Consider the following 72,089-nt stretch of genomic DNA (forward strand, 5'->3'; position numbering starts at 1 on the left):
GTTTAAAAATCTACGTATGGTAGAAATTAGGGAAGCCAAAGATTCCTTTTTTTATTTGCCAGGCCCTATTACAAATACTTTCACAAGAGTAACGGATTAAATCCGCAGAACAACCTTGTAAGTTAGGTATTCTTGTTACCGTCCCTTTTTTTGACCCACGAGGAAAGTGAGACCCAGAATTGTTACTTGACTGCTGGACATCACACAGCCGTCCAGGGCTGATGCTGCTCTTCCTGACTCTGCTGCCTCTTGATGAAGGGGGCCAGGAACAGGAACAGCAAGAAACAAAACCTTGGACAGCTCCAGGGACTGGTTATTGAGATTGCCAAGGAACCAAAACAACTGGGAATGATTGCTTCCTTGGTTGATGAGAGTGGTTATCTCCTTGTGTGGGATAGAAGTTCTCTGAGAGAAAGGTTTGTCTTTAAAGGGAGGCCCTTTCCAAAAAAGACAGAAGGTTTTTTTTTTTCTTTTAAGAGCAATCTTTAAAATAGTACATGCCATCAGTTGGTTTTGTTTTGTTTTGTTTTGTTTTTTTAAGATTTTGTTTTTAGGTAATCTCTACACCCAAAGTGGGGCTCAAACCCACAACCCTGAGATCAAGTGTACTGAGCCAGCCAGGTGCCCCTTGTTTTCTTTCTAAAGCAATAAAATACAGGGTAAGACTTTACATGTTTAAAAAATATAAAATGCTCCTTGAACCCTATAACATGGCTGTACATAGGATAGGAGTTCATAAGGAAACTGCCTAGAAGCCAAGAGCCTCAAACTCACAACCTAACGTAGACCTTCTCTTATAGACCCTCTCATCATGCCCCCATAGAGCACCATAGATGCTAGATTCTAATGGCTTGTCAGGTGACTGAAGACTTCAGGCTATCCCAGAAAAGGAAAACTTCATCATCAGAGACCACTTTCAAAGTCCATTGGCCAGATTCCATTCCAGGAGCCTCCTGTATCCCTATTTCTCTGGCAGCCATTCTGCTAGGGCCAATTCCCTTGCAAATCAGGACTTTTCCTTCATGCTTTCCCTTCCCTTGGAAGTCCTGGGATCCATACACACACACACACACACACACACACACACACACGTTTTCACTTAATATGTTAAGTGAAGTATATATATTTATATATTATAGAATAAATAATTAAATAATAAATAAATAAATAATAAATAATTATAAATAAATAATATAAATATAAATAAATAATATAAATATAAATATAAATAAGAATAAATAATAAATAATTATATATAAATAATATAAATATATATAAATAATATAAATAAATATAAACATTATATTATATATAAATATATATTTATATTTAGGACTGACTTCTCATTCAATTTCTTCCTCTTGAATAAAGTGTCATTTTTCTTCTAGAATGGGCCATTCAATAAGTTGATTACAATGAGCAGTAGATAGATGTATATAGAAGTTAAAATTCTTGTTTGGAATAGTATGGAGTATTTTCAACATATTAAGTGAAAGCAAATTTACAAAGCAAAATGATACAAATTCGTGATATGTTTGAATAGAAGGAAATAGACTAGATATTAATAATGTTTTTTGTTACCTGGTGGGATCACAGGTAATTTAAATGATCTTCTTAATAGTTTCCAGCACTTTTTTCTTTTTTCTACAATGGACATATGTGTCAGAATTCTATTTTTCGAAAGAATTGAGGAAACAGTCCGACCTAGTCAATGTAGGTCGTCTCAGTTTTCTAACCCCTGCTCCATTGTGTTGGCAGAAAAGAAGTCAAATACAGTTTTAGGAACAGTCCTGCATGGTTCTAACACAGGAGGTAGTGGTTCTATGCTTTGAGAAACACTGGCAATGGCTGAGAGTTTAGACCCTTGAGACATAAAGTTACACCTCGCCTCCTAACTTTGCCACTGATTAGCTGTATGAATTCTTTTGGTTTCAATCATTGTCTAACCTCGGGTTCTTCATTTGTGCTCTGGGAATTGTGAGAATTAATGAGATAAAGTTTCTGGCAAATGGTTAAATTAGGCTGCCTTAAACTAGAGTCCATGGGGTTGGGGTCATTAGTAGAAGGTGAAAATGTGTTAAAGAACACTATCATTACAATCTAAGTAGTTGGGACTGCGAACAGGTCAGTACTTCTTCTAGTAAGTGCTTAATAATAATAGTTATTATTACTATCTCACGTTCTAAAAGATTGTTCCACGTTAGGTTCTACTCTAGGGCATATAGGGACATTCTACTTTTCTTCTGGACATTGTTACTGGTACACTGTGTCCCTATGGGATGTGAACCTGGACTAGGGTTTTCTGACCCCTACTTTTCCTTCCTCTTTTCCTACCATAGGGATATCTGGCAAATCTTGGAGGAGGAGGTGGGGCAAAAGTTTTCTAAGCTGCATAGTGGTGTAAGGTTGGATCTACAACTCAAAAGGCATATCTTTTTCCAAAAGAATTTGTCTTCTTCTTTTTTTTTAAATAAATTTATTATTTGCCAGAGAGAGAGAGTACACACAAGCAGGCAGGGAGGCAGGCAGAGAAGCAGGCTACCCACCAAGCAAGGAGCCTGATGTGGGGCTCGATCCCAGGACCCCAGGATCATGACCTGAGCTGAAGGCAGAGGTTTAACCAACTGAGCCACCCAGGCATCCCAAGAACCTGTCTTCTTTATCCTGCTAGGGTTCTCTATGCTTCCTAAGTCTGATCACTCATGTCTTTCAACAATTCAGAAAAATTCTCTATGACCCCTATCTCGTGTTTTACCTTTCTTTTAGAAATTCCAATTGGATATTTTTTATGGGTTATGTATGTCTCATTCTAGCTCATGTCTTTTCTCGTGTTTTCCAGATTTTTACCTTTGGTTTAACTACTTTTGTATTCTGGTAATTTCTCCAGATCGACCTTATATTTAACTAATTCTCTTGAGCTGTAATTAATGAACTATTTAAACTGAACACTGATCTTTATAAACCTTGACAGTGCAAATATAACGAATTCAGGAGGTGGAAATATGAGAATGCCAAGTTCATCCTTTCACAGCAAAGGGTCAACTGACAAGTTGAAAACTGTATCACAATTAGCATTTGTTAACATATTTGTCCTTCACTTTATAAGAATCTTTTGAGAACTAATATTTCTTGCAGTAAAGAGAGATTTGTCTGTGCCTTACTATTTTATTCTGCTTATTTGTTAAATTCAAGCAAAATTAAACTGAAAGAATTAAAACTATCATGGCAACGCTGTTTTTAAAAGTACCTCCCACATCTCTCTCCCTCCTTTTCTGCCGCCACCGCCTTCTTCTTCTCGCCATTCTCTTCCTTCTTTCATGTGTGTGTGTGTGTGTGTGTGTGTGTTGAGCTAGATATTTAAATATTTATGTAATGTTAACAATAGTTATTTCTGGTTAATCGATCTTAGAGTGATTTTTTTTAACTTTCTTATTTCCTAAAATATGTGAATCTTTTACTTGAGTAGATGTGATTTAACATCAATAACCAAAATGAAGAAGAAAGAGGTTGCAGGGGCACCTGGGTGGCTCAGTGGGTTAACCCTCTGCCTTCAGCTCAGCTCATGATCTCAGGGTCCTTGGATCTAGTCCTGCATCGGGCTCTCTGCTCAGCAGGGAGCCTCCTTCCCCCCTCTCTCTGCCTACCTCTGCCTACTTGTGATCTCTCTCTCTCTGTGTGTGTCAAATAAATAAGTAACATCTTAAAAAAAAAAAAGAGGTTGCAAATTTCAGTAGCCAAGGGGCCACTACCTCTCCCTCTGCCAGTCAGCTTAAATTCTATTGATATTCTTGATACTTTCAATTCACTTCAGATCTTCCCGTCTCATCATTTACTCTAATGTTCAATATTGAACTTTCTTCCTGAAGATAAAATACAACAGTGAAGAGAGAAAAAAACAAATTGTGATCTTGAGAAATTTTCATTATAAAATCTGAGTCCCGGAGATCCTCACTATACTAACAACTGTACTCCAAACTTTTCTTGACTGTGTAGCCAGCCACGTATAGCAATTAGTGTAATATGTTCTCATAATTGGCACTTGGGTATTATTTACAATTGGGCAATGAAGAACAGCTTAAGAACCGTGGGCCCACTGATACTTAAGCAAAAATTATCTCTTATGAAAATTTATAAAAATAAAACGTGACACATTACCTTTGTTTGAATCTTTGGTTTTTAATGGGCGCCATTTTAATGGGACTAGGGTTCTGAACCCATAATATTCCTTCCACAGAATTTCACAGCTGAATCTAATAGATAACTATCGTTTCACAGGACAGTTTCTGTCCTAATATAGGTGGTCTACCAGACCACAAAACCACAGCTAATGACCAGCTAGTCTCTTCAGTGAATTCATATATTGGGATTTACTTTTCAGCAGATACTAACATTTTGTGTCTAAAGTATATTTGGGTTACTCAGAAGAAGCATAACTATTCCTAGTCAATCATTCTGATTTGGGGTTTTTTTTAAGATTTTATTTGAGAGAGAGAGCGAGAACAAGCAGCAGGAGCAGCAGCAGAGGGAGAGGGAGAAGCAGGCGCCCTGTTGAGCAATGAGCCCAGGATCCCAGGATCACAACCTGAGCCACCCAGGCAACCCGGATTTTTTGGTGTTTAATTTCTTATTATTCTTTAACATTTGTCTTTGTAGCATTTTCATTTTAGAAACAGGAACAATTGTTTACTGAGAATAAGCAGAATGTTCTTGCTTGAAATTAAAAAACCTAAGACAGCTGCCTTAGCGCCCGGTCCTTTACTTGAATGATAAACATGAACAATAAGTAACAAGATATTTTTAGAGTAGCACCTGGCTACACTATAAAAAAGAGACCATCAGAAAGGTCCACTCCACCGGCTGCTCGTCTGTGCTTCCCTGAAGTGATCTATGCCGTTGTTCCCTAATTGACCCTGGTTCCAGGACTAAGGGTGTTAGTATTAGCTGGGAACCGTTAGACATGCAATTTTTGGGACCCTAATCCAGACCAGTTGAATCAGCAACTCAGAGTGTGGGGGTCTAGCAGTGTGCGTTTTAACCAAGTCCTGATGCACACGAAGTTGGAGAACCTTTGCCAAGCCCATGTGTCTCAGGGCAAGGCGATAGCAAGCAGACATCAAAAGACAATTTGCAGCATGTATCTTGCCAGCTTTTCTGATCTCCTGTTCCCTGCACCCCCAACCCCATCAAGGGCTGATGTGGATTCCAAAAAGAAAATAGATGTCTCAGCTTTTGCTCTGTGCAATCCAATGTCATCAGCCACAAAGAGATCTCATACAAAAGTTAACTATTTCAGTGATCAAGATTGTAGTCTGTGGAGTCAAGTTCCCTGGTTTCAAATACTGGCTCCATTCTTTACCAGCGGTTTCTCATCTCCTCTATCCCTTACTTTCCCCCATTTATATTTACCTCAGGAGGTCAATGAGATGATTAAAATGTTAAATGTTCAGCATATGATAAGCAGTTCATAAATGATGCTATTATGTCATGACATTTTTCTGTCCTAGGCCGTATTTTGGTACAATGCCCATCAAGGTGGGCATTGCTTCAGGTGAATAATTATGTGATATTAGGTTTTAGGAAAGGTAAGAAGAAAAAAATATTGAATTCACAGCCTGCCTTCCTATTTACCATGTCGACAGCATTAATGTAGTAATGTTTATACAATGCAGAGTAATTTTAAGATATCCCCATAAGGTACATTTGTAATGCCAGCCTCTGTTTACCATTTTGAAGCAGTACACTTCTAGGCCTCCAACTATAAGGGATCCTATTAATTGGAGGTGGTGGTGAGGGTTTAAGTTTTAATTCCTGCTTCTTCTCATTTAATTCTTTTATAACAAACTGCATAAGAGCTATAGCACAGCTCAGCACATTGTATCTGAAAAACAGCTGAGTTTGTTTCCCCCTCTCCTAATGTAACTAGCAGTGCTAACCTCATGAATGTGAAGCTATTAAAAGTTTTGTCCAATAGAATCAAGCTCAACTTTTTTTTTTAATTTTTTTGAAATTTATTTATTTGACAGAGAGATCACAAGTAGGCAGAGAGGCAGGCAGAGAGAGAGAGGAGGAAGCAGGCTCCCCGCTGAGCAGAGAGCCCGACGTAGGGCTCGATCCCAGGACTCGATCCCAGGACTCTGGGATCACGACCCGAGCCAAAGGCAGAGGCTTTAACCCACTGAGCCACCCAGGCGCCCCTCAAGCTCAACTTTTAAGGTCAGCCTTATAATTTTGCATGGCATTGTTATAAAACATTATTTCCAGGTGAACGTGTTAATGACCATCCGATTATGGGTTTAAAACAACCCATGTTAAATTTAAGACGTACATTAAAACGGACTTGATTTCCTGGTAGACTTTATATACTTTAGGCCTGTCAGTACTGTTGGCTTATTCCAGTTATAAAGTGGGTAAATAGTCTAGACCTTCAAAGACCCTTCCAGTATTGAAATCTTTTTTTTTTTAAGATTTTTATTTATTTATTGGACAGAGAGAGAGATCACAAGTAGGCAGAGAGGCAGGCAGAGAGAAAGGAGGAAGCAGGCTCCTTGCTGAGCAGAGGGCCCGATGTGGGGCTCGATCCCAGCATCCTGGGATCTTGACCTGAGCCGAAGGCAGAGGCTTAACCCACTGAGCCACCCAGGCGCCCCCAGTATTGAAATCTTTAATTTCAAGTTAAATGTAGCAGAAACAGAAAAAAAAATTTATTTCCACTAAAATATTCCCATTTTAATAGTGTATGAGGATGGCAGTCTTTGTGTTTTTTTAAATATTTTGATTGCCAGAGAAAGCTCGAGCATGCACAAGCAGTCAGAGTGGCAGAGGGAGAGGAAGAAGCAGGCTTTCCTTTATGTGGGGAGCCCAATGTAAGGCTCAATCCCAGGGCCCTGGGATCATGACCTGAGCCGAACGCAGACGCCTAACATACTGACCCACCCAGGGTCCCTGATGCCAGCCTTTTTAAACTTGTCAGACTGTAAGAACCTACTGTCTTCGTACATATTCAAAAGATTTCTGGGCTTTAAGTGTATTCCTATTAGGGTTCAGTTTAGTTCTCCTTTGAAACTGATTGTAGGTGTAGTATAATAAAAAATACATATATAGGGGCACCTGGGTGTCTCAGTGGGTTAAAGCCTCTGCCTTCAGCTCAGGCCATGATCCCAGGGTTCTGGGATCGAGCCCCGAGTCTGGCTCTCTGCTCCGCGGGAGGCCTACTTCCCTTCCTCTCTCTCTGTCTGCCTCTCTGCCTACTTGTGATCTCTGCCTGTCAAATAAATAAATAAAAATCTTAAAAAATATATGTATATGTATATGTATTCAGTCTTATTCTTGGCACAGAGCTCTTAAAATCCTCGGAATTTCCTGAGGACACTTGTCATAACTTTTTGCCCATACCTGAGTTTCTGCTCATGAGGTGATCTTGACACTGGTCACCAGAACCAACCACATGATCAAAGGGCTAGAACGATCAGCCACACCCCAGAGGTGTGGAGATACTGGAGAGGGAGGTCGATAATCAATGACCAATGATGTAATCAAGCACATCTAGGTAATGAAACTTTAGTAAACAAGGTCAAGGGGTTAAGAGAGCTTCCAGGTTGGTGAACACATCCATGTGCAGGAGGGTAGAGCATTAGGAGGTCATGAAAGCTCTGCCCCTCCCCATACAGCTCCCCTTTTCCCCCAGACAGGTCTTCTATTTCACTCTTCCTGGGTGGGGTTTTTTTTTTTTTTTTTTTTAAGAGATTTTTAAGTAATCCCTACACCCAACATGGGGCTAGAATTTAAAACCCAGAAATCAAGAGTTGCATGCTCTACCAACTAAGCCAGCCAGGAGCCCCTGGTTGTATCCTTTGTAATAAAACTATACTCATAAATGTAGTGCTTTCCTCATCTTGGAGTTGTTCTAGTGTATTGAACCTGACAAGGGTGGGAACCCCTCATCTGTAGTTGGCAGGGCAGAAGTGCAGGCATCCTGGATACCTCATTTTTGGCTTATCTTGCAGTACTGATCACTTAACTTATGGAGTCTATGCTAATGCTGGCTGGTGTCAGAAGAAACTTGATGGGACACCCAGGTGGTGTTAGAGAATAAAAGTACTACTGTCTGTAGGAACAGTGGAGTAGGGTAGACCTAAGAGGCTCTCCATTCTGCAGTGCATGTGGGATTCCTGTGATGACCAGTATGGGGCATTCTTAAGAGGCCCAGCTGTCACTGTAGGTGGACCTAAAAACCCCACTAGGAGTAAAATGGGAGGAATAAAACATTCAGTTCAGTACTTAAATATACATCATGGTTTCTCATAGTTGTTTTATTATATGTAAAATGTCTTTTTTCAAACTGCGAAGTGCTAATCAACATAAGGTTTATCACCAGTAGGTAGCTTTCCTCTCTTGCAATTAAATTTACTGGCATTCAGGAACAGCCTTTGTACCTTTTCGGGAAAGTAAAATAAACCATACCTGTCCCTCAAACCTCTTTTGAAAGGCCTTGCCAAATCTGAAAACTCAAGTGTTAACACCTTGTTGTGCCTCTGTCCCTGATCTCTACCTTGTGGTCAGATCTCTTGAAAGATGATGTTTAAAAATCAACCTCACTTCATACCTTGGCTTAAAGGGTACATGATGAGCTATTTTCAGCATTCAAAATTCACTAGATACTAACTAGCAATTTACATACTTAAAGCCACTATCTGTCAGGGATTTTTTTTCTTTTCAAACTACAATTAACTCAGGGACGTGGACATCTTATGGCAAACTGAAAATTCCATGTCATATAATTTAACTCGACCATCAGTATTTTCTGACTTCAGAGAAAAAAATATATATATAAACACCCAACAGACAAGCAGAACAGACCTAGAAATGTGCATACAATTTTTTGATCTTAAAATTAAAAACTCAACTTTCTATTCCTGTTTATTTCTAAATCTGTGACCTCTCCAGTTGTGGGAAGCCATTCTCTTTCAAATAGTTCATAAATGTGCTACCATTTAATATTAGGATTACCAAATGAGGATAAGCTGAGTTGATCTTTTAAATTACCATACTAGGGGGCGCCTGGGTGGCTCAGAGGGTTAAAGCCTCTGCCTTTGGCTCGGGTCATGATCCCAGGGTCCTGGGATGGAGTCCCACATCTGGCTCTCTGCTCAACAGGGAGCCTGCTTCTCCTCCTTCTCTCTCTGTCTGCCTCCCTACCTGTCTGTAATCCCTGCCTGTCAAATAAATAAATAAAAATCTAAAAAATAAATTACCATACTAGTAGTATGGAAAAGGGAAAAGTATATTAAAAATAGGCTATATTTAGAAAATTCCATTGGCTGTTGTGCCCTTCTATGTTAGAACTGCAAATGCCAACCTCTGCCTTCTTCCATTCTTTTGAATTGATTTTTAGGGATTAGAGGTGCATATTGAGAATTATATTAGTTCATGTATCAGTAATGTTAATACAAGTAAGATCTCTGACCACAAATCAACCTCTACACTTGTAACCAAAAGGGGGAAAAAAAAAAGAGTCATGAACACATAATTTTAAGCTTTACTTTAAAAATGTAAGTATCTCCCAATATTTAACAGGTAAAGAAAATAGCATATTGGTTTATTTTATGTGGTTGTTATATTTTATTTTCCAAGTAATACTGATTAAAAATATTTACACACCTACTTTTAAGTCCACAGTTTAGCACTCTTATTTGTATGGCTTTAAAAGTTATAGCACAAGATCTTTACATTAAGGATCGGGGGAAAAAGATTCATTCAAAACAAAGCCTGATATATTATATACATGTTTTTCTCTGTACTTTATTTTAAATACATTAATTTTTAAATGATGCTCATCTTTTTTTCATCTGGTGGTAAAATATTAGTGCAACTTTTCATAAAAAAAAAAAAGTTTACCACAGATATAAATGAATTTTCCCAATTGGAAATGGCCCTTCAGTTGCCATTAAATGAAACTTCCCAACCTAACTTAAGTTACCAAGAAAAAAATTGGTAGTTGCCATTATAAGCAAAAACATAAACTACTACAGCATCACCTACACTGCTCCTTACAACACAAACTTTGAAAGAACCAGAGACACTTTATAGAAGTTTTGTTGGTTTTGAAAAGGCACATGGGTGTGGTTTTTTGTTTTTTACATTCTAGAAATTTTGCCACCACCACTCTGTTCCTGTTGCAGAGATGACATCCGTGACTATCAGTAAAGACAAGAAGGTTGTTCAAACTAAAGCAAGCCAGAAGCCAAAAATTTAACTGCACAGTAACAATGTACTTTTCTTCATGCAGCCTTGTGTTTCCTATATATTCAATTTTCTAACATGCATTAGAATACATAAATTTGTATTCTAATGATTTTACGTTTGATTTTACAACATGGAAAAAATCTGAGAAAGGACGTGACCTGGGAAAGAGAGAAGGGAGAACCCTTATCACAATGAAAATAGATACATTCGTACCCAACTGTATAGTAAGAATATAATCCATTTAAGTTTCCAGAAATAACACTTCTCAAACTTCCCATTCACTTATGGGAAAGATATCTCCTCTGTGGCATTAAGGGGGGGAAATCTGTTTCAACAGAAACAGTTCACAACAGGAAAGACTTGAACTTTGGTCCACTTGTCTGTTAGCCCAAGGACAGTCACACTGCCCAACATCAGTTCAAAAACCCAAAACATAAATTTAAAAATATATTCATTTGTTATTTCATTCTAAAACCGGCATAGGTGTTCTGTTCTCATTCCCTGCCCTTTCAGCTTGGGAATCCACTGTTGATTTGGTCTCTAAACCATCAGCATCTTCGTGATCTTCCCTGGCAGCCTCAGCACAATCTGCTTGGGTGGGCTCTCTCTCCTCCTGGTTCATGATTTCAGGGGTCACTTGATCCAAGTCGGCTTCTAGAAGTTCAGTCTGTACTTCTACTGGCATCTGATTTACCCGCTCGACGTGCAGCTCCTCCACGTGTACTTCAGTACCTTCTTCAGTCTGAATTCGACCCACTTCTAGATAACTCACCTGGACCTGCTCTGGAAGATCACTCATATGTGAATCATGCACTTGGCTGTCCTGGAGCAGATCAGGATGGACCTGTTCCACAGTCACTTGTGCTGAATCCACCTGAACCTGAAGCAATGGTAACACATGCACCTTCCCAACTTGTTCTATAATAGTCATTGACGTCACAGGTTCAGTCTGCACACGTGTTTCTACTGAAAGAACTTCTTCAGTTACTAGACGCTCTGAGATATTGTGAGTATCACTGAGATGCCTCCTTAATTCATTTCCTTGCATAAACCACAAGTCGCATAAAGTACAATGGTTGGGTTTATCTCCAGTGTGTATTACCAAATGATCTTTGAACTGGTCCCAGCTGTTAAACACACTGTTACAGACCTGAAATAATCAAACATATGGTTTTAACAATACTAATATTCAAGCTGAAGAAAACCTGAATTTATTCTCTTTAAGGAAAAATTTGAATTTTTCTGAAAAATATGATATAATATAATGTGGTCTAAGATTTCATAACTGTTTTCTTTATTGGATCTTTTAGCTGATGTAGCTAGCAACTGAAATACACTTTGGGAAACATTTTAACACTGCCTTCATTGCTTAAATGTCATATAAATTCAAAGAATATAAAGTACCAATACTATAATTTCTCCCATAATATATTACAATAAGAACAATTACATTATTTGGGTTATATACACACTAATCATGGAAGAGCTGATCACAGCTTATCAGCCCCCCACTGCCTCATTCCCAAATTCTAATAATTGCTCAATGGTTAAGAATAACCAGTTTCAGATTATCTATTATTTAGGACATAATTTTATTGACATTGGTGTCATCTTGGGTTGAGTAAAAAAAACAACACCACCCTAATCTTCATTCTAAAGTCAAGACAGTGATGTTCTTTACTCTCATTCTTTCCAAACTATCAGCCCTATACTTTTACTCTATACTCTGCTACCCTTTACTTTTAATGATTTAAAACACAGACCATTCCTTTGCACATACCTGACATTCATAAAGCTTCTTTCTTCCCTTTTTTGCCCCTACTCCAGTCTGGCATGCAGTCAGATGACATTTGAGGGTGCTATTTCTAGCAAATCGTTCATGACAATTTGGACATTCAAAAGGTTTTTCACCTATTACAATAGAAAAAAATTATATTGACAAATGAAGAAAAATAGAAAAAGCTTTCTTTTTGGTTAATTCTAATAGAACGTTCTTGAAAGAAGATCTGAATTTGTAATTCAGATGTTTCCACCACATCCAAAAGACTCTTCTAGAGGTGAAAACAGTTGTATTTGTGCTTACAACCGTTGTATTTGTGTTATAATTGTATTTGTGCTTTGAGGAAGAAATAAAATTTGGATCTGAGTTGTTTCATGTTTTCGCTATTTTTAAAAAGCTGTATATTTTTCCTTAGGTTAAAACCAAGATCAATCTCTCCTTTTGGGAAATGCACCCACAAGCGTTTTTTGAGCACTTACTATGTGCCAGACCATGTGCTAGATGATGAAGATAAATAAACTCTCCTTTTTAAAAACTCTGTATCACAGGCCATAGTGTTTTATGAAGGTAAATACATAGAAATGAGCCCCTGAGATGTATCATGGAAGGCCTGTTTCAGAAAAAAGGGCAATGGAAAATGTACTGCAGCAGCACAAAAGGAGGAGTATTGTGCCTGAAATGAAGAAGAGAAGAAGGAAGTTTATTCTAGGAAACGTATCAGTAACAACTCCCAGATCTCTGGCTTAGAATACCAACCGCAATAAAAAAACACAGAAGTCCAAGTAGGTTTGGAGTGCAGTGTGTTAGGAAAGATTATCGTTTCGTCTGTCGATTTGAGTACTCAAAGTGGAATAGTCTGGTAACAGCTATATATGGACTAACCTGAATCCAAATAGAGGGTGGACTGATACACAGATTAGGAGTTACTTTAGGTGGTAATAAAAACCTCGGATGTGTTGTGTGATAAAAGAATCAAGGACAGAACTCAATGAAATACCAAGTTAAAACACAGGTAAATGAGGCAGCAGGTAACAGAATCAGAAGAGCCAGAAGCAGAAGAAAGAAGACTGAGGGAAATTAAGAAACTTCAGGAAGAGGAGGCCAATAAACAGTGTCAAACTGAACAGAGATGTCAGGTAGGACAACAACAAGGGACTGTACTAACTCAAGTGAGAACAGTGTTGAGTGATACGATGGTGGGGTTAGAAGCCAGATTACCATGGAATGAGAAGCAAGTCAATGAAAATAGTACAGAAGTTCTTCCCAAAAAGCCTTGGAAGTAAAGAGAATGGACGGTTTTGACAGATGACACATACACGTCATCTGCTGAGGCAGAAAAATACAAATCAGGAACCAAAAGGCCTAATTTAAGGTCTGATAGGATTTTTTTCCAGAAGTCCTCAGTGAGGAGATTGTCAAATGACTGCAATAATTCCAGGATTTTTTTTTAAGGGTTTTTTAGAGCAAGTGGGTTGAAAAACCAAGGGAATTATGCTTAGCATGCAAGAAAAAGTGATTCAAGCTGTATACAAGGAGGACAAGATAAGATAGGTCAGAAACTGGGGCAATAAGCTGGGTGGAGAGGGATGTGGAAGGACTAGCAGGCTAACTGAAGTAGACTCCGAGTAAGGGAAGAAGGAGGTTTCAAGGGAGAGCATGATGCTTGCAGAGAACACACCCCAGTGATGAGGTCCTAGTTGTGCCCTCCACACTACTTAAGTAATTTTGAGTTGTGTTTTTTCTTTAAGATTTTATTTGTCAGAGAGAGTGCACGCACAAGTAGGGGGAACGACAGGAAGAGGGAGAAGCAGGCTCCCCACCAAGCAAGGAGCCTGATGCGGGACATGATCCCAGGGCACTGGGATTACAACCTGAGCTGAAGGCAGCCATTCAACTGACTGAGCTACCCAGGCATCCCTGTGTATTTTCCCTGACCAAAAAAAATTATAGTTTATTTTTTGTATAATGTTCATGAGATGAAAAAAAATTAGACCTTAGAGTCTAGAATTAGTGTTGGTCCACAAACTCCTTTTCAACTTCTCAAATACTGGGAGATACTGCTCAATAAAAAAGTTAAGTTTTGTGATTTTAATAGTGTATAATTTTTCACTATAAATATAAGTTGGTATAGCTTCTTTAAATGATAATTTCATGACATATACCAAGATTTAAAATGTATATATTCTTTAACTTGGCAAATCTGCTATTGGACACATACAGAAAGATATAAGCACAAGTAAGCCTATTACAGCATAGTCTATAATAGCAAAAGACTAGCAACAATCTAAATGTGTATCAACATAGGTAAATCACGGCACACCCATACACTGAAACACTAGGCAGCCACAGGGTGGGGGGGGGTGGCGTGGCAGGGAGAACAAAACAAGTATAGATTCCTGCATTTTCATTTAAAGAGTTTGAGAGAAATGTACACTGTACTGCATGTCTCTATTTATTTTCCCCAAAAAACTTGTGTGTTCATCTGTGGTGACTCAAAAATGCAAAGAACAGACAGGGAAAGATAAGTAAGAAAATGATGGCAGTAGTTGCTTCTGGAGAGATCTACTAAATCTCTGTCTACTAATCATTGTACATCATTTCAGCTTTTGTCATTTGAGCTTTTGCTATTTTAAAAATTAGTAAGTCCAATAAAATCTAGAAATATCAACAGATTAATTCTGTTTTAGATGGGTAGACAGCACAGTCTTCAAAGTGCTTTTACTGTTTTGTTTTACTTGCCATTTCCCTGTAAAGTAGGTATCATTACCCATATTTACACAGATGAGGAAAAAGGCCCAAAGATAAAGTGACCAGTCAAGTTCATCATACTGGCAAATGTCAGAACTAGAGCTGGAATCTAATTCTGATTTCCAGACCCACATTCTTTCTATAATTCCATACGTCCTCTCTGGGAAACAGGTTAACATCTGAAGACATGGTTCTCCTCTTCAGGTTCTCTCTCATACTAGGTGTTCCACAGGAAATCCGTCAGTATGTCTGGTACTGCCTCCCACCCTAAAGTGCTTACCCTTCTGTATTTTTCTAAGTTAATTTACCTCCAATCCTGTAAGGCACCCAAACCAGAAAGCTGGGATTTATTCCCATATTTCACTGGTCAACAAATCCTGTTGATTCTGCCTACTTACTAACCCTCTTCCACTATCACTGCCTTTACTCCACTCTTCATTCTTGATTAAACGTTCCAACAGCTTCCTAATTACACCTTGAAGGTTTAACCCCACTCCAATCTATCCTGTCAAGTCATCACTCTCAAACATAAATCCAATCCTGGTTTAAACTTCTTTAAATGACTCAGTCTTTCAAGATAAAATCCAAATTCATTTACGGCATTTATGAAAATAGCTAGATGATCTTGGCTTCATCTTCCATCACTTTCTCTTCCCTGCCTTTGTCCACGATGCCTAAGTGTGTGCCACCTGGTCAGCCTTCCTAACTCTTCCAGCTACATCTCCTGCCATTCCTTCACGTGGACCCAATCCTCCAGCTGTAATAACCTATCAGCAGTGCTCCAAACACACGGCTCTCTTTCCTCTGTACCTGTGCATGCTTCATTTCTTGTGCCTGGAAAGCCCATCTCCTGGCTAACTCCTTTTCCTTTGGGAGTCATTACAGGGTGAAGGCTCCAGGAAACCAACCCTGTCTCATCCATCATAAATAAACAGCCCAGGCAGGCATTCCCATAAGACGGTGTGCTGCCTTCTACCAGCCCTTAGCCTGTCACTGTGTAACGGTGTCTGCTTGTCTCCCCCAACATAAGGGTAAGCTCTTTGAAGGCAGGGACTCTAACATTTATCTCCATGACCAAGTAGGTTGGCATTACTATTTTCCAAATGGAAACAAAATAATTCAGAAGACAAGTAACAACCAAAACTTTGCAAATCAGGGGCACCTGGATGACTCAGTCATTAAGCGTCTCCATTAAGCAGGAAGCCTGCTTTTTTTTCTCCCACTCCCGCAGCTTGTTTTCCTGCTCTCACTATATATTCTCTTGAGGTCAAATAAATAAAATCTTAAAAAAAATTTTTTTTTTTTTGCAAATCAAGCTATAGACCATATTGCATGCTTTAAGACTACTGAAGGAAAAAAAAAAAGAAAAAAAGACTACTGAAGAAACCGGGCACCTGGGTGGCTCAGTGGGTTAAGCCGCTGCCTTCCGCTCAGGTCATGATCTCAGGGTCCTGGGATCAAGTCCCGCATCGGGCTCTCTGCTCAGCAGGGAGCCTGCTTCCTCCTCTCTCTCTGCCTGCCTCTCTGCCTACCTGTGATCTCTCTCTGTCAAATAAATAAATAAAATCTTTAAAAAAAAAAAAAAAAAAGACTACTGAAGAAACCAAACCACTAAACTAATAAAAGTATGCAAAATATGAAACGGAGGGGGATTTATGTATATTTTGAGGATAGGAAACAGGAATGGGATTGTTTCCTTATCTTTACACTGGGATCGCTATAAGCAAGAAATGATCCATTCTTTATTAACATAAGCACAATTTACAACTATTTACTTATGCTCCTCTTGAATTCAAGTCACTGATCATGTCTGCAACTATCTTGTTACTAATTACTAGTACAGTTAATTGAGGTTAAATGCCAACAAAAGTTCAGCTTGCTTTATGTGTTGAACTGTTTTCCCAATGGACATCTAGTTCTATATTTTATAACAACTATTTTAGTTATCTCACATAATTATAAAGACATACAACATAATACGCTTTAGCTCTATATTCTGCTGTTTAATCCAAAATACAAAGGATAGAATGTGGAAAGCATATTTTAAAACTTCTAAAATAATCTGTGTTGCCTGTTTTTCAATAGGTAAGTCACCAGGTAATGTTTTGGGTAAAGAGAAAATTGCTTCTACTTTTACATTACTAGAAGATAAAGGTGACTGATACCTGTTGGGATACTGAAAGCCCTTATCAAAGGATACTAGTTACCAAGTAACATTTATTTACTAATTTAATGTGCTGCTGGTATAGCAAGTGTTTTGCAAAACTAAGTTACATTAAAACAGATGGGTATTTAAGGACCAAAAACTATTACTACAGCAGTTTCTAAATATATATATAAATATATAATTCCTAATATAAATATTCCTTTATGATTGAAAATCAGATAGCATTTTCCCAAAAGATAAATGCCTATTAGTTACCCAAATTAGTTACCCAAACTAGTACCCAGAAGCTTTTTAAATCCATATGAAGACTTAAGTATGAGATTCTGTTTCATGTAACCACTGAATATTGATACTGACATTTATTCAGTCCCTGAGTATTGATACCAAGCATTTAAAAGTGAGGGATACCATACCACATTTATCTGAATCTACCTCTTTCCTCAATTTCAAGCAGTATGCAGAGAGGAACGAAGGACAGCAAAGGATCTAGGACAAAATTTCTTCGAAATTTTCCAAACTCCAGCAAAGACAAAGACTCTGAATGGTATGGAATACCTATGTTGTATTCACTGTATTCAACAGTCTAACTGGCTTTAGCAACCACACAGAACTTGGGGGACAAGTATCTAGAGTCTGACACTTAGCACACCATATCCACTGCTCTCCCCCCACACATGATTCAAGTCATAGCTATTAGCTCCTGTGTGTGACACAGGAGACTTAACAAAGAATGCTTGAGAGGTGGAAAGACAGAAACTCTGAAGGAGGGGAAAACAGGCATAGGGGATGGATGCAGAACTCTAAGGACCAGAGGCCCACAGTGGGCATCCCTGGGATTGCTTCTGCATGCCTGAGAGGGCTTCCAAGAGGAGGGAAGTAAAAGACTTTACCTTTCTCATCTCCTGGCTGCCCATCAGTCCTGACACTGGGTGCTCTTGAAGAGGTGTGGGAAGATGAACATATACTGCCTACCTAGCTACCACCTTGGTACAGGTGACCAAATGTATGCAAAGGTATAAACATGCCGGGATTGTTCGTAAGTGTACAGATCTATGTAATGTATAAACGAGAGATGGGAAATATAAAAAACAATAACAGTGAAGATTCCATATAATTAGGACTTCATAATTTATGATCCTTAGTAAATAATCACAAACTGCTTTGTGTATTTCTTTAAAAATACAAAAATTGGCAAGGCGTTAAGAGTAACAACTACTTTCCAAAATTGTTATGATTTTTGCTTTTAAAGTATGACTATTTCAATAAACTAGTATCAGAAGAACAATGTGAGCTCAGCCTGCATATTAGAAAATACAGGAGATGGCTGCTGTGTTATTAAAATAAAAAAAAGAATTAGACGCTCAGATTTGCAGTGAATGTGGAAATATGCACTTTTAACATAAAGATTTGCTAGTTACCTGTATGTTTTCGAAGATGCTCTTTAAAATGTCCAAAGTGGTCAAACTGTTTCTCACAGTATTGACATATGTGAATTTTTTTCCCAGTTCTTTGCTTCTTACTGACTCCACCTTCTTCGAGGTGGTAACAGTTGAGGTGCTGTTTCCATGCGCTCTCCCGAAGATACCTTTTATTGCATATTTCACACTTGAAACTCTCAGTGGAGTGTGATTTCATGTGTTCCTTAAAATGGTAAAACAATTTAAATGAACGGTTACATTTCTCACAATGGAACAAGTCCTTCACATGTGACAGCTGAAGTTCCACAATTTCAATACCTTCTACCTGTTTGCTTGTGGGGTCAGATGCACAACCATCTTCTTCTTTTATCTGCCCTTTTCTATCACCTTGCCGGTACTTGCTGGTAATATCTGCCAACAGTGCCAGGGCGGAATCATCAGAGGACCCTGTGCTCTGAATGTACTTTATGGACTGCTTGGCAGAAGCCACTTCCTCCAACGTTTCGATGCCTTCATCTTCCACTTCGATTGTGCCTTCGGCAATCTCCACCTCAATTTCAACAGGTTCTGATTCTGCAGAGGGCAATGACTCAGTGATAACATTTGAAGTTTCTGCAATCTTTCTTTTTTTTGCCTCACTTTTTCCTGTGGTATTTTCCTCTAATGGAGCGGAGTTTTCTTTGTTCCTGAAACACATAATGTATGGATTTAAAAATCCGTAAGGTCAATGGAAATCCTAGCAGGCTTTGGGAAGAAATTGATAAGTTCATAGAAAAGTTTACACGGAGAGGCAAAAAACAAAATCGGAAGACTTATATAACCTGATTGCAAGACTTACTGTAAAGCTACAATAAGTTAAGACACAATACTGGTGACAGACATGAAGATTAATGGAACAGAGTCAAGTCCAGAAACAGACCCACTTGTTCAATTGATTTTTGAAAAATAAAGGTTCCAAGGTCATTTAATGGAGGAAAGAACTTTTAACAGTGGTGCTGGAACAACTGGTCTTTACATGGAGAAAATAAACCTCAACTATCACTCTTCAATCATACACTCAAATTATTTCAAAATGGACAACAAACTTTAATGTAAGAACTAAAACGTCAAGAGAAAAGCAGGAGAAAATCTTTGTAAAATTGGGTTACTGAAAGATTTCTTAAATAGTACGCAAAAAGCAGAAGACCTAATAGCAAAAATTGATAGATTTTGTCCTTTGTCCTTTTGTCCTTTGAAATAGTTAACAAAACGGGGACGCCTAAGTGGCTAGTTGGTTGAGCGGCTGCCTTTGGCTCAGGTCATGATCCCAGCATCCTGGGATCAAGTCCCACATCGGGCTCCTTGCTCAGCAGGAAGCCTGCTTCTCCCTCTGCCTCTGCCTGCCACTATGTCTGCCTGTGCTCACTCTCTCTGACCAAAAAAAAAAAAGGTAACAAAATGGTAGGCCGCAAATAAAACAAAACAAAAATCAAGCCACAGACCTGGACAAAACACGTGCACACATCTATCTGTCAAAGGTCTGTACAGACAGTATAAAAAGTTTTCTCACAATCCAATACCCTAAATAAGAGAAGACAACTACTGGGAGACAATTATCCATGAGTCTCATGTTCCTGCACATCCCCTGCACTGACAGCTCTTCTTCGGCATTCTCTTCAAGGCTGTCTGCAGTACAGCCAGCAATCTGGAAAGACAGAGAGGATGGCTCCCTCTGGGCAACGGCTGGGCAGGTTTGCATGCAGTCCGTCATCTCAGATGTGGGCTTCCTACCCTGGAGATGCTGCAGCTGTGCTGTAAACCAGCTAGACGCACTGCATTCACCTGGGCCACTCTGTGTCACCCCTCTGGGGGAGAAGGGAAAACTGGCACAAATATAAAACTCATGCTGCTTCCTGTGCATAAAGTAAAATCTCTCTGACTTAACAAATATCCTTTATCAGCATCCGTGAAACTATGAAGGATAACTTGTTGCCTTCAAATAGGGTAAACATCTCAGATCTGCCACACTCCTTGCCAGGTTTTGGCAACAAGGACAGGATGCCAAAAAAGACAAGTTTTCTGGAGGACAAAGGATGAGGCCCCACAAAACAAATAATGGGATGTGAGGAAGTCCACTGGAGCTGGCAGCAAAAATGCTGACCAAACTGTATGGTCAACTAGGCAATGCATGGTCTTCCACTTAACTGCCTACTGTAGGAGTTAAACTGTGTCCTTCAAAGATATGCTGAAGTCTTGACCCGTAACACCTATGAATGTAACCTTATTTGGATATCAATCAGTCTTTGAACATGTAACTAAGTTAAGAAAATTGGTCATTAGAGTGAGGCCTACTTTAATACAGCTCTGTCTTTATAAGAATAGGTACATTTGGACACACACACACACACACACACGAGAGAGACAGAAGACAGCAACGTGAATGACGATGGAGGCAAAAACTGGAGTCATGCGGCCACAAGCCAAGGAACACCTGGGGCTGGCAGAAGGTGGGAGAGGCAAGGAAGGATCCTCCCCTAGAGGCTTCTGAGGCAGCAATGCCCAGCTAACACTGTAATTTAGGATTTCTAGCCTCCAGAACTGTGAGACAAGACATTTCTGGGTCCCAGTTTGTGGTACTTTGTTATGGCAGCCTCAGAAAACTGAAACACCTATAATGAGGAAAAACTGGAAGTTGCAGGATTAGTAGCTGGCAGTAAGTTCAAGGACAGCTGCTAGAACAGTTCCCTGGTGTTGCAAACTCTCCCAGGGTTGGGGGAGGACTTCCCTGCCAGCCTGGGGGTCAGCCTTAAGTCTAACTCATCAAAACAACTAAGATTCACGGAGGGGCAGGGGTAGAGACAGAAGGCCCTGCCCCATTACAGGTAAGTTACCAAAACTAAGGGTGACAGGAGAGAGACCTGCAATTGCTACTAACAGAAATGAGTCATTAGAACTTCGCCTAGTCCATGTGAAAGATGAGGGGGCGTGGGCCTGGGTGGCTCAGTTGGTTAAGCCTCTGCCTTCAGCTGAGATCACGATCCCAGGGTTCTGGGATTGAGCCCCACAACAGGCCCCCTACCGCTCCCCTTGGTTGTGCTCTGTCAGATAAATAAAATCTTTAAAAAAAAGAAGAAAGATGAGGGGGAAACACGATGCTCATCAAGAAGAATGGCAACCTGGGCCATCACAGGGCTTAGCCTTTCCTGCAGTGTTGTCTTGTCCTCCTTAGATCCACGTGGAGAGGACTGTAAAAGGTCTCGGGGGTTTTCCCGCAGTACTGTCCTGGCTGTCACAAGGGTGCTACAGTGTGCTCTTGGGGAGATTTCTTTGAGACAAACTCCTGTGGTGAGGCACTGACTAGTAAAACTTCCTGCCAATTGGGTTTATAATGCTGATGAAGATGAGTCACTAGAGAATGAGGAAAGAATCCAAAACAATATAAATTCTTGTGATCAGGCCTCCTGAAAATCCCAACCTTAATGTTAAACTACGTAAAATCATAAGAGTTGTTATCGTGACAAAAGGTACACTCTTTTTTAAAAAGCCACCAGTGTGTAAGCCATCTGAGTCTGCCAAAAGGCATGTAAGTCTTATGGCCACAGGGTCCCTGGGTGGCATAGTGGGTTAAGCAACCACCTCTTGATTTCCACTCAGGTTATGATCTCAGAGTCCTAAGATGGAGCCCCATGCTGGGGCTGCAGACTCAGATGGGACTCTGCTCCAGATTCTCTCCCTTTCCCTCTGCCCCTCCCCTTGCTCGTGTGCTTGTGTTCCTTCTCTCAAATAAATAAATACATCTTAAAAAAATCTTATGGCCCCAATTTAAAAGCAATGTGGAGGGGCGCCTGGGTAGCTTAGTGGGTTAAAGACTCTGCCTTCAGCTCAGGTCATGATCCCGGGGTCCTGGGATCGAGCCCCGCACTGGGCTCTCTGCTTGGCAGGGAGCCTGCTTCTTCCTCTCTCTGCCTGCCTCTCTTGTCTACTTGTGATCTGTGTCTGTCAAATAAATAAATAAATAAAAATCTTTTTTAAAAATAAATAAATAAAAATTAAAATAAACGCAACGTGGACAAGGCAGCTGAATCAAGGGATTCCCCAAAAGGAAATAGACGGCATCAGTAATGATGATCTTGCTGGCTGACAGAGGGCTTTTGGTGGACCGAAAACACTTGAAATTTGCTTAGTCAAGCCACATGCAGCTCTCATCTGCTTGAAATCAAAAGTAAATATGCCTTGCTCACTGGCATGGAGTCACTTTCTCTCTCTGTCTCTTCCTCCCCCCCATACCTTGACTTCATCTGCTTGGAGGAAGATAACTAGGGGTAGAGCCAAGGTCTCCCTGTCCCCAAGGGTATAGTGAAGACACCATATACCCAATCCAAGGATGCAGAGGGAAACCCAGGAATGGGAGAGACTCAAACTTTCATGGCTCTGTTAGATTCAGGTCCAACTCACCATTCTGCCATGGGGAAAAGAAGACCCTCCATTCAACCCATGGAGTTTGGGCAAGGTTCACAGCAGGAAAGGGAGCCTGTCTTAACGCTGTAGGTGGAAGCTGACAGTACATACTAGTGTTGCTAAATCTGAATGTACAGCAGGAACTGCTATGGCATTTACACTGCCCAATTCTGTAGGAATCAGAAATGGACCGTCCCAAATAGAAAGAGCCACAGGTAGAGAAGAGCTACTGTAAGAAACCCCCTGACAGATGGCACCAGCAGCTGGTCAGGTTTAGCACGAGTGTCTCTATCTTGTGATGTCTGAAGTTTATACTATACTGATGTCCTGCTGACTGGCAAGCTAAAAGTCTGTCTCAAAGGTCCCGACCACAATGTCAGCACACTTCCATGAGAAGGTGTTGATGAAACCTCAATAAAATTCAGAGGCCTGCTCATCAAGTCGAGTTTCTTGGGACTAAGTCCAGTAGATTCACAACACTCAATTCCTCCAGCAATAAAAGAAAAACTATGTGTTTTTTTTTTTTTACCTCCTCTCCCTCCCTCCTGAAAATAAGGATTGTTATTTGGACATTAGAGACAGCAGGTACCTCTCCTGGGCATTCTACTTTCTTCTTTATATCAGCTAATCTTCAAGTCAGAATCTTTTAAGTGGTGCTCAAACCAAAAGGGTGCTCTGGAAGTTACCCATCAAACTGGCACAGTCTCCACTTTGGGGGCCCTACGACTCTTAACAGCCCGTTTGAACTAGAACTCTTTGATATGGATTCTTTCGCAGATTAGAGCTTCTGGCAAAGGGAGCCAGACTCCACCCACAGGGTGTACCTTGGGTTTTGTACCTCGCATTTTATACCTGCCACATCTACAAGGTACAAGCCTGGGTGGCTCAGTGGGTTAAGCCACTGCCTTCGGCTCAGGTCATGATCTCAGGGTCCTGGGATCGAGTCCAGCATCGGGCTCTCTGCTCAGCAGGGAGCCTGCTTCTCTCTCTCTGCCTGCCTCTCCATCTACTTGTGATTTCTCTCTGTCAAATAAATAAATAAAATCTTAAAAAAAAAAAAAGAAAAGAAAAGGATTAGCTTGCTGTTGGGCTCTTGCTGAAACCCATTCAGGCTTCAAGGCTCTCCAGCCTGATACTGCCTGCCATTGGGAATGCATCAACTAAGACTTCATGACTAGCAAGGTGAAACATACCCACCAAGTCTCACTTCTCAAACAGAAATAAGACACTCAAGGAGTACATGTGTGGCTCAGATGATTGAGGGTCTGACTCTTGGTTTTGGCACAAGTCATGATCTCAGGGTCGAGGGATGGTGGGAGTAGGACTCCGTGCTCAGCGGGAAGTCTCCTTAAGATTCTCTCTTCTCCCTCTGCCCCTCCCCACCACTTGCTCTAAAATAAATCAATCTTTAAAAAAAAAAAAAAAAGACACTCAAGAAAGCAGTTGATCTTTTGACTTTACATGAAAAAAAATGGAAGTTCCCCCAACTCTGTTGCCCAAAGGAAACCACTAAATTGATGAGGTCTTTGATTCACTGATGCTTTGGCTAAACTCAAGACTGAAGCTGTTCTCTGGACTGCTGCAAATGCTCAGCTTTAGCACCGACTACACAAAAGTGGATGTGGTCACTGAGCTCAGAAGGCAGAACTCAAAAGCTTTCTTCACGGCCCTGGGAAACATTCTCCACAATGAACCATATTGTATTTTATTGACTCCTGGGCCATTGTCAATGACCTAGCTATTTGGAAGAGCTGGAAATCTTGGCAGATTAAGACATCTATCCTCAGGACCACAACAGCAGTTGCTGAGCAAACTATTTGCATCCCTGATTCACATGCTCATGGTAAGGGCCTGTTCTCTAATGATACTAATGAGAATGAAGGTGCTGATCAAGACTGCATTGCCTAGACTTCCATCACTTACCCCCTAAACCCAGTATTATTCTGAACATGCTGACACAGCCACCATCACAGAGAGCATAAAGTAAAGGACCCATGCTTCTGACAGAGAAGTTGCCACTGGATGCCAACTTGTGACACCCACCAAACGCTGGCCGATTTATCTTGTGAAGAAGGCTACATTGCCCAGGGCATTGTCTGACCGTTCCTGAAGACTGACTAGACTGGACCTCTGACCCCATCCCAGGGCTATCAGTACAGTCTCACCACCGCTGAACCTTTTTAAGGTTATACTGCCGCTTTTCCAGACTGATCTGCTGGTTCTGGCCACACCACTGTGCCCTTGAAACTAATCTGTGTTGTGTGTTCAGCTGTCTGGATCATCTGCAGTCTGATCATTCTGTGCCTAAAGCCACTCAATAATTGGCTGACAGTCAAAGTAGTGATGAACCCTGCAAGCTCCCTACCATCCAGATATAGATAATTTAGAGCACTATAAAAGCCTCCTTGAACACAAACTTCGGAAGATTTCTGACTCTACTTCCCTTATCTCCTCTTTGTCCAAAAATCTGAGTAAGGCAGTTTGGTCATCGAACTCAGCCATCCCCAAAAAGGGACCATCTCTTCTCAGCTGCTTCCTGGATAATGATCAAGACAAAATGGGTAGGAAGTTATAGAAACTTAATTGGAAATTTTGAATTCTGCCCTAACCATTCTTAGACACAATCCTTTTCTTTCCCTTGCAATGGCAATCCTGGCACAGCCTGGCTGGTGTTTCTTCCAGGTGACAGTCCAGTCAAAAGTGGTCTTAGCAATTATCATATTATCTCCCTGATATGAGGAAGCTGCGAGGCAATGTGGGGGCCTTGAGGGGTAGGGAAGGAATAAATGAAATAAGAGGGGATCAGGAGGGAGACAAACCGAATGAGACTCTTAATCTCACAAAACTGAGGGTTGCCGGGGGAGGGGGTAGGGAAAGGGTTGGGTTATGGACACTGGGGAAGGTATGTGCTGTGAAGTGTAAACCTGGTGATTCACAGACCTGTACCCGTGAGGCTAACAATACATTACATATTAATAAAAAAAATTTTTTTAATAATGTTTTAAAAAAACTGGTCTTAGAAGATTCAAACTTGGGGCTCCTGGGTGGCTCCGTAGGTTAAAGCCTCTGCCTTCAGCTCAGGTCATGATCCCAGGGTCCTGGGATCCAGTGCAGAGTCTGCTTGTTCCCCTCCCTCCCCCTCAACACCACCCCTGGCTCATGCTCACTTGCCTGCTCTCTCTCAAATAAATAAAATCTTAAAAAAAAAAAAAAAAAAGACTGGCCCTTTTGAGTCAAAATGGAAGAGATAATGGGTCTTTAAAGTTTTATGAAAATGCCTTTGTGTCCCTGACCATTCTGGATGAAACGTCTGGGTAAGAGGAGGGGTAACTGGAAAAGGGGTGAAGTTACAGCTACTAGAATGGGACACAGTGGTTCTATGGAGGCGAAGGGAGAGCAACAACCCTGAAACCTGCAAGAGAAAAACCTTAGACTCAAGAGGTACGAGGGAGGAAGGTATTAATGGTCTTTGTCCTTTAGAACTGCCCCTATGGCCTTCCTCTGTAGGAAAATGCACTGATGCACCTCTCCCCTGCTGTTATAAGCAACTTTAAATCAACTGCTAGATCTACTCTCCCTTGCCCAATGACTCTGACCATGATTTGATGATCACTTCCCTTAACTATACCCAGAAGTCTTTTGGAAACAGCAGGGGATGGCCAAGTACCTACATGTTCCATATTGCCCCACTGCTATTCCCAAAGCTGAGGTTCAGTTCATGAGGTGGATAGTTACCACTCAAGTGGCATTCAGGTGCATAAGACAAAGAATGGTTTGAACTGACTGCCTTCAGACAATCCCTCCAAAAAAAACAATGACCAGGTTCAATCCGGGAAAGGGGGAAGCCACATTTGAGGCTTCTGCCCCAGGAATGATGATGGTCCTATTCTGGGGCACAAACCATTGTAAACAACACTTTCTTTCCAATTCACCTATATGCCCTAGGGAACATACTTCTTGTATTAGAGCCAGGTACTAACTTCCCTCCCCAAAAGTATGATGACTTGTGCTTCAGGGGTGGGCAGAAGAGATCATCTAGTTTTTAAGGAAACACCACTAACAGATCAGTTTAGTTCTCAGATGATAGAAGTGATGATCTCTCCAAAAACAGGGCAACTTTTGGGTACTTAGGGAGTTTCCTGGAAGAATAACTGACTTGTTATTTACATGTGCTCCTTGGGTAGTTTTCCCTACAATGGGAATCATCCAATTAAAAAGGTGACACAAAATTTGTGTCTGACTTAAGCCTATGTGATCAATGACACCACTTGGGCCCTGAAGTCATTCATGTAAGCCTCAAATCACTGGTTAGGGTAATTATGGATGATAGAATTGCCCTAGACTTCCTCCCAGTGCGCCAATGCAGAGACTATGCAAGTGCGAAAAGATCTTGCTATACTTGGATTAATGTTTACCGCTAAGTGGAAGAGTCAACACAAAGACTAAAGATAAAAGCTACCTGGCTTTCTAAGTTGGTTGAGTCCAGGACCTCAGGGGAGTGAGTGGATGGTTAAGCTCAGCGCTGCAGGGTGACCACATCCTGTTGCTTCAAGTTCTGTTGACAGCTGCCTTAATTAAATCCAGTGTGAAAAAAAAAAAAAAACTGAATGGATTAGGACCAGTCCCTACTGACCAGAAATCAGAGGGGTCACAGAGTAGTATACTCCTGGAAAAATTTACCAGAAGCTAAAATAATGTAGAAACAAGGATATTGTTGGAAGATAACTCTCCATGGACCCCTCATATTTCTCTAAGTCTTGTAAACAAAGATACCTTTTGTTCTGGATCTTTTCAAGCTTGTCTCCACAGCAAATAGCCTTAGAAGAGAATGCTCATCTGCTTAAATGGAGCACAGTTTCAATTATTGCCCAGTATAATGAAGATAATGGCCCCTCTAGGCAGGTTTGCTTGCACCTCATTATAAAAAAAACTTTGGTTTCCTAAAGCCAGGTGTTCCTCAAATGTGATGTAAACCACTGTGAATACATTGGGCACACACCCAGGCCACTGCTGTCACCCCTAAGGGATTGTGGGGGGCACTGAGAAGGGCAAGAAAAACTGGTATAAGCATGGAGTTCATGCTGCTCCTTATGCTGTAAGAGAAATGAAGGCCCTTCTCTCTGGCTCAGGAGTCTCATGTCTTCTGCCAGCATCCAAAAAAACTGGCAGGCCAATTTATAGCTTGCGAATAGGATAAAATCTCAGACCCTTCACAGTTCTTGACAATAACCCAATTTAAAAATGGGCAAAAGATCTGAACAGACATCTTGCCAAAGAAGATAAACATATGGCAAAAAAGCACATGAAATAATTTTCATCATTAGTTGTAAGGGAAATGCAAATTAAAACCACTATATACCTACTAGCACAGTAAAATTAAAAGGCCTGATCCTACCAAGAATTAGCAAGGCTGTGGAGCAACGGGAACTCTCAAATACTACAAGTTGGAATGTAAAATGGCACAACAATTTGGAAAACAGTTTAGCAGTTGCTTAAAAAAAATTAAATATACCTACTATACAACCCAGCTATTCCACTCCTAGATACTTACGGAGAAATGAAAGAATAGCCACTTTATTTGTAATAGGTGGAAATACCATCAACAGGTGGTACAGCCATACAATTGAATACCACTTAGTAATAAAAGAGAACAAAATACTAATATCCACAACACTGACAAACCTCTAAAACATAACGCTAAGTGAAAAAAGTCCAACAAAAAACTATACTCCATTTATATGATATTCTAAATAAAATACAACTACAGTGATAAAGACCAAATCAGTGGATAACTGAGGCTGGGGATGAGGGCTGACTAAAGAGTCATGAGAAAACCTGGGATGATGGAAATGTTCCCTTGTCTTGATTACGGTAGGAATTACACCACTGTATACAACTGCCAGAATTCAAACGCGGTATTAATCTGGTGAACTGTTTTACATGTAAATTACACCAACAGGTTGGAGAAGAAAAATCTATAAGGCAACTGCTGCTTCCTAACAAATTATCAAGAACTCTGTCCTACACAAATTCAAACGAACAATAATGCAACTCCAGCAAAGCAAAATAAGGTCCTCATACTTTCGTCAGTGTCATTCAAAAAGATGACACTATATTCCAAAAATACTTGCATACTGCGAATGTGAGCAGAGCACCTAATTCACCTTTTGAATCTGCAAAACATTATATAATAATCTCAATACACAGTTGCCTTAATCAGTCAATTTAACCACAACTAAATTAATTTTTATTTCTAAATTGCATTATTATAAACTGCCAATACATAAAGCTGCTGTCTTCCTGTTTGTAAAGAACTCTTCAGAGTATACTGCATGCCGAACTGGTTCAAGAAACAATTCAACATGTAACTGTATTTATATTGAAAGCATTTACTTATGGTTTTAACTACTATAAGGATCCCACTCTTATGATAATCAATCTTCTAAAAGCTTCTAAATAGGCAGGCCTGGGAAAAGAACAGCTATGCCCAGCTGTTCTTACCTTCATCTCCCAATGACTATACACATGAACTCAATTTCTAACCCTCCCAAATCCAACCTAGGGTACTGTCAGAATATGTTCCACTGCTCTGCTGTAAGGACCTTCCCCACAATGAGATACTTACTACTCACTACTTTGAGCAAAGGGACCACACGGATAAAACATTTTTCCAAAAGGTTCTCATCCAGAATTTAATCACAAATCTGATGTTGCCCCATCCATACTGTATTCCCTTTACTTGCATTTTGAAAAAGTATGGCATCATAAGATATATATCCTCAACACACCTCAATTTTGTTGAGCATGTCTCAGCTCTCCCTACAGGAGAGTGCTGATCCGGTTTTAATCAGCATGCACCCATCCGTCCATTCACAAATGTGTACCACACACCTACTATGTGCCAGGCTCTAGGCATCAGAGAATATATACACACCAAGCTCTTGGATTAATCTTGAATTCTGTCACCAAACTAATTAAAATGGAAAAATGGTACTTATGGATGATTACAGTTCAATTATTTCTTAGAATTATTCTAAATTACATCTTTTGACTGAACCACACCAGTGAGTTGGACTAAATCATGTTGCCCCGTTTCTAACTGAGTTCACCAAACTGCACTTTAGTGTTATGCCAATGACTACACTAAGGTCCTAAGAAACAGAGCCAGGAGATATAAAATTGTAAGACCAGTTCAATTTGGAATACTATATGCCAGATACCATGCTAAGTACTTTAGATGCATTAATTCATTTAACCCTCACAAATAATCCTATTTAGAAAGGACTATTATCCCCATTTGACAGATGAGGAAGTCAAGCTGCTGACAGGTCGAGTAACTTCATAAAGGTCACACAGTGGTAGAGCTAGGATATCACCCAGGTTACCAGACTCGAGAACTCCTGTTCTTAGTCACTATATTACGGTGCCAATATTCATTATGAAAGACGTTGGAAGTCTTTATTCATTGTATCACTTAATGTATCACTTAATACATACTCTCTATGAGAAATTTTCTGTCTGAATACCAGGAATTGCTTCTAAGCAACTGGTTTGCTCGCATAACCAGGCATAATGTAACTTAGGGTTTTTCTTTCCTTTCTCTTTGCACTAGTTGCTTTAGAGTTCAGAGTGAGATTTAGCCCATCTAGCAAGTATACAGACTTAAACGGCAGGTGTACTGGCTACCATATTTCTAACTTCACTGATTATCGCCCCCATCTCATCTATTAATCTTCATCCATTTCCTCACTTATTTTTAAACAGTATTAACTTAATCTTGGTAAGCCAAACCCTTTTTAGAGTAAGGCTTCATGCAATTAATAACTCAAATCCAACGGAACAGTTTACAGGGACCCAGATAACTCTTTAAATGCTGCCTCATCCTCCTCATTAGACACAAAACATGCTACTTTATTTAGTTAACCTTAGCAGTTTTTACATAAGGACAAGAAATCAAGTGTGAGAGAAAGAGCAATCAGTATCCAGAATTTTACAGATCCTTAAATAGTCTTAATTTTAAAACATCAGTTGTTTATGACATAACATATAATAAAATCTTGACTAACAGGGTGTACACGACTGAGTATAACTGTGTCACTAAGAAAGTAATTACCTGACTTCAAGGGCTTTGATAGCTTCTAGCATTTGTAGGAACTCTGCTGCTTTCCATACATCATTGGCTTCTTCTTCTCCTTGTATCATTAATTTTGCTGTATATGTGAACTCAATTAAATGACGGAAGGCCATTTTACTAACACCTGTAGAAAAAGAGATGTCCATTAGCATGTACTCACATTGATTCAAATGCTCTAACATTAATAAAGAAAAAAAAAGCGCAGTGTTAAAACCTGATCAGTATCTGAATTTTGGAACATTATTTCCTGGTGGAATTTTCATTAATGGTACCAAGATGGTAAGACTGTACCAAGTTCCAGCAATAACTACCAAAGTGCTTTAAGATCTTTCCCAAAGATTTCTAAGTCCCTTATGACCTACCTATCTACTCAAATATATGAATGGGCTATTACAGGTCAGACATGGTACTTTACTGCAAGGATCTCTGAATCAACTCAGCTCCGAATCTTCAAGAGCTTTCCACAGTTTAGCAAATAAAGTTCCATACCACTCAGCCTTTATTTCAAGGTATTTCACATTATTTTTCTATTTACCACTATCTTTCCTTCCAAATTTTAAATTCTATAAATCCCATACTATATACTGATCTTCAAACCCTTCACTTCTAAAACTTCCTTGTCTTTATTAACACTTACCCTCCTTCCTGAATGCTTAATCACTTCATCTTTGTGCAAATCCTACCACCCTTGAAGGCTCAATTCTAATGCCACATACTAAATGAAAATTTAATGGTCTGCCCTTCCCCCCACCCCTCAGGTGAACTCTGTACTTGTTCTGACAATTACAACTCATGGGCATCTTTTGACTCTAAGCTAAAGGGAAATGATTTTTGTCTCTGTACACTCACCTCACAGTATCTAACACAATGCTCCCTAAAATGCAGAGACAAGTAGGAATGAATAAGAGCTAAAGTCACTTTCAAAATTAAGCTTCCATAATTCCAACTTTTCTTTACAAGTTTTAGGTTTAAATGTTGGCCCAAAAGATACTCTATTTCTTTGTGCTCTTCAATGCTATATATTATTATTTCAATCTGCTAATGCAAGGCTATAAAAATCTACTGAAACAAAGAGAAAACTAGTTTATTTGACTTTTAAGTAATCTCTACACCCAACTTGGGGTTTGAACCTCCAACCCTGATATGAAGAGTCACATGCTGCACCATCTGAGCCAGACAGGTGTTCCAAAAGAAAACTTTTAACAGAGAATTTTCACACTAAAAAATGCCCATGTCCAAACTGCATACAATATACACAACTGCAAATATAAAAATACTTTTATGTTCTTCCTAAGTACTTTATATACCTGAATAAGCAAACTAAAATAACTGGATTCTTTGAAGGTTACTTTTGAGTCTCCTACATCTTTTTTTTCCTGGTTATTCTTTTGACCATGTTATTCTTTATTATAAGAGAGTAACTAGATTTTTTTAAGCAGTTTTAACCAAATATTTAAAAGTGCAACAAAAGTCCATTCTAAAAACGTGTGTAAATTTTTCTTGAAGTGGAATGAGGTTTTGATTTTTAATCAAACACACACACATAACACTACAAATACCAAGCACAACTCCAAACATCTCATAATTATTAACTCAATCCTCACAACAATCCTAGAGAGAACTCTATTGTAACCTCCATTTTACAGATAGAAAAACTGAGGCACAGAAATTAATAACTGTGACTTTGGCAAATTAATTGAGTGATGAAAACTAGAATCAACCCCAGATGGCCCAACTCCTAAGTCCAAAATAAAGATTTATACACTTAAAAAAAAAAATTATATAAGATGACAGCAGGAAACATTCAGGCTTAGAAGAGTTTGAATACTTATGACTTCATTCGCTCATAATCTCTCTCTTTTTTTAAGATTTTATTTATTTGACAGACAGAGATCACAAGTAGGCAAAGAGCCAGGCAGAGAGAGAAGAAGGGAAGCAGAGAGCCTGATGTGGGGCTCGATCCCAGGACCCTGGGATCATGACCTGAGCTGAAGGCAGAGGCTTCAACCCAGAGCCATCCAGGCGCTCCAGGCTCATAATCTCTTATTTGTAATTCCAAAGTCCCCCAAATCTCTTAAGACCAAAGTTTTCCCATAAATTTGGAAGGAAAATTTGATTTGAACTGACATGGGGCTATTTACGGTCTTTATCCCACTTAGAGTAAATATTAATATGCTACTCTTCCAAAATACTATTTGGTTATAGGATGTCACCCTAGACCCCACTGGGAATATCACATTACACATACCGCATTACCTTTAGAAAACTTGTAATTTCAAGAAACATCTAGCCTCCAAGGATTTGAATAAGGAACTGTAGACTTATTTCCCAATTTTGGTTAATCAGAATCATTGTAGACTTAATAAAAGGATGGGTCCCTGATCTCCAGAATCAAAAGTGGGACAGGCAACTTTTTTTTTTTTTTTTTTAAATAAGCATCTTAGGTGCTTCTTAAGTTGTCAGTACAGCATTAGTTCTAGGAATAAATCATTGACCTGATCAGCTAACATGAACTAAACTGGTAACACCTGCCCAGGTAAGTGACATGGTGACAGATGCAATTATGAAGACACTATTCCCCATCAGGACTAGTTTGGTAACTTTCAAACCCCAGCCCACTTACTAATTAATCCTTTGCTCCTTTTATAACAGAAGTGTGCAGGAGAACACAATTTTTCTGAGTATCTAAAGAAACTATTAATATGAACACCTTAACCTGAATCTTCTTTTTTTTCACTTAGGAAGAAGCAAAAAAGGGTAGCATTCTAGATCTATAGAGTGAGGTCATTATTCATATTTTAGAGATGGGGGTTCCAATTCTAGCTAAGAGGAAGAAAGCACACTCATCCACTCCCCACACTCCATCTTGTTCACCGCTTACAATCGTAAGTCCTGGGAAGAATACAAAAAGCAAATGTATTCTGAAATACATTTGATAAGGATTCTGAAAGACAAACAGAAACAAGCAGGCTGGGGAGAGAAATCAAAACTCAAAGAACAGCAGTGAGTTTCCTGGGATTTTATTTTTCCTCCTATATATCCCAACTTGACTTGAAGACAGCCCAAATCCCACTCCTAGGTAGCAGGAACAGACAAAAAAGCTGCAGAAGAAACTCTTTCTGGCTAGAGAACCAGAAAAGGGAATGGAGAGTATATGCAGGTCTGGAAATACTTGGTTTTTATTCCTCTCAGCCCTGCCTCAAAGCAAGTTCCAGTTCTGATGCTGCACACTGGTGGCTGGTGGCCACCAAGCAGGTACTAATCCTTAGAGAAAGTTTTTCTTTCTGACAGAGCTAGGAAACATACTATGATCTGAAGAGCATGGAGAGAAATCTTAATTTTTTTTCTCTCACCGCTTTGTCTAGGAAACAGATCCCACTGTGGGAAGGACATGACAGTACAAGGAAGCTAAAACCCCAGTTTTCTAGCCAGACAATCAGGAAAAGTTACTCCTTGGAGGTAAAGTGCAGAAATCAGAAGAAGGAACTAGAGAAAGGTCCTCTGTGAATAAGTTTTGCTCTAGCCACCAAGCTACTCGTGTAGAACTGAGCTGAGGCAGCACAGCAAAGGATTTGAATACTGCACTATGATGCTGACTACCACCCAGATGCTGAGCACACCTGGGACCTGAACACAACAAAAGTTTTGAAAACAAAATTGGAATTACATCCACAGTCCACATAAGGCAGTCTGAACCTAAATCAGGTTGAATGCCTGCTAGAAACAAAGCAAACCCAAATCAAAACAAAATAAAATGTATTCTTCAGAGGATTTTAATAGCAGAGTATCATAAAATTCAAAATGCCATGACATAATGCAAAATTACTTGACGTATCCTATATATTAAAAAAAAAAAAAAAATATATATATATATATATATATATATACACACATACACATATGCAGCATTACCCAACATGGCCAAGCTTATACAAATGACAACAGTAAAGGAAACTTGGGTTTTCGAATTACATGGCCAGGCTTTTTCTATAGCCAGGTGACCTAGACAGGTTGTACAGTGATCCCAAAGTTAATGGCTGAAGAAAACACTGAGCCGAAATGATTTTTTTAAACCTGAATCTGGTAAGTAACAAAAACAGAAATGTTCTTACATTCTGTTTTCTCATTTGTCCATAAAGCTTCTAAGTGCTATAATATAATGAAAACAGTAGGTCAGAGGCGCTAAAAGGCACAAGAAACCATCTCAAGGTGATCAGTCTCTAGAAGAGAAGATCCTACTTCTCCAGATACACTCTTTGCTCCAAAAGCAATGCATATTCTAGCCTGGGCCACTTGTTGTTGTTGTTTTAATCTTTTAATTTTTTTTTTTTTATAAACATAAAATGTATTATTAGCCCCATGGGTACAGGTCTGTGAATCGCCAGGTTTACACACTTCACAGCACTCACCATAGCACATACCCTCCCCAATGTCCATAATCCCACCACCCTCTCCCTCCCCACCGAGGGCCACTTATTTTTTGACTGTTTAAGATTCTGCCTAAAAAGCAGAAGTCAGGGGGACCTGGATGGCTCAGTCGGTTGGGCGTTTGCCTTAGGCTCTGGTCATGATCCCAAGTCATGGGATCAAGCCCTACATCAAGCTCCCTGCTCCATGGAAACTCCTGCTTCTCCCTCTGCCACTCCCCCTATTTGTGCTCTCTCCTTCTGTCAAATAAACAAACAATCTTAAAAAACAAAGAACAAAAAACAAAAAACTTAAGTCAACTCCTTTTTAAAATTGTTCCTCTCTCTAAGGTAGACCAAACTATTCATTCTCTCTCCTCAGCTACATCACTCCACTATAAAAGTCTCTGTAACACTTTTGGTATTCCTTTCTATACCTGTTGGTCACCTGTGATTAAATCTGCAAATTCTTTAAGGACTATCTTATTCATCAGTTCTTCACTTCCTGATTCTACTATAGCGCACAACACATAACAGGTATTCAATTTGACAAACAGACCCAATTTATAAAGCTTTGACAAGGTATCAAACACTACGCTCAGCACTCTGCATGTTATTTCAATTAATCATTACAAGCCTATAAAGTAATAAGGCCTCTTCAGATGAGGAAGAAAATATGCAACTGAAGTAAAATAACTTGCATGGCACCAGACAGTACCTCAGGTAAATGAATGGATGAAATCTTGCCCTGTAATAGAAACCAATAGTGTACAGGCAGCTAGATTCTCACTTTAGTAAGCTTTGTGGATTTCCATTATGCCTGGGGCTCTGTCCATCACAGATAATGAAAAGATTATCTATGGATGTATCAGCCAGAATGTTAGATAAACTGAAATGTACCCAAAAGAGGAACGTGCTTAACTTTTTCATTTTCTTTACTCCCCAGGGCACCAGATTTCCCCAAGGGAATAGCGTTTCTAGGCAACTCACTCATAACAAAGAATATATACGCCGTCAAAAAGATACAAATCCAAGAACACTGAAAGAACTAAAATTCTGTATTTATGTAGGCAAGCTTATTTATTTCCTACAGTTTTGAACAATAGGGAGGGATAGCTAATGTAGCAGTATAAGCCAAAAGCATAGTAATTAATAGCGTCAAGTGAATCCCTTGCTAGCTGGACAATACTGAGCAACTAACAATTTATAGCCTGTTCCCTGATGTGTAAATTGGAAATAATACCACTTATTTCAAAGGATTGCGGCAAATCTCAGAAAAGGCACACAAACGCAAAGCATTATTGCTGGCACTTAGGGAAGCTATTATTATAAAAAATCAAGCAAGTACCAAAACCATTTTCTACTTTAAAGCAGTATCTACTGAATGATTCCTTCCATCCCAGACTCTAAACACTAGAACTTATGAATGCTACTTCAGTTCATCTTTCCTAGCCTCTTCCGTATTATGGCAGCCCATTTTATTTTGTGCGTGTCATATGTACCTTTGCTAATAAAGAACCTTCTACCGCAACCTGCAGCATCCCCACCAGTCTGAAACTTTGGCCCACTGAACAAAGATGGGATTCACTTTGAATACAAATTTTCCAAAGAGAGTGACCACTGGTTTTAGAAGTGGAAAAGACTACTTTAAGAGACCAACATCTACCATCTAATGTAAGAGTTTTTCCTGACGGATCATTTTACCAAGCACTTTACTGAAACTAAGAATTCTCAAGTGTCAAAAGAACAATTTATCCAGTGACCTAATAGGAACCACTGATGCCTATTTCCCATGGTATCTTGCTAAATTAACTAACACTTCTTCAACAATTATAATGTTTGCTAAGTATTGTATTTAAAATAAGCATTTACCTTCTATCTCCACCAAAGGTTCCTGAGTAAACTCCTGAAAGAATTTGTAGAAGAACTTACTGCAAGCAGCCAAAACAGCCTTGTGGGCCTTAAAATGGTGTCCTAGATTAAAAAGAAAAAAAAAAAAAAAGAAAAGAAAAAAGAAAAAAAAAAAAAAAAAAAGAGAATCACATATATTCAAAAATCAAAAGTAAAACCAAAAAACAAAGTAGGAAATTATATAAGGCAGTCCTTTCTCCATAATATAATCATAATACTATATAAATTACTGAACTAAAGTCAGAATGTTCTTAGTAGCTATCTCGACAAACTTCAATTTTAATTAGACACGAAGCCAGATCTTTACCTCAAGGACTTTATTAAGTCAGTTTTACAAAAGCCAGTTTACAAAACTAAAAGAGGTACGGAGCTTCTTACCACTTAAAGAGTCCAAAGTAAATCCTATTCATGTAAAACTCCTAATTATAAACACAACCCAAAATGTTACATCCATCATTTGGAAAGAGAGAAGAAAAAGCCATAGAATAAGCATAAAGCTGGATGTATTTGCTCTGGAACATGTTAATAATGCCTAATATTTGGAAGCAGTAGACCTACAATACAGCAGATCTATAATAAATAGCCTGCCTTGAGATGCCTATTTTCACTAAATAGAAAAGATACCCAAGCTGCATTTGCCTCCATTATAAGGACAACTGCTAATACTGGTAAAGACCCCACTTGATTTGAGGTTTCCCGAAGAGGGTACCAGTGCTGCAAAGGAATCTCACATTCTCCCTCCAAGACCATCTGGGAAACTAGAAAGAATCAACACTTCCCAGATGACTGCTCTGAAAGTCTCCTCAAAGCAGCTTATGTATGGAAGGCTATAAACCAAAAATTTAGAGATATTCTCCCTAACTCCAACACCATCATCTTGCACTCAAGGGTGCAATGGGAAAACGTACCAAGGCGGCAAAGAAGCTAAGATTATGTTGAAAGCATGACCAGCCAACCAGCCTTCTGCAACATGGTCTACAGTGAGTGGGCACTGACAAGTCCCTGCCAGGTCCCAGCGCACACTCAATAGGCACAGGCCACACAAGGGGGGTATAAAAGGACGGTGGGGGAAGGTGAGATAGGAACGGAAGCCACAAATTCGCTGCTCTGCCCCACCACTCTACCCACCGTCGACAATCAGGGTGATGTCAGTAAACCGATCCTGCTCTCGCTGTTCATTCAATCGGTCCAGGATCATTTTATGATGTTCCGGGAACTCCTGAAGGCATTCCATCGTCTCTTCGGCCTCCATGGCCGTCGGGTTGCTCTACAAAAGAGGAGCATGATAATGTACACCCATGAGCTGAGGCTGAGGCACAAAACCCCTAAAGCCTAAAACAACAAAAAACAAAACCCCAGCTACGTGAAAAGAAAGGGGGGGGAGGGGGAGGCAAGAAGAGAGGCAGGCGAGGAAAGAAAGAAAGGCGAGCCGGGTGGCCGCCGCGCGTTGGGGGCCGGAGCCGCGGCCGCGGGACTCCAAGCCTGACCTAATTGGAGTCGGGAGACGCGAGCTGAAGCGGGGTGGGCAGAGCGCCGGAGGCTCCGGGCGCCGGGGCGCGCAAGTCCCGCAGAGGAAGGGACCCGACAGCCGTGGCGGTCCCCTAACGGCCCGCCAAGCCCTTCTGCCCGGCCCTGGCTCCCGCCGCCCAGGGACCCGGTCCGGCCCGCGGCCCACAACGACTCCCGGGTCGCCTCTCCCTCCCCCGCCCCCCCTCTTCTCCCCCGCCCCGACCGGGCCGGCACTCACTCAGGGAAGGAGGAGCGGCCCGGGTCTGCGCGTCACTTACGTCGACGTGCTGCGTCACGCGCTGGGCTCCGGCTGACGCGGACGCCGACCAAGCGTCCACCACTGAGGAAACGGGCCCCACCCCCACCCGCCCGACTAGTAGCGGGCGGAGTCAACCGGAGGGTTTGACGCTGGCCGAGGGTGAGGCCGCGGCCGCTAACGCTGCAAGGAGGAAATCCGGTCAAGGGCGGGGGGGGGGAGGGTTCTGGATCAGCTCTGAGCCCGGCAGTACCCCGGGGCGGGGTTCCTAAACCACCGCCTTTCCACCCCCCCGCCGCCGGCCCCCGGGTGTGAGCGCTTCCGACCCCGACTTCGGAATAAGCTCGCCACTCGGTCCCGGTGCGCTTTTATTCCGCGACTCCTCCAGCCCCGCCCCCCTTTCCTCCCAAGCTTTAGGTTGGCCCGCCTTACCTAGCTCGCGATCCTCCCTTTCTCCTCTCCGGCCGTCAGAGCTTCTCCTTCCTCGCTCTCCCCTCTCGGAGCGAAACTCAGCCCACAGTGTTCCCTAGGTCTGAACAGCGCCTCGCCCTCCATTTCCTCGCGAGTGCCCGGACGCTGCCTCCGCTGGGTCTGGCCGGCGCACGTGCGCTCGCTCCGAGACCCGGACGGCCGCGCCGCGGCGGCCACGGGCGCGAGCACGTTCAGGCCGCCTGGGACCTTCCTCCCGGGTGCCCGCCCTCTCCACGCTCCGCAGGCAGCACGTGTTTGCTGGGCTCAGGACCTGGATCTGCTTGGATTATTTACGCACGATGGTAGTACTCCGGATCTCCACTCCCAGCCCCCCGCGCTTAAAGAGGCCGGCGACTTAACGATCAGCCTCGCTAGGCTGGGTCAGTCACTCATTCACCTGAAAACCAAAAAATGCTCTTGGAGGATCACGGGTCCGGAGGTGACTTTCTTCTCTCAGAAGAAAATAGAGTGGGGAATTAGGGGAAGACTCAAAGAGCTGGCTCTGGGCAGGAGGGAGTGTTATTATTTCAACAGACGTGTATTGAGAGCCAGCGCTGTGCTGGGGACTGGGAAATCAAGTGGTGAACAAGGGGTGTGTGGTGTCTGCTTTCCTAGTCTTAGTCTGCTAAAGGAGGTAGATATTTTGTACAGTTAATTGCCTGGGTGCAGAGTTCCGAGTGTCAAGAGATGTGAAGACCAGGGGCGGTTAAGGAAAGCTAGTGACCTGTAGGAAGCAATAGGAAGTCTGAGAGTTCTTAACCCAGTGTACAGTACATTCGGAGGCAACGAGATTATAGCATTTTGAGAACTAAAGAAATGTTGGTGAGACAGACCCACAGGGGCCTTGTAAACAGTGTTAAAGATGATAGATTTTCCTAGGATCGAAAAGGGAAACCTTGAAGCTTGAGCAAGCTGGTGACCTTTTAAGATTTACTTACTTTTTAGAGAATTCTAGCCCCAGTATGGACGATAGACTAAATGGGAGAAGGTGCAAGGAATAGAAACCAGTGGGAGGCTATTAGTAATCTAGATGAAGGGATTAGACCATTAGGTGGAATCCAGAAATAGGATCAACGTTGACTGGAAAGCATGTCATGGGTACTAAATAAATGTTGGCTATATTCATGGTGAGAGAAAAGAACACTCAAGAATGGCTCCTAGATTTCTGGCTTGAGTGGATGGTTTGTTGGAACCATTTTACCAAAATGTAGACTATAACTGGAGAAAATGATTGGGGAGAAAGGATGAAGAGGGAAGAGATCATTTTAAGGAGACCGCTAAATACAGATGATGTCAGGGTGCCTGGGTGGCTCAGTCATTAAGCTGCCTTCAGCTAGGTCATGATCCCAGGGTTCTGGGATCTCACGGGCATCAGGCTCCCTGGTCAGCAGGAAGCCTGCTCCTCCCTCTCCCATTCCCCCTAGTGTCCTGTCTCTTGCTGTGTCTCTCTGTCAAATAAATAAATTAAATCTTTAAAAAAATAAACAAACACAGATGATGTCAACAAGGCATTTTATATATGGACCTGTGTAGAATTCAGGGGAGAGAGAGAGTTTTAGGGAATTGGAAATTTTTAGCCTAAAGTGGGTATTGAAGCAATGAAAACAGATTTTTTTCATCCATCCTATTGCAAAACTAACTAATTAAGATTTTAACTCCAATATACTTAACGTACAGTGTTATATTTTCAGGTGTACAATATAGTGATTCAGTAATTCCATACATCACCCGGTGCCCATCACAAGGGCACTCCTTAATCCTCCTCATCTATTGCACCCATCCCCCACCCACCTTCCCTTTGGTAACCATCAGTTTGTTTTCTATAGAGTTAAGAATCTGTTTCTTGGTTTGTCTTTTTTTCCTTTGCTCATTAAATTCCACATGAGTGAAATCATGTGGTATTTGTCTTTCTGACAGACTTATTTCACTTAGCATTATACACTCTAGCTCTATCTATGTCCTTGCAAATGACAAGATTTCATTTTCTTAAATGACTAATATCCCATTGTATATACATATACCACTTCTTTATCCATTTATGTACTGATGGACACTTGGGTTATTTCCATAATTTGGCTATTGCAAATAATGCTGCTATTAAAATAGGGGTACGTGTATCCCTTTGAATTAATGTTTTTGTGTTCTTTGGGTAAATACCCAGTGGTGTGATTCCTGGATTGTAGGTTAGTTCTATTAACTTTTTGAGGAAACGCTGTATGTTTTTCAGAGTGCCTGCACCAGTTTGCATTTCTACCAACAGTGCAAGAGGGTTCCTTTTTCTCCACACCCTCACCAGCACCTGTTGTTTCTTGTGTTTTTGCCATTCTGACAGATGTGAGGTGGTATCTCAGTTTGATTTTAATTTGCACTTCCCTGATAATGGGTGATATTGAACATCTTTTCATGTGTCTCTTGGCCATCTAGGTCTTTGGAGAAATGTCTGTTCATATCTTCTGCCCATTTTTCAATTGGATTATTTGGATTTTTTGGTGTTTGAGTTGTATAAGTTCTTTCTATGGATACTAACTCTATCGGGGATGTTATTTGCAATTCTCTTCTTTGCGCGCGTCTAGGATTTTTATTGTTATTCTTTTACATGTTTCTGACCAGTTTTCCCAACAACATTTGTTGAAAAGACTGTCTTTTTCCTGTTGGATATTCTTCCCTGCTTTGTCAAAGATTGACCATATAATTGTGTTTTCTGTTCTGTTCCATTGAACTATGTCTATTTTTGTACCAGTACCATCCTGTTCTGATTATTACAGTTTTGTCATATAACTTGAAGTCCGGAATCATGATGCCTCCATCTTTCCTTTTCAAAATTCCTTCGCTATCAGGGTCTTTTGTGGTTCCACAAATTTGAGAATTGTTTATTCTAGTTCTGTGAAAAATGCTATTGGTATTTTGATAGGGATTGCATTAACTCTGTAGTTTGCTTTGGGTAGTATAGACTTTTTAACAATATTTGTTCTTCCAACACTTGAACATGGTACTTCTTTCCATTTCTTTGTGTTGTTCTATTTCTTTCATCAGTGTTTTGTAGTTTTCAGGATACAGATGTTTATCTCCTTAATAGGTTTATTCCAAGGTATCTTATTTTTGGCATAATTGTAAATGGGATTGTTTTCTTAATCTCTGCTACTTCATTAATAGTATATGGGAATGGAACAGATTTCTGCCCATTGATTTTGTATCGTGCAACTTTACTGAATTCATTTTATCAATTCTAGTATTTTTTTGGTGGAGACTTTGGGTTTTCTATATAAAGTATCGTGTCATCTGCAAATACTGAAAGTTTTACTTCTTCCTTTCTGATTTGAGTGCCTTTTATTTCTTTTTGTTGTCTGATTGCTCTGGCTAGGACTTCTGGTACTATGTCGAATAAAAGTGGTAAAAGTGGACATCCTTGTCTTGTCCCTGACCTTAGGGGAAAAACTCTCAATTTTTCCCTCTTTGAGTATGATATTTGCTGTGGGTTTTCCATAGATGACCTTTATTATGTTGAGTTATGTTCTCCCTCTAAACCTACTTTGTTGAAGGCATTTTTATCTGAATGGTATTTTTTGCTGAATGTTTCTTCTGTATCTGTTAAAATGATCATATGGTTTTTATCCTTTTTCTATTGATGTGATGTATTATGTTGATTAGTTTGCAAATATTAAACCATACTTGCAACCTGGAAATAAATCCCACTTGGTCATGGTAAATGATGTTTTAAAATGTATTGTTGGATTCAGTTTGATAGTATTTTGGTGAGGATTTTTGCATCTATCTTCATCAGAGAAATTGGCCTATAGTTCTCTTTTCTTGTGGTATGTTTATGTGGTTTTGGTTATCAGGATGATACTGGCCTCATAAAATGAGTTTGAAAGTTTTCTTCCTATTTTTTGGAACAATCTGAGAATAGGTATTAACTTTTTTTTTTTTTTTTTAATGTTTGGTGGACTTCGCCTGTGAAGCCATGTCTTGCTGGACTTTTGTTTGTTGGGAGTTTTTTGATTACTCATCCAGTCTTCCTTGGTAGTAATCAGTATGTTCAAATTTTCTTTCTTCCTGCTTCAGTTTTGATAGGTTGTATGTTTCTAGGAATTTATCCATTTCTTTTAAGTTATCCAGTTTGTTAGCATATAGGTTTTCATAATCTTCTCTTACACTTGTTTGTATTTCTGTAGTGTTGGTTGTTATTTCTCCTCTTTTATTTGTGATTTTGGGTTTGTTTGTTTTACTGTCCCTGCCCCCCACCCTCAGTGAGTCTGGCTAGAGGTTTATCAGTTTGCTGATCTTTTCAAAGAACCAGTTCCTGGTTTGACTGATCTGTTTTTTGTTTTTGTTTTCTTTTAAGATTTATTTATTCATTTGACAGAGAGAGACACAGTGAGAGAAAAGGAACACAAGCAGCAGGAGTGGGAGAGGGGGAAGTAGGTTTCCTGCTGAGCAGGGAGCCTGATGTGGGGCTTGATCCCAGGACCAAGCTGAAGGCAGACACTTAATGACTCATCCACCCAGGCACCCCTTATTGATCTATTATTTTTTTTAGTTTCTATATCATTTATTTCTGCTCTAATCTTTATTAGTTCCTTTCTTCTGCTGGTTTGGGGTTTTGTTTGTTGTTCTTTTTCTTTGTCCTTTAGGTGTAAGGTTAGGTTGTTTGAGATTTTTCTTGCTTTTTCTTGCTTCTTGAGATAGGCCTGTATTGCTATATACTTCCCTCTTAGAACTGCTTTTGCTGCATCCCAGAAGTTTGGGACCATTGTGTCTTCATTTTCATTTGTTTCTATGTACTTTTAAATTTTCTTTTCTTTCCTGGTTGACCCATTCATTGTTTAGTAGCATGTTATTTAACCCCATATATTTGTGGCCTTTTTCTTGATTTTTTCTTGTGGTTGATCCTTAGTTTCATAGTGTTGTGATCAGAAAAAATGCATGGTATGACTTTGATCTTTTTCAATCTGTAGAGACTTGTTTTGTGGCCTAATATGTGATCTATTCTGGAGAATGTTCCATGTGCACTTGAACAGAATGTGTATTCTGCTGTTTTAGAATCAAATACTTGGAATATATCTACTAAATCTATCTGGTCCAGTGCATCATCCAAAGCCACTGTTTCCTTGTTGGTTTTCTGTTTGGATGATGTGTCCACTGATGAAAGTAGGGTGTTAAAATCTACTACTACTATTGTATTACTATCAATTAATTCCTTTATGTTTGTTAATAACTGTTTCATGTTGGGTGCTCCCATTTTGGGTGAAAAAATATTTACAGTTGTTTTATTTTTTTGTCAGATTGTCACCTTTATTATTATACAGTGTCCTTCATTGTTTCTTTTTACAGTCTTTGTTTTAAAACCTATTTTGTCTGTTAGAAGTATTGCTACTCCGGGCTTTCTTTTGTTTGACAACCATTTGCATGAAAAATGTTTCTCCATCCCTCAGTCTACAGGTGTCTTTAGGTTTGAAATGAGTCTCTCTACAGATGCATCTTGTTTTTTCATCCACTTTGTTACCCTGTGTGTTTTGATTGGAACATTTAGTCCCTTTACGTTCAAAGTAATTATTGATATATATTTATTGCTATTCTGTTACTTGTTTTGTAGTTTTTCTCTGATCCTTTCTTCTTTTTCATGGTTTGCTGGTTTTCTTTAGTGATAAACTTCGATTCCTTTCTCTTTATCCTTTGCGTATCTATTAGTGGTTTTTTGATTTGTGGTTACTATGAGGTTTGTTTATACGTCTGCATATAGCAGTCTATATTAAGCTGATGGTCACTTAAGTTTGAACCCATTCTTTACTCCTCTCCCCTAGCATTTTAGGTATTTGTCATATTTTATGACTTTTTATTTTGTGAACACTTGACTGATGTTTTACAGATATACTTATTTTTATTGCTTTTGTGTTTCCTTCTTTTCATACTCTCATTCATCATCTTTCCTTTCCACTCACAGAGTCCCCTTTAATATTTCTTGTAGGGTTTAGTGGTCATGAATTCCTTTAGTTTTTGTCTGAGAAACTCGTTATCGCTCCTATTCTGAATGACAGCCTTGCTGGATGGAGTATTCTTGGCTGTAGATTTTTCCCATTCAGTACTTACCCCTTCCTTTCATGGGTACATCATCCTTGGGTGGTCAGGAGACAAGGTTTGCTGGGGTCTTCTGGGGGAGGGGACCCCCAGCACCAGGACTGAGGCAGGTCTGGCTGGGGGGGTTGGGGGTGGCACAGGATACAGTGTAAACCAGGTATGTCGAGAGCCCCAGCACCACGCTGTTCCTGCAGGCGGCTCTGTGTTTTTGACAAGAGGTGAGGGACAGAAGTTCCTTTGTTCCGAGAGAATTCCCTGCTCAGTCAGTAGAACACACAATTCTTGATCTCAGGGTCATGAGTTCAAGCCCCAAGATGGATATGGAGCCTATTTTTTAAAAAATTATGAAAAATAAACAAACTCTGAGATTAGTAATTAACTCTCCCTCCCATAAACCTCAGGTGCCTTTCAAACTGCTTCTCCACAGGCTGTTTGCTGTGCTGTTTCTTTAAGGGCAGGATCTCAGCTTCCTGTTGCCCTCCGAGTTCTCTCAGAGCCAAGCCCTACTGGTTTCTAAAGTTCCAGGCTTTTAAGTCCCACTTGTAAGCACTCATGAAATTTGGCCCCTTTAATTTTCAAAGCCAAATGCTGTGGGGATTTCTCTTCCCTCTCTCGGTTTCTCAATACACTAGTCTGTTTCTTACCTGCCTCAATGCCTGAGGTTCCCTTCCTCCAGTGGTCAGAGCCATAGGGTTTAGGTTCCCACGAAGTCCTGGCCCTTCCTAACCTCTTCATTGTTGCTTCTTCTCTACATTTAGTTGTGAAGTTTGTTCGACCAGTCTTTGAGTCCTTTTCTGTGTGTTTCGCTCTGGTGCAAGTGTCATCTAGTTGTATCCATGGGACAAGATGAATTTAGGGTCCTCCTACTCTGCCATCCTCTTTAGAAGTCCCCAGATGAGATTGTTTAAGGAGAATCTACAGGGATGATAGACAACAGCTTATATTTGAATTGGATTACTGGTGTTTTAACATTATCATGATCATTCACACAGTTTCTTTCTTTTTTTTTTTTTTTTTTTTAGATTTTATTTATTTATTTGACAGAGATCACAATTAGGCAGAGAGGCAGGCAGAGAGAGAGAGGAGGAATCAGGGCAGAGAGCCCGATATGGGGCTTGATCCCAGGACCCTGGGATCATGACCTGAGCTGAAGGCTGAGGCTTTAACCTACTGAGCCACCCCGGCGCCCCCACCCACTGTTTCTAAGATGAAGAAAGTGCACACAGAGATAGGCTTTTTGGAAATTCCAGTACATAGGACTACTTTCCTATACAACAACAATTGGGTTAGGCCAAAGGGAGACTGCCCTCTCTATATGAAATTTGAGCTATCTGATTCATAGTTTTCATCACTTTCTAATGTCTTAGATCTGAATCACATCATTCATTTTTACTTGCCTTGGTTCCTAAACCTTTTGAGGTTGGACTCTTGGTGCAAGAATGGAAGAGTGTAGAACTTTATCCCTGAGAAGGGGCACCTGGGTGGCTCAGTGGGTTAATCCTCTGCCTTCGGTCGTGGTCGGCTCAGGTCATGGGAACAAGCCCCACATCAGTTCTCTGCTCAGCAGGGAGCCTGCTTCCTCCTCTTTCTCTGCCTGTTGCTCTGCCTTCTTGTGATCTCTCTCTTTGTCAAATAAATAAATAAAATCTTTAAAAAACAAAACAAAACAAACTTTATCCCTGAGAAGTATCAGTGTTTATGGGTTGAGTACAAGAGAAGAACCTGAAAGGATAACATGGCTGCTGGACAAAGAAGGAAAACCAGATGAGTATGACATCAAGGAGATCAACATTTTAAAAGGTTGTGATCATCAGTGCCAGATCCTGCCAAGTGGTCAAACTAAATAAAGATTAGGAATGGATGGTCCATTAGATTGGGCTTCATGGATGTCTCTGGTAGAAGACCTTAGCAAGAACAGTTTTTAGTTAAGTTCTGTGGAAGGTGGTAGTGGTGGTAAGAAGCCTATATCCAAGTGGGTTAAGGAGTAATTAGGAAAATAAAATGAGATAATAATGATAGAACTTGCATTAAAAAATGAGGGAGAAGAGAAAGGAGTACCTATAGCAGGTGATAGGTCAAGCCTGTTTTAAGTTTTGTGTTTTGGGATGGGAGAGACTTGATGGGGAAGAATCCAGTAGAGAAAGGTGATAAAAATACAGTAGGAAAAGGGGTTAATTGTAGGGGAGCGTGGGTGGCTCAGTGGGTTAAAGCCTCTGCCTTCAGTTCAGGTCACAATCCCAGTGTCCTGGGATCGAGCCCCATATCGGGCTCTCTGCCCGGTAGGGAGCGTGCTTCCTTCTCTCTCTCTCTGCCTGCCTCTCTGCCTAATTGTGATCTCTGTATGTCAAATAAATAAATAAAATCTTTTAAAAAAAGGGGGGGGTTAATTGTATAAGAAAAGAAGAGACTAGAAAAAATGAAGTTGAGAAGATATGTAAATGAGTCAGCATGAAATATAAGGAAGGACATCTATTATCACTGGAAAGATTAATAAATTAGATGCTCTTAGGAGTATAGATTTGCTATCAAAAGTTGAGATACCCATATAACTGAGAGCCTCTATTTTCTGCATGAAATAGGTGGCCAGTTTATCTACTAAAATCCAAGATTGGGATGCCTGGGTGGCTCAGTGGGTTAAGCCTCTGCCTTCAGCTCAGGTCATGTTCTCAGGGTCCTGGGATCGAACCCCGCACTGAGCTCTCTGCTCAGCGGGGAGCCTGTTTCCCTCTCTCTCTCTGCCTGCCTCTCAGCCCACCTGCAATCTCTCTGTCAAATAAATAAATAATAAAATAAAATCTTTTTAAAAATGCAATAAAATAAAAGCCAAGGTTAGAAGTAAGTGTGTGTGTGTGTGTGTGTGTGTGTGTGTGTGTTGGGAAGGAGAAGTTTGAGAATGGAAGACGTATTAATTATTTAAGGCTATGTAACAAATTCCCCCAAATGTGTGGCTTAAAACAGTACTATTATTTCACGGTTTCTGTGAGTCAAGAGTGTGGATGTTACTCAGCTGGGTTTTCAGGTTATCTCACAAGGTTCCTACCAAGAAGTCAGCTGGAGCTGTTGTGGTCTCATGGGGGAAGATCTGCTTCCAAGGTCATTTGGGGCAGGTGGTTGTTGACAGAATTCAGTTCCTCCTGAGCTATTAGACTGAAGACTTCCGTTTTCTTTGCAAGGCCTCCCTCCGTGTGGGGCTCACCATAAGCTACTGACAGATTCCATCAGAGAGAGCAAGAGAAAGTGAGCAAGACAGAATCCAAAGTCTTTTTGTAACCTAATCTCAGAAATGACATTCCTCAACTGTTGCTGTCTTCACTTTGCTAGAAGCAAGCCCCAGGTGTAGCCCACAGCTCCAAGAAGATACATCCTGGCAGGAATGATCACTGGGAGCAGTCTTAAAAGCTGCCTATCACAGAACAAAATGGAAAAGAATTGAAATGTATCTTAGACATAACACCACAGTAGCATCAGTAGAAGTTGGTGACTGGGTAGTCTTGGTAGCTCAGTCCATTGAGTGTCTGACTCTTGCTTTTGGCTCAGGTCTGATCTCAAGGTCATGAGATCCAGTCCTATGTCGGGCTCTCCGCTCACTGGAGCTCTCTCTCCTTCTTCCTCTGCTTTTCCCCCAGCTCATGCGCTCATGCACTTTTTTCCCTCCCTCCTTCTCTCTCTCTCATAAATACATCTCTCCTTTTTTTTTTTAAGATTTTCTTTATTTATTTGACAGAATGAGAGAGATCACAAGTAGGCTAAGACGGGGGTGGGGGAGGGTGGGGGGGTAGGGGGGGTGGACAGGCTCCCTGCTGAGCAGAGAGCCGGATGCGGGGCTCAATCCCAGTACCCTGAGATCATGACCTGAGCTGAAGGCAGAGGCTTAACCCACTAAGCCACCCAGGCGCCCCTCTCATAAATGAATCTTAAAAAAGAAAGAAAAAGAAAATGTTGGTTACCAGAACTCAGCACTGTAATTTAAGATCTGTTTCTGATCTAATCATTTTTATTGTTGTTGCCATTGGTTTTTTCTTGAAAGATTTGTACATAGGGTTTAAGAAAGAACCCTGTTGGGGCACCTGGGTGGCTCAGTTGGTTAAGCTTCTGCCTTTGGCTTAGGTCATGATCCCAGGGCCCTGGACTGAGCCCCTCATTGGGGTCCCTGTTCAGCAGGGAGACGACTCTCCCTCTCCTTCTGCTGTTCCCCCCACTTGTGTCCTCTCACTCTCTCTGTCAAATAAATAAATAAAATCTTTTTAAAAATAAAAATAAAGAACACTGTTTGTACATAGCATTCACACACTACTCAAATGGCCTATTAATATAACTTCCTCTCCCTGAGATTGGACTTTTCTTGAGAATTGATAACCTGTCTTACCTCTGGTCTCTTAGAAATCAACAGGGCATGGCCACTTTCATTTTTTGAGGTTCCTGATATATTAAAAAAATCAAGAAATCCCAAAACAAGTTTTAAAAATTTAAAATTCTAAAATTTAAAATATTTAATAAATTTCTGCTTTTTCACAAATTAAAACATAATGTAATACAGTTAGGCTTTTCAGAAAATAAATGACAGGACTTTTGAGAAGAGGACATTAAGGGACACCTCGGTGGTTCTGTTGGTTAAGCATTTCTCTCTCGATTTTGGCTCAGGTCATGATCTCAGGGATGTGAGATCAAGCCCCGCATTAGGCTCTACACTGGGCATGGAACCTGCTTAAGATTCTCTCTCCCTCTGCCCTTCTTCCCACCTCTCTCCCTCTCCAAAAAAAAGGGGGGAGGGATGCCTGGGAGACTCAGTCGGTTAAGCATCAACCTTTGGCTCACATCATGATCCCAGGGTCCTGGGATCGAATCTCGCACTGGGATTCTTGCTAGCAGGGAACCTGCTTCTTCCTCTGCCTGCTGCTCCCCTTGCTTGTGCGCTTTCTCACTCTCTCTCTCTCTCTCTCTCGGACAATAAACAGCATCTTAAAAAAAAATGAAAAATGAAAAGAGAAAAAGAAAAAAAGAAGATAATTAATTCATAGTGCAATAAGGGACAAAAATGCAAAATTGTAGAATTACCATCTTCCATTTGTCACTGCAGCTCTCTGGGTGAGGCCTTTCCGGTATATGGAGCCTTGCTTCAGAGGGGCCTCCTGCCTCCTCCAGCAGGAATTCTTAAGCCTAGGACAGTGGCTGGTTCAGAGAAGATACTCAACAAATGCATATTGACATTTGTTTTTAAACTAAACTCTTTTTAGAATGATTCACTTGACTTCTGAAAGTCAAGGTACCAGAATATGAGTTTTCTATTAGGACTCTTAAAGTTCCATTCTACACATAATTTTGAGACTCTGCAGTGCTTTTACTAAACATTCATTGTACGACTCTCCTTCAGGCTTTCCTAGCATGATTCAAAATCCTCATATGGAAAAATCTAAACTTCATTCAAAGAATATATGTATAATGAGGAAGGGAGAGGGGAACAAATAAACGGGAAATCTATGCCTCAGCTTTTGACCCCATGAACCCATTTTATTAGGGATAAACCCAAGGGATGACTCAGAGAACTCTAAAGCCGTCTTAGGTGCATGCTAAAGTAGGTGAAAACTCTGGAATGTCCTAGATCCATTCCAGCCACCCCAGGCTCCTCTAGATTAGGAAGACCAAGACCACATCTTTGCGGTAGCAGGAATTCCCTGGAACTCTGCTTCTATCCTCTTCTTATTCCACACACTTTAGCTAGGTGAACTCATTCTTGGTCTTGCTTAATATACAGTCCACCCTGTCTCTCCAGCTTAGGCATTGATGTTCAGCTCTAGCTGGTGGCTCTGTACAGAAGATGGTGGCACATCCTCTGTAAATTGGATTTATTCCTCTCACTGAAATTATAATCTTGGTTACTGATACCTACGTTAGCAGAACAACTCATAAGCCTGAAACACTTTTTTTCCCACTTTTTTCTCTCTCACACACACAAATCTAACTGATATATTACAAAGTCCTAATGATGTTCTTAAAGATTTTATTTTCAAGTAATCTCTACACCCAACATGGGACTCAAACCTACAACCCCAAGAGCAAGAGTCACACGTTGTACGACCGAGGCAGCCAAGTGCCCCCAAGTCCTGTTGATTTTAAAGTCCAATAATTTTCAGGGGGTACCTAGGTGGCTCAATCATTAAGCATCTGCCTTCAGCCCTGGTCATGATCCTAGGGTCCTGGGATCGAGCCCTGCATCAGGCTCCCTGCCTAGTGAGAAGCCTGCTCTTCCCTCTCCCACTCCCCCTGCTTGTGTTCCCTCTCTCACTGTCTCTCTCTGTCAAATGAATAAATAAATAAAATCTTTAAAAAAAAAGTCTAATAACTTTCAGACAACTGATTAGCAGTATTTCTGGAAAGACATTTGGTCATTTTTATGAAGTTTGACAGCTCATATCCTTTCACAAGTTGATTGGTATTATGTAAGTCAGGGATACAATGAAATCTTCAATTTTTAAGTTATATGGCTGTGTGATACAGGCACAACAAAAGTGAGCAAAAATGCACGAAATATCAGCACTGGCTGTCTTTGATGGTGGAGTGAGAGAATATTTTTCTTTTCTTCCTTACAAGGTTCAGTACTTTCTAAATGTTTTACACGAAGCATGTGTTATCATTAAATGTGAGTTCTATGGAGACATACATTTTTTCTGTTCACTTACGTATTTGAAGTCCCCAGAACAGTGTCTTATGTATAGTAGGTGCTTAGTAAATATTTGTTGAATGAACGAATCTTTATCATGTAAAGAATCATTTGAAAAGAATTAAATGTATTAAAATTCCATTTCTTGGGGCGCCTGGGTGGCTCAGTGGGTTAAAGCCTCTGCCTTCGGCTCAGGTCATGATCCCAGGGTCCTGGGATCTAGCCCCACATCGGGCTCTCTGCTCAGCAGGGAGCCTGCTTCCTCCACTCTCTCTCTGCCCACTTCTCTGTGATCTCTGTCTGTCAAATAAATAAATAAAATCTTAAAAAAAAAAATTCAATTTCTTGGGGCACCTGCGTGGCTTAGTCATTAAGCGTCCTGAGACTTTGGCTCATAAATAAAATCTTTTTAAAAATAAATAAAATAAATTTCCATTTCTTCCTCTTCTTGGATTGTATCTTATTTTTTATTTTTTAAAAAGATTTTATTTATTTATTTGACAGAGATCACAAGTAGGGAGAGAGGCAGGCGGGGGGTGCGGGGGGTGGGGGAAGCAGGCTCCCTACTGAGCAGAGAACCCAATGCAGGGGCTTGATGCGGGGCTCTATCCCAGGACCCGAGCCAAAGGCAGAGGCTTTAACCCACTGAGCCACCCAGGTGCCCCTATTTTTTATTTGTTTAAAAATATTTTATTTATTTGAAAGAGAGACAAAGCAATAGAGAGCAGGAGCAGGGAGGAGGGAGAGAAGCAGGCTCCCTGCTCATGGCCCAGAACCTCGGGATCATGATCTGAGCTGAAGGCAGACACTTAACCAGCTGAGCCACGCAGGCAGTCCTCTATCTAATTTTAATATATTATTCATCCTTTCCTTTAGATCACCTGTGGCTGAAATGGTCAGCAGTGGCCATGCCTAAAGAAGTTGTTTCTGGCTCCCCCTCCACCCCAACATTACAAAGATTTGTCCTCTACTTTTCCCTTTCACCTTCTCCAGCAGACATTGCTAGGCAGATTTGTCCAAAATGAGTTTTCAGAGACGTGACATCAACATCATGATTTTCCCTCATTTTTGTCTGCCCCCTCGACAACATTAATTTAACATCCATCCACAGACAAAAGTGTCCTGTGGGAGCTGTGGACCCAGGAGAAGTCCTGCGCACCTCTGTGTCAGGTAACAGGCATAGATACCACCTTGGTCCTCACTGTGGACTCTGCAAGGGTCCATGAGCCAGCTCCACGCCTCTCAGCTATGGTCCTGGAGTCCCTGGACAACAGTATCTTAGATAATCACCAACAGACAAAAAGAGGCTTTGTGGAAGTCCAAGTTTCTGAGGAAGACCTAGCACGATGTTTTGGGGCGGGGGGGGGGGGGCGGGGGGCGGGATTTGGATGCATTAGAGAGAACAGAAAACAGCCCGACTTAACGTTCACCATCCCTGCCCTACCTCCCTTAGGAGAGCACAGCTTGTGTGCTCTAGGCATGTGATTTCTCTGGAGCGGGAGTGGGGAGAGAGAGTGACGGAGTGAGCACTTCCCAGATGTGCAGGATGCCAATGAGGAGGCCTCCCTGCTGTGGAGCAAGAACAAGCTTGGGCAGATGGCTAACGAGCATCCGTGGAAAGCCAGCTCGATCTGCAAGCCCGACACCACAGACTGCAGCTTTGGTGACACCTTTGGGAAAACAAAGGAGAAGCCGACAGTGGCCCACTAGGTTCACTGCAGGATGCAGAGAAACCACATAAACTTAAGAATTCTGCCACAAGAGGGAGCAAGAAGCAGGAAGCAGGTGTACCCTTAGGTTGAGAGAAAGTCAGAATCTCTAGCAGAGCTAACAAGGGCATTTCTCTCCCAAGAGCAGCTAGTAAAGACTGGAGAAGGTGACTGTCATTTCAAATGTAAAGGACTGTAAAAGAACGTGAAAAATCCAGAAAACATGATACCACCAAAGGTGCACAAGAATCTTTAGTAACTAACCCCATAGAAAAGGGGATCTATGTTTTACCTGATTAAGAATTCAAAACAGCTATTTTAAGGAAGCTCAGTGAGCTAAAAGAAAACACAGAAAAATAATGCAAGGAAATCAGGAAAACGATGCATAACCAAATGAGAAGTGTAATAAAGAGATAGAAAACATAAAATAGGACCAAACAGAAATTCTTTTTTTTTTTTAAGAATTTTATTTATTTATTTGACAGAGAGAGAGAGAGATCACAAGTAGGCAGAGAGGCAGGTAGAGAGAGGTGGGGAAGCAGGCTCCCTGCTGAGCAGAGAGCCTGACTCGGGGCTCGACCTCAGGATCCCGAGACCATGGCCTGAGCTGAAGGCAGAGGCTTTACCCACTGAGCCACCCAATCACCCCCCAAACAGAAATTCTTGAGGTAAAGAATGTAATGAATAAAATGAAAAAGGCAACAGAAAGCACCAAGAGCAGAATGAATCAAGCAGAAAAAAGAATCAGTGAGGTAGAAAATAGGAGAAATTCAGAGGAGGACAAAAGCAGAAGAATAAAAGTGTGAAGAAAGCTTTCTCATGGTAGAAGGGAAGCAATCTGCAAATTACTAGAGAACCGGAGGGGGCAGAAAGTTTATTTAAAGAAATAATAGCTAGAATTCCCAAATCCGGAGGAGAGATCTGTCCATCCAAGTTGAGGAAGCTCATAGGACTCCCAAAAAATTCAATCTAAAAAGATGTTCTCCAAGATGCGTTAGAATGAAGGTGTCAAAAAGCCAAAGACAGAATCTTAAAAGCAGTAAGAGAAATGAAACATCACTTATAAGAGAACCCCCGTAGGCTATCAGCGGATTTCTGAGCAGAAACATTACAGGTTAGGAGAGAGCAGAGTGATATGTCCAAAGTTCTGAAAGAAAAAGCTGCCAATCAAGAATACTCTATCTGGGGGGCGCCTGGGTGGCTCAGTGGGTTAAGCCGCTGCCTTCAGCTCAGGTCATGATCTCGGGGTCTTGGGATCGAGCCCCGCATTGGACTCTCTGCTCGGCAGGGAGCCTGCTTCCTCCTCTCTCTCTCTCTGCCTGCCTCTCTGCCTCCTTGTGATCTCTCTCTCTGTCAAGTAAATAAATAAAATCTTTTAAAAAAAAAAAAGGAATACTCTATGTGGTAAAAGTTATCCTTCAGAAATGAGAGATACAGATATTCCCAGAGAAACAGAAGCCGAGGAAGGGCATCACCACTCAACCTGCCTTACCAGAGATGTTGAAAGGAGCTCTTGAAGCTCAGACGAAAGGGCGCTAACGAGTAGCACGAAAGCACACACACATACACCGTCCGATTTAGAATACTCTAAAACTAATATGGTGGTGTATAACCTTGGAACTCTAGTATAAAGGTTGAAAATATTAAAAATAACTATAGCTACAACACAGGCATGCCTCAGAAATGTTCCAGGTTTCGGTCCAGACCACCGCAATCAAGCAAGTGTCACAAGAAAGTGTGTCAAATGAATTTTTGAATTTCCCAGGGCATATAAAGGTTATGTTTCTACTATACTGGAGTGTCTTCAGTGTGCAAAAGCTTTGTATCTAAAAAATGCACATATTTTAAAAATATTGCTAAAAGTGCTGACCATTATCTGATCTTTTAGCAAGATCATAGATCACGATAAAAATATACTAATAATTAGAAAGCTTGAAATACTGTGCAGATTACCAAAATATGACACAGAGATATGCAGTGGGCAAATGCTGTTGGAAAAATGGCACCATAGTGCCTGGGTGGCTCAGTGGGTTGGGCCTCTGCCTTCAGCTCTGGTCATGATCTCAGGATCCTGGAATCAAGCCCCACATTGGGCTCCCTGCTCAATGGGGAGCCTGCTTCCCCCTCTCCTACTCTCTGCCTTCTTGTGGTCTCTGTCAAATAAATAAGTAAAGGGATGCTTGGGTGGCTCAGTCGGTTAAGCGGCTGCCTTTGGCTCAGGTCATGATCCTGGGGTCCTGGGATGGAGTCCCGCATCGGGCTCCTTGCTCAGCAGGGAGCCTGCTTCTCTCTCTGCCTCTGCCTGCCACTCTGCTTGCTTGTGCTCTCTCTCTCTCTCAGACAAATAAATAAATAATCTCTTAAAAATAAATAAATAAAATCTTAAAAAAAACTAAAAGAGAGAAAAGAAAAATGGCACCCACAGACTTGTTCACGGTAGGATTGCCACAAACCTTCAGTCTGTAGAAAACACAGTATCTGTGAAGCACGGTAAAGTGGAGTGCAACAAAATGGGAGATGGCTGTAGTCTGCTAGTACACAGCATAAAGAGAGGAAAACGGTGACATCGAAACGTAAAATCGGGAGTCAATGGGTAGAGTTTTTGTATGTGAATAAAGGTAACTTGTTGGGACGCCTGGGTGGCTCAGTGGGTTAAGCGGCTGCCTTCGGCTCGGGTCATGATCCCAGCGTCCTGGGATCGAGTCCCACATCGGGCTCCTTGCTCGGCAGGGAGCCTGCCTCTCCCTCTGCCTCTGCCTGCCTCTCTGTCTGCCTGTGCTCGCTCTCTCTCCCTCTCTCTCTGATAAATAAATAAAATCTTTAAAAAAAAAAAAGTAACTTGTTATCAGCATAAAATGTGGTCACAGCTAAAAGATGCCTTACAAAGGCTTCATGCTAACCAGAAAGCAAAAATCTATAGTAGATTCCCAAAAGATAAAGAGAAGGGAGTCAAAGCATAACACTACAGAAAATCATCAGTTCACAGAGGAGGGCAGTAAGAGAGAAAGATGGGGAAAAGGGAAGTATGAAAAAGTCAGAAAACAGTAAAATTGCGTTATTAAGTTTTTACCTATCAATAATTACTCATGTAAATGGATTAAATTCTCCAACCAAAAGGTATAGATAGTTGTTGGATCGATTAAAAAAAAACAAGGCCCAACTAAATGCTGCCTACCAGAGACTCACCTCAGCTTTAAAGACACACATAAGGGGCGCCTGGGTGGCTCAGTGGGTTAAAGCCTCTGCCTTCCGTTCAGGTCATGATCCCAGGGTCCTGGGATTGAGCCCCACATCAGGCTCTCTGCTCAGCAGGGAGCCTGCTTCCTCCTCCCTCTCTCTCTGCCTGCCTCTCTGCCTACTTGTGATCTCTGTCAAATAAAATAAATAAAATCTTTTAAAAAAATAAAAAATAAAGACACACATAAGCTCAAAGTGAAGGATGGAAAATGATATTCTATGCAAGTGGAAATCAAAAGAGAGAAGGCCTCGCTATACTTACATCAGACAAAATAGATTTTGAGCTAAATGGTAAAAGAGACAAAGAGGGGCAGCATATAAAAATAAAGGAATCAATTCATCGTGAATATATAATTATATATATCAAACATCAAACACCTAAATATATTAATCAAATACTAACAGATCTGAAGATAGAAAGAGACAACAATTCAGTAATAGTAGAGGACTTTAATACTCCACTTTCAACAATCGACAGATCATCGAGACAGAAAATCACTAAGGAAACAACAGACTTAAATTATATTTTAGACCAAATGAACCTTACAGATATATATAGAACATTCCATCCAACACATTCTTCTTGAGCACATGTGGCATGTTTTTTAGGACAGATCACACAATACATCACAAAACAAGCCTTAGCAAATTTAAGAAGATTGAAATCCTACTAAATATCTTTCTGAACCACAATGGTATGAAACTAGAAATCAGTAACAGGATGAAAGCTAGAAAATTAACAAATGTGTGGAAAGTAAACATTACACAACTGAACAACCAATGGATCAAAGAAGAAATTAAGAGGGAAATTTTTAAAAATTCTTGAAACAAACGAAAAACAAAACACAATATATCAAAACTTGTAGGATGCAGCAAAAACAGTTTATAGTGGTAAATGCCTACATTGAGGCATTCACACCTTAAAGAATTACAAGAAGAACAAACTATGTTTAGTCTGGCACAGGAAGGAAATAACAAAGAGCAGAAAGAATGAGATAGAGACCAGGAAAGCAACAAAAAGGATCAATGAAATTGGGAGCTGATTTTGTTTTTAAAGATATGGAACTATAAAAGACCCCAAATAACCAAAGTAATCCTGAGAAAGGAAAACAAAAACAAGGTTAGAGGTATCAGACTTTCTGGTTTCAAACTATACTACAAAGATTAACCAAACACTATGATACTGACACAAAAACGGACCAGTGGAACAGAATGCAGAGCCCAGAAATAAACTCAAGCATATACAACCAACTAATATTTGACGAAGCTACCAAGAATTCTCAGTGGGGAAAGGAGAGTCTTTTTAATAAATGCTGTTGGGAAAACTGAGTAACTACATTCAGAAGAATGAAATTGTATCTCTCTCTTATGCCACTCATAAAAATTAACTCGAAGTGAATTAAAGACTTAAACGTAAGCCTGGAAACCTTAAGACTCCTGGAAGAAAATAGTAAAAATTAGGGGGGAAAGTTACTTAGCATTCTTGCCAGTGATTTTTTTTTATATGACACCAAAAGCTCAAGTAACAAAAGCAAAAATTAACAAGTAGGACTATATAAAATAAAGTTTCCTTCTACCTAGCAAAGGAAATGACAAAATGAAAATGTAACCTACAGAATATAAGAAAATATTCACAAATTATGTCTTATAAGAGGATAATATCCAAATACATAAAGAACCCATAGAACACAATGTTAAAAATCCCATTAAAAATGATCAGAGGAACTGACTAGACATTTTTCTAAAGAAGGACATACAAAGATACTCCATTACTAATTATCAGGGAAATGCAAACCAAAACCACAATGAGCACCTCACACCTGTTAGAACGGCTATCACCAAAAAACAAGAGGTAAGTATTGGTGAGGATTTGGACTTGCACCCTCTGTGGGAATGTGAGTTGAACAGCCACTAAAGAAAATGGCATGGTTGGGCACCTGGGTGGCTCAGTGGGTTAAGCCTTTGCCTTCAGCTCAAGTCATGATCTCAGGGTCCTAGGATCGAGCCCCGCATCAAGCCCTGCATTGGGCTCTCTCCTCAGCAGGGAGCCTGCTTCCCCCTTTCTCTCTCTGCCTGCCTCTCTGCCTACTTGTGATCTCTGTCAAATGAATAAATAAAATCTTTGTTAAAAAAAAAAAAGAAAATGGGATGGAGATTCCTCCAAAAATGAAAACTAGAACTATCATATGATTTATCAATCTCACTCCTGAGTATACATCCAAAGCAAATGAAGTCAGGACCTCAGAGAGATATCCGCACTCCCACGTTCATTGCAGCATTATTCACAATAGCCAACACGCGGAAATAAACCGGTGTCCATCAGCAGATGAGTGGATAAAGAGAATATGGTGTGGGTGTTATGTATGAGTACTATTCAGTCATGAAAGAAGGAAATCCTGCCATTTGTAACAACACGGATGGAACTTGAGGGAATTATATTAGATGAAATAAGTCAGGTGGAGAAAGATACTGTATGCTCTTACATGTAGAATCTAAAAAAGAAACAGTAGAATGATGTTTGCCAGGAGCTGGGGGGCCTAGGAGAAATACAGAGATGTCAGTCAAAAGGTACAAACGTCCAGTTAGAAATGAAAACTTTGGGACACCTGGTTGGCTCAGTGGGTTGGGCCTCTGCCTTCGGCTCAGGTCATGGTCTCGGGGTCCTGGGATCAAGCCCCGCATTGAGCTCTCTGCTGGGCGGGGAGCCTGCTTTCCCCCCGCCTCTCTCTGCCTACTTGTGATTCCTCTCTGTCAGGTAAATGAATAAAATCTTAAAAAATAAAAAGAAAAAAAAAGAAAAAGAAACGAAAAAGTTCTGGGGATCTAATGTACAGCATGGTGACCATAGTTAACAATATTGTATTGTATACTGAAAGTTGCCAAGAGAGTAAATCTTAAATGTTCTCACCACAAAAAAGAAACTTTAAGTATATGAGGTAATGGGAGTGTTAACTAAAGCTATGGTAATAATCATTTTGCAATAAATAAATCAAATCAGTACCTTGTACACCTTAAACTCACACAATGTTATGTATCAATTACAGATCAGTAAAGCTGGAGAAAACAAGAACAAAATGAGTTCTAATTCTACTTTTTGGCGGGGGGCGGGGAAGATAGCATCGCCCTCCTAGTGGCTGTATCTAGAATGGCAACGTCGATCCATCCTTAGGACAGGGCTGTGCTTTAGGTCCCTTCAAATTCCGGGCGCTTTGAAACCACGAGTTCCTGGGGAAGCCCGGCGTGCCGCTGCCCCCTAGTGGTCAGCGAGCAGGCACAGGCCTCACAGCTTTTCTCCCAGGCTGAAGGGTTCTAAAACTTCTAGGCAGGAGGTTGTCAAACTGAAACTGGCTGGGCTACTGTAACCAGCCCCAGTTCATCGTCCTCCATTCAAGCCTCCGAAAACGATGGAGGAGGCAGGAGGAATCGTCAGGCCCTGCACTGGGAGGGCGGGCTGAGATGTGGTCCCTCACCTGAGGTGCAGGATCTGAGCACTTTCCTAGTCAATGCCACTCCCCCACCTGTGGATGCACACTGAACACGACCGGGAGAGAGGACAGAATGGATCTTTTCGCAGCCACCCAGGACCAAATTGTCTTTTTTTTTTTTTTTGGTAATTAATTTAAGTGACCCTTGGTTTGCAAGGGGTGGAACGGGTGTCTCTAGCGGACAAAAGGTGACAGGTCCCTCACAATTCAGTTCGTCCTCCAATTCTACAGGTGTTTTGTTGCTTTAGTTTTGGGTGTTTGTTTTCTGTTTTTTGCCTCCCAACCCAAGGTTTTGAAAGCTGATTTCCTTGACCCCGATTTTGACCTCAGGCTCTACCTTCTAATTGATTAAGTTCTTCTTTCCAGTTTATCTCTTAATTCAGGCAAAAGACTCTGTGGGCATAGCATCCTGTGGAGGGAACCGAAGTTACACCCCCCCAACCCCAAACAAAAAGGACTGCCCTGAGCTAGCAAGACCCCAGGCAACTGACTACAAGACAATGATCAACCTGACCTTTACTGCCCGCCAGCCAACCTTTGTCTCACCTTTTCCTTATATAAACCTAGAAGTATTTTCAGCACTTTGGACACAGTCTTCGTGATGTTACCAATGTGCACTGTCTTCCCAGTGTTGGCCTCACTGAAATAATATTCCTTTCTTGCTTTACCACTGCAGGTCTCTCTGCTTTGGATTTTGTCCATGGAGCGTGGCCACAGCTGGTCTGGTTGGGACCCCCAGAAGACCCCTGCGTTGCACCCCTGCGTCCTGGTCACAGTTTCCTTCTCTCTCTTTGTTTCTTTGTTTCTTTCTTTCACCTATTTTTCTCCCTGGATTCACCTGCTCTGATTGCTCTAAGCCTCTGTGCTATCATCTTTTCCAAGTCTAGAACCAAGACTCATGCAGCCATGAAGGACTGTGATATAAATACAGGAGTATTTAAAATGAGCCCAGGCGGGGTGCCTGGGTGGCTCAGTGGGTTAAGCCTCTGCCTTCAGCTCGGGTTGTGGTCTCAGGATCCTAGGATCGGCCCCATTGGGCTCTCTGCTCAGCGGGGAGCCTGCTTCCCCTTCTCTCTGCCTGCCTCTCTGCCTACTTGTGATCTCTGTCTGTCAAATAAATAAATAAAGTCTTTAAAAATAAAAAACTTTAAAAAATAAAAATAAAATGAGCCCAGGGGCACAAAGGTGGCTCTGTTGTTAAGCATCTGCCATTCAGCTCAGGTCATGATCCAAGGGTCCTGGGATTGGGCCCTGTATGGGGCTCCCTGCTCAGCGGGGAGCCTGCTTCTCCCTCTCCCTCTGCCTGCTGCTCCCCCTACTTGGGCTCTTGCTCTGTCAAATAAATAAATAAAATTTTAAAAAATATATTAAAAATAAAATAAAATGAGTCCATATTCTCCCTTGTTCTCCTCATCATTCCTCTCGGCCTCTCACAGATACATCTGAGTCCACTGTCATGGAAATGGATAGATCCAGTGACGTAAATGAGAGGGATCACCAACAGACCAATGGAACACAATACTGAGCCCAAAAACAGTGCTGCACAACATGGAAGCTGCAGTGTCTCAGAAACTATAAACACCATTATCAGTGAGACATATCCTGATTCTCAGTGTGTTAAAATAAGAAAAATTGTGGAGTCCCTTCTAATGCCCAATCTTCTATGGCATTCCCAGTCCCTCCCAGCCCAGTGGACCGCACACTCTATTGCTGTCCCTAAATGCATGTTCTTTTCATCCCACATGGGCTCAGAACATTGCCCAGGGCGCAGGTAGCCTTTAAGATGGCCCTCAGTGACCTAGTATTCATGTCTCTCCTATAATCTCCTTCTTCTGAATGTGGGCTGGACCTGGTGATTTTCTTCCAAATATAGCTGGGTGGACTCAAAAGCTGAGTCAGGCTTTGCTGAAGCTAAGAGCCAGAGGTTGTCAGATAACTGTCAGATAACTATGTTCCTCATAGCTAGACATCAAGTCCTTTTATTCAAGGGGGAACTGAACAGTTAGTATCAAACAAATCCGATATACTAAAAAACCAGGTGTTTATACTGATATTCAAAACTAACGACACCTTTAATAATCAGCATTGGATGTTGCTAGGACATACCCTTTCTCTGCAAACTGAGAAAGTGCAAGAATTAAACATTTATTCAGTCGTTGCCATATGAACTGCACTGTAGTCTAAGAAAACAATTACTGAAAGTACATATTTATAGTAAACACCCAGTAATAAATGAAGATGAATGGTAGGATGAAGTAATCATTTTGCAATCCCCCAATGATATCATGGATCTAGGAAATAATCATTAACAGATGCTAATGCCATTAATTAATACATTAATGGGAGTATACTAACAGAGATATCAAACCTATTATCACTTAAATCCAGTTACAATTCTTACTCTCATTATAAGATACTATGTGCTTTTTAATTAACAGGGAGATACAGCTTCACTTATGAAGTATTTTTATCTATAAAATTCAAACAATCTAACAAACATCAAGATCACATGTTCACAGCACACAGGAAGTGATCTGTCAAGTCCAGGAAGTAGAAAATTCTACAGGATAAGTTACCTACATTTTTCAACAATAAGGCTGAGAAAAAGGGCCTTGGTAAATTGCTACAGATAAAAAAAATTTAGGAGGCAAATCGACCACATGCAATGTGTGAATCCTTTCTGAATCCTGATTTAAATAAATCAACTGAAAATGGGGGCATTTTTAAGACTGTGGACAATCTGAACACATACTGATTATTATATAATACTAAAATTATTGTTAAAACTATAAGATAAATAATGGCAATATGATTTTGGAAAAAAGTCCCGTGTATTATAGACAGATGCTGTAGTATTGAGAGTAAATGATACAATGTCTATTATTTGCTTTAGAGCAAATATGCTAATGTAAGGGATAGATGAAACAAGATTGGCAAATGTTAAAAATAGTTGAAATATGGGGTACCTGGGTGGCTCAGTGGGTTAAGCCTCTGCCTTTGGCTCAGATCATGATCCCAGAATCCTGGGATCAAGCCCCACATCAGGCTCTCTGCTCATCAGGGAGCCTGCTTCCTCCTCTCTCTCTGCCTACCTCTCTGCCTACTTGTGATCTCTCGCTGTCAAATAAATAAATAACATCTTTAAAAAAATAGTTGAAATAGTTAAAAACTGGTGGATGGATACATTAAGGTTCATTAAACTATTCTACTCCGTTGGTATCTTATATTTTCCTATAATAAAATTTTGAAATAAAAATAGAACAGAGGTGCTTGGGTTGTTCAAGTCAAGATCCTGCGGTCCTGAGACTGAGCCCCGCATGGGGCTCCCTGTTTAGCGGGGAATCTGCTTCTCTCCCTCCCTCTTGTGCCCTCCCCCCACCTTGCTCTTGAGCGTGTACTGTCTCAAATGAATAAATAAAATCTTTAAAAAAAAAATAGAACCATACCAAAAAGGTGTCCAAGACATGTAAGCCAGACAAAACTTGATTAGTTGGGGTGCCTGGGTGGCTCAGTGGGTTAAGCCTCCGCCTTCGGCTCAGGTCATGATCTCAGGGTCCTGGGATCTCTGCTCAGCAGTGAGCCTGCTTCCTCCTCTATCTCTGCCTGCCTCTCTGCCTGCTTGTGATCTCTCTCTGTCAAATAAATAAAACTAAATAAATATTTGTGAGGAACGTGTGTATTGCATAATACACATGCATTATTTTTGCAGGGTACATGTTGCATGTATCCTGAAGAAGAATATGGCATTACTGAAAAAATTTAGGTTTTTGTACTTTGTTCTTTAAGTATTTTATTTATTTATTTATTTGACAGAGATCGCAAGTAGGCAGAGAGAGAGGAGGAAGCAGGCTCCCTGCTGAGCGGAGAGCCCGATGTGGGGCTCAATCCCAGGACCCTGGGATCATGACCTGAGGCAAAGACAGAGGCTTTAACCCACTGAGCCACCCAGGTGCCCCAGGTTTTTGTACTTTTATATGGCATAGTTCTATTCATGGGTATGTATCTTAAAGAAATTTACTCACAAGGAGACTATCATATGTGGTGGAGGTAATTACATTCTGAATATTCACTTTTTGCAGCGGATAGGTAAAATATGGGAGGGTTCATCAGATGTTAATATTTCAGCATTGGAAACAACAGATTAAATAACATGTAGCAAGGGCACCTGGCTGGGTCAGTTGGAAGAGCATGGGACTCTTGATCTTGGAATTGTGAGTTTAAGCCTCACCTTAGGTGTAGAGATTAGTTTAAAAAAATTTTTTAAACGTTTTTAAAAAAGAAATGTACATGTAACAACCTTAGAAACTCGCAAATGAATAATACTAAATTATACATATAAGTTGATAACCTTACATGAATTGAAGATATATACACTTATTATTTTTTTTTTGACAGACAGAGATCACAAGTAGGCAGAGAGGCAGGCAGAGAGAGGAGGAAGCAGGCCCCCTGCTGAGCACAGAGCCTGATGTGGGGCTCGAATTCAGAACCCTGGGATCATGACCCGAGCCAAAGGCAGAGGCTTTAACCCACTGAGCCACCCAGGCGCCCCAAGATATATACACTTAAAAGAATGCCACATATGACAAGACTGATACAAAAACACACATAAAAACTGTTTCTAATGGGAAGAATTACAATAGAAGTAGGGAGAGCAGAGAAAGGACAATCACTAATGACAGAATGGACATAATCACATAAAACAGGATAGGGGTTCTGAAAAAAAATCACTCGAAACTGTGGCATTGACTCAATGCTTTTACCCAATAGGTATGAAAAGCATAGCAAATTTGAAGTCTTCCTTTGATTCAAGTAATCTAATGTAGACAAAAATAGAAAAAATGCAATTTTAAGTAAGGCATGGGACTTTCCTTTTCCCACCTCTACCTAATTACTTATTTACTCACCTACCCGATATGCATGCATGAGGACCTATCCTTTCCATTCAGCTCCAGCATAAGCCATGTTTGTTATCTCATAAGCATTTAACGCTCGGCGTCACGTGTCTAAAACCAGGCAATCCTCTCTGATGCCCTAAAAATGTAGTTTGTCTACGTGTGCCTGACAAGCTGAGGGGTTTTCTTTCTTTCTTTTAAAATTTTAAAAAAGATTTTATTTATTTATATATTTAAGAGATGGAGAGAGAGTGAGAAAGCATGAGTGAGGAGAGGGACAGAGGAGGAGGGACAAGCAGAATCCCGAATGGCCAGGGCAGGAGGAGGGGGTTGGGGAACGGGGCGGGGGGGCGGAGCTCAATCCCGGGATCGCAGCCCGACCTCAGCTGAAGGCAGACGCTTAACCCACTGAGCCACCCAGGAGCTTCTAAGGGTTTTCTACAGTGAATGGGAAGAGCCAGGAACTGGACCTCTTTCCAAAGACCTTCCTTTTTTCTCCCTGGCTTGCCCTTAATCCAATCACCGAAACAACTCAAATTTTCAACAGCTCGTCTCAGAATGGTGCGATTTTTCCGGAGTCGTATGATGAGATTTTCTCCTTAATCCTATCAGACTCTGAAGCAATTTGCAAGCCGTATTTACGGCTCGACCTTACGTACTTAGGTCGTCTTTCCCCACCTCCCAGACCCCCCAGAGCAGTATAAAAGGCGCGCTGCGCGCCAACTCCATCATTTGCGTCTAACGCCCTGGCCGCGCTTCCCCGTCTGCTCCGGAGACAAAGCCATGGAGCCGCACCTGCCTGCGCCGGCCGAGCTGTCTTGCTGGTGGGCACCGCCGGAGCCCCACATGCCACCCGGCCTGAACCGAGAACAGGCCTGGGCCTGGGCGCTGGACAACTTCCCCGCGCTGAGCCGCCGCTCCTGCCAACGCGCCCACTTCTGCGGGATCCACAACGACTGGGAGCGCGGGTCGCTGCGCCACGCTTGCCCCGAGCACGGAGCTGGTCCCCCAGGCGAGAGGGGCCAGAAACGCCGTCGAGACGCAGGTGCCCAGGCTGAAACCGCGATGGAGCTGCGGTCACCGCAACAAGAGGCAGATGCGACAGACAGCGCTGCCCGCTGGGGCCTGAACCAGCTCCGAGATGCCTGCGGAGATGCACCGACCCGCGGCCAGATCGCCTCCAGGAGCCCGGGCCGCCCTCGGAAGCTGCTGAAAACCGGAGCTTAAAACAGCATGGAACCCGGCCGGGAAAGGAATTCCAGCCCCCAGCAGCCCCTCAGCCGATGCCCTGGAAGGAGCCAAGAGACATACCAACCCCCAGCACCCCTTCAGCCGATGCCCTGGAAGGAGCCTGCGACACCCTTTGGGGTCTTTCATTGTCTATATGGACTTCTCCGACTAAGGCCGCCACCCACGTCCGCCCCCCCCACCTCCCCACCCCGCGCTGGCCCCAACCGAGTTGAGCCTTGAGGTCTTTATGAGGAATTGGCACAATTCTCATTCTAATCTCACATGACACGATTAAAGCCTTTTTTCCTTATTCTCAGCCTGTGGATTTGATTTTGGGTGGGTGGTGTCAGGACGGGAGGGGTATTGGTGGGTTTGGGGCTGAAAGGCTTGCTGTGACCCAGGCCAAAGCTCATTAAAATCAAAGAAATGGGGATGCCTGGGTGGCTCAAGTAATAACAGATACCCATTTTGGGCATGAATGTGAAATGTTCTTTGGAAAGGCAATCTGGCAATATTATAGGAGACGTTTCAGTGCGAGCATTCTTTTGGCCCAGAAATTCTTTTCCTTACAAGCAAGAAATTCTCACTCAAAAACAAGCGTGCTTTTCAGTAAAAAAAGATTGGGGAAAAGAATCATGTTATATCTGTACAATCCCAAACTATGCGGCCCTTAGAAAACAAAATGGAAGGCATGATTTTGAAAAGCTGTCCTGGAGGCTGATTATGCTATATGGGGACTCTTGAACACTGGGAAGGCAGTGACCATAGCAATGGGGCTGAGAGGGTGTAGGTCCAACCAAGGTGGGGAGGGAAGCACTGAGGCAGTGACTTTCCAGACACTAGAGACCAGTAGAATGTTGATTGCAAGTAACACTGTGATTTTAGACAGCATAAATTGAAGATCCCCAAAGAAATCACCTTCTTCGTCAGCAGTTTCTATCTAGGGGAGTTAAAAGGAACTGGCGCCATGTTTTGTGCAGTTTGGAGGGACAGGCAGGTGGTCTTGAGTGCTGCTCAGTGGGTCTTTGCCTGAGTAGTAGGCTTCCCGCTGGGAACCTCCACTCTTGTGGATTCTAGGCCCCCAGGCAATTCCTCTCTCTACAAGTATCCTCTCACTGTTTACGCCCAGATGGATATGTCCCTGCTATCTGGCACAGCAAAGCTGTGGAATTTAAATAAATAAATAAATTTATTTTAAAATATGTAAAGTATTTAAATATTTTGAATATTTTAAATTAAAAGCTGAAGCCAGCTTTTGGGGGTCACTGCTGAAGTAGCCTCCATAATCACTTGCCAGTTGAGGCAGCTCCTGCTCTCAGCACCCACTACCTAGAGACCTGGAGTCCATTTGCAGAGATGCTTTACGTTTCTGTTTGCAAGAATTCCCATCCTGTTTTCTAGATAACACTCTACCTGGTCCTGTCCCCGCGCTTTAATAAAACCACCTTTTGCCCCCCCAAAATTTGTATATATTTTATCTCATAGTTCTCTAGATTTGATGTTGCAGTAAAGAGTGCAGGCTCATCTCTCTGCATTTGTCACTGGATGAGGACTCCTTGGAAGCCATATTATTTTCCTGTTGTAAGAAATGTCCATCATTTTAATCTTCCTTTCTTGAAAAAAAAAAAGTATATTAAATAGACTGCATGAGCACCCATTAGCTCACCCTCTGTGTGCCCGAACAGTCACCCTCATAGATTACCGTCGTGTGCTCATACCAGCAAAAGGGTTCCTCTCTTTCAGGATGCTTTTCCTGGACTACCCCTTCTTTATTCCCACCGAGTGTGAGCATCATTACACGACGCTGAAATCAAACAGCTGTGTCGGTTTTTACAAAAGGATTGCAGGAAATAGCAATATAAATGGTAGAAAATTAAACTAAGTATTAAAAAAATTATCATTGCTGAAAGTACCCTATGATCCTCTAGAGAAAATGAATCTCTTTAGAAGTAGTCTACTGAAGGCACCTGGATGGCTCAGTGGGTTAAGCCTCTGCCTTCAGCTCAGGTCATGATCTCAGGGTCCTGGGATCGAGTCCGCATCAGGCTCTCTGCTTGGCAGGGAGACTCATTCCTCCTCTCTCTCTCTGCCTGCCGCTCTGCCTACTTGTGATCTCTGTCTGTCAAATAAATAAATAAAATCTTTAAAAAAAAAAAGAAGTAGTCTTCTGATAGGGCACAAAAAGGGTTCAAATTAGAATCAGAACATTTACTGATTCCGTGCAACAACTAGTGCTAAGCAGATACACCGCCACTCCCCCTTCTTCAGGAAGGCGGACCCACCGCTGTCACCAACTTGCACACTGCACCACCTGTGAGAGACACTACTGTGGTTTTCTCCTTAAGGAGCCTGCGTTTTATCAGACTGCTTTCTCAAAAGCAAAAAGATTAGGAATAAGAAGACAATCAACACACAAGGCCACCTCATTCTAAGACTAGAACCCCAAACCCTAGAAAAAGGAATCCCTCTTGCCCTACACGAGAAACTCTCTCTCTCCCCAAGGAAGTCCAATCCCTGCCTATACACATTTTCTCGTTAACCACTCTCACAAATCTGCATTCTTTCAAGTTACCCTTTTCCCTTAACTATAAGTCAACACTTATTTTTGGTATAGATGGACAAGAAAGGGAGCTTATTTGATTCTAAAACCCACCTGCATTTATGGCACATCAATGTCAGTGATCATTTGTGAAGTCTAGAAAACATTCCTTCTGCCTTCTCTTCTTGAAATCCCCTCATTCTTGTCTTGAGAAAATAACTACCTAGATAATTTTATTTATTTACTTGACACAGAGAGAGTGGGAGAGGGAGCAGGGAGCAGAAGCGGGGCGATGGGGGAGTGGGCAGGCAGAGGGAGAAGCAGGCTCCCTGAGGATCAAGGAGCCTGATGGGGACACCTAGAGCCCAAGGGAGAGGCTTAAGGACTGGGACTCCCAGGCATACTCTTATACTCAGCCCAGCGGAGCCTTCTGTCTTAAACATCTTTATCCCATGCCCTGAGTTAGTTGCAAAGATCCCATATTAGTCCAATGAATCCCTTCATCTTAGCACTGCTGGCTCCCCTGACCACAGCTTCCAACCCCGCTGCTTCTTCTGTTGTCCATACTTTCCTCTTCTTTCATTTTTCCTTATATCTCCCTACAACTGCCAACTCAATCTCTCTCCCGCTTTGTCTCTCTCCCCCTCTTTAGGTGTTGACTGTCCTCTTTTTATTTTCTCTTTATTTCTCATTTTACCTCTGCCATTGTCTTTTTTCCTCAGTTCATGTAAAAGGGCAGGCTTGGGACGGGGGATTTATCTCAAACATTAGGAATTTTCTTTCCTAGAATGAAATCAACCACTATAGGGAATAAGGGTTAGCTGTATCCTCATGGTTTCTTTCCTGTGACTCTGTTCTCCCCCTAAAACGTGAGTTCTGCAAGAGCAGGAGCCCTTTCTTCAACTCTGCAGGTGCCGCACCAATCACAGCACCTCACTCGTGGCTGGTGAGCCAAAGATGCTTGTTAAGCTCTTTGAATTAAACTGACTTTGTTATACTGAAGATAAACTTTTGATCAAGGAAATGTAGGCATGGATGCACTGACACATTTGCCAACTGAAGGGCTGGTTTTTTCCCAGCAGAAGGGCCATGAGAATCATTCGATGTAAAGTTACCTAAAAGTGTCAGGCATGTAGAATTTTTTAAATAAAAGAGTAACCTTCCAAATAGCTTGTCTTGACCTAGCCTCCTCTACTTAAAGTTTCTTTTAAAACCATCTTTAGGGGCACCTGGGTGGCTCAGTGGGTTAAAGCCTCTGCCTTCGGCTCAGGTCATGATCTCAGGGTCCTGGGATCCACCGGCATTGGGCTCTCTGCTCAGCAGGGAGCCTGCTTCCTCCCCTCTCTCTGCCTGCCTCTCTGCCTACTTGTGATTTCTGTCTGTCAAATAAATAAATAAAATCTTAAAAAAATAATAAACCCATCTTTAGGGGCACCTGGGTAGTAGCTCAGTCGCTTAAATCTCTGCCTTCAGTTCAGGTCATGATCTCAGGGCCCTGACATCTAGGCCTCTGTCAGGATCTCTGCTCCCCGGGGAGTCTGCTTCTCCCTCTTTCTGCCCCTCTCCCCGCTCATGCTCTCTCTCTCCCTCTAATAATAAATAAAATCTTAAACAAACAAAAAAACAAACCCAGACTTTAATCTCATCCGTCAACAAAGTTCAACTTCAGCAGAAGCAGCAGCAGCAGGGGATTTTGATTGACTTTTGCGTTAACTTCATCAGCCTCATCTTCAGAAGCCGACTTGCACCATAGGAAAAGTCACCACCCAGCCTAATACCCTCTCAGCGGGCGGGGCCTTGGAGCCCCGGGGAGTACAAATAGGAGGACAGGGAATCCCTGAGACATTCCGTGGGCTCAGCGATGAAGTGATGGAGCAGAGCCCCGCGATGGAGAAGAGCCTCCCGCGCTGCATGCGGCAGGCCTGGGATTCAGCCGAGCACATGCCGGGACCCCGCACGCTTCCAGCCTTCAGCCCGGAGGACTCCGGGCCGTGGCCGCTGCCTCTCTACCCTAAGCTCGGCCAACTCTCTGGGGATGACGTGGACTTCAACCAGGAGCTGCTTTGTAAACCCTGCGGGCTGCTGAGCCCATACTGCCCGAGACACCTACCCAGAAGCAGATCACTTGGTAGCAGGGAGTGGAACCTCCAGCCCCGATCTCAAAGCCCCACGACCCGCTCGCCGGAGGAGCCTGGAACGAGAGCCCTGCGCCGGCCGCCCCCGCAGCCGTTTCCCTGGGCGCCGCCGGGGCTGCCAGAGGACTCTTCGGAGCGTCGCCCTCCTACTGCCCAGAGGAGCCGCCCTCGCCTTTCAAAAACCGCGTGGGTTAAGTCCGACCCGCTGTGGCCTGGGTCCCTGGCCATCGCTGCCGCCGCCGCCCGCCCGGAGCGCCCGGAGCCCCCGAGATTCTTCTGCGAGCATCCAGTCCATTAGAACGGATCGGTGCGAATTTCGTCTTCATAGACGTCGGGAGATTTCCTTTTTGCTTTCATAATACATTTTCGCGGAAAATACTCAAATCGTTATTTCTGACTTTTGTTCCTGCTTGGCTGTTGGGGAAGGACCAGGCGCGGGAGCAGGAGAGGCCTGTGCTGGTCCCCCCGCGGGGACCCTCCATCGCCTGGTTTGCCGCGCACGGGGCGGGTGCTGGGGTCTCCCGTGAGTACACGGATGCCCAGGTGACTGGGACGACTGGGACGTGGCAGGCTGTCAGACTTGCTCGCTCGCTGGACTTCCAGGAGATCCAGCACGCCGGCAGCCAGCGGCCCCAAGAACTCCACCA

At 41.6% G+C, this 72,089-nt stretch overlaps 1 protein-coding gene across 7 annotated transcripts; it reads right to left on the reverse strand.

The window, feature by feature from the left end:
- Positions 1-9,594: 9,594 nt before the first annotated feature.
- Positions 9,595-39,641, reverse strand: ZNF131 (zinc finger protein 131). Of its 7 annotated transcripts, XM_044232356.1 has the most exons (9): positions 39,441-39,640; positions 39,031-39,191; positions 38,372-38,510; positions 37,205-37,306; positions 30,906-31,050; positions 18,681-19,041; positions 18,356-18,578; positions 12,023-12,153; positions 9,595-11,392 (listed from the first exon to the last, which is right to left on the reverse strand). In XM_044232356.1, the coding sequence occupies exons 3-9, from the start codon at positions 38,493-38,495 to the stop codon at positions 10,706-10,708; spliced, it is 1,773 nt and encodes a 590-aa protein (XP_044088291.1). In that variant the 5' UTR covers positions 38,496-38,510; positions 39,031-39,191; positions 39,441-39,640; the 3' UTR covers positions 9,595-10,705. The 7 variants fall into 7 exon arrangements, with proteins under 7 accessions (XP_044088291.1, XP_044088287.1, XP_044088288.1 ...); XM_044232352.1 differs by having other exon boundaries at positions 18,356-19,041; positions 39,441-39,641; XM_044232353.1 differs by lacking the exon at positions 39,031-39,191 and having other exon boundaries at positions 18,356-19,041; positions 39,441-39,641.
- Positions 39,642-72,089: the final 32,448 nt, after the last annotated feature.

Source organism: Neovison vison, chromosome 1, assembly GCF_020171115.1.
Source record: "Neovison vison isolate M4711 chromosome 1, ASM_NN_V1, whole genome shotgun sequence".
Classification (NCBI taxonomy): Eukaryota; Metazoa; Chordata; class Mammalia; order Carnivora; family Mustelidae; genus Neogale; species Neogale vison.

Bases quoted from the DNA above. Each gene is read 5' to 3' on its own strand.
- ZNF131 (XM_044232353.1), bottom strand. From the start codon at position 38,495: ATGGAGGCCGAAGAGACGATGGAATGCCTTCAGGAGTTCCCGGAACAT. The intron at 31,051-37,204 runs GTAAATGCTTAT...CTTTTTCTACAG, and splicing joins ACCTTTGGTGGAGATAGAAG to GTGTTAGTAAAATGGCCTTC. The intron at 12,154-18,355 runs GTAACTAGCAAA...CTATTGTAATAG, and splicing joins GCATCTTCGAAAACATACAG to GTGAAAAACCTTTTGAATGT.